This window comes from Patiria miniata, unplaced genomic scaffold (genome assembly GCF_015706575.1).
Source record: "Patiria miniata isolate m_02_andy unplaced genomic scaffold, ASM1570657v1 HiC_scaffold_14, whole genome shotgun sequence".
NCBI lineage: Eukaryota > Metazoa > Echinodermata > Asteroidea > Valvatida > Asterinidae > Patiria > Patiria miniata.
Window position 1 is genome coordinate 860,184 of NW_024037052.1, and position 53,794 is coordinate 913,977.

At 41.3% G+C, this 53,794-nt stretch overlaps 2 protein-coding genes and 2 long non-coding RNA genes across 4 annotated transcripts in view; 2 read left to right on the forward strand and 2 right to left on the reverse strand.

Moving 5' to 3' along the window:
• The window catches only part of LOC119721843, a 7,586-nt gene extending 6,535 nt beyond the window's left edge, over window positions 1–1,051 (reverse strand). Inside the window, exon 1 of the long non-coding RNA XR_005270314.1 lies at window positions 993–1,051. This is a non-coding gene — a long non-coding RNA (uncharacterized LOC119721843). The remainder of the gene's footprint in view (window positions 1–992) is intronic.
• Window positions 1,052–13,759: 12,708 nt separating this feature from the next.
• LOC119721844 (coiled-coil domain-containing protein 77-like) lies at window positions 13,760–28,041 on the forward strand (the record flags this gene model as incomplete). The annotated part of the gene is made up of 4 exons (XM_038191791.1): window positions 13,760–13,912; window positions 16,474–16,637; window positions 22,995–23,116; window positions 27,950–28,041. Coding segments are annotated over exons 1-4 (384 nt in total), but the record flags the coding sequence as incomplete, so codon positions are not given.
• Window positions 28,042–29,024: 983 nt separating this feature from the next.
• LOC119721845 (coiled-coil domain-containing protein 77-like) lies at window positions 29,025–41,775 on the forward strand (the record flags this gene model as incomplete). Its single annotated transcript, XM_038191792.1, has 4 exons — window positions 29,025–29,209; window positions 34,692–34,911; window positions 38,303–38,455; window positions 39,428–41,775. Coding segments are annotated over 4 exons (705 nt in total), but the record flags the coding sequence as incomplete, so codon positions are not given.
• A 1,621-nt stretch (window positions 41,776–43,396) lies between these two features.
• LOC119721846 lies at window positions 43,397–48,382 on the reverse strand. The gene is made up of 2 exons (XR_005270315.1): window positions 48,324–48,382; window positions 43,397–46,385 (listed from the first exon to the last, which is right to left on the reverse strand). It is a non-coding gene; the product is annotated as an uncharacterized LOC119721846 (long non-coding RNA).
• Window positions 48,383–53,794: the final 5,412 nt, after the last annotated feature.

The following is a 53,794-nucleotide window of genomic DNA, read 5'->3' on the forward strand; positions in this document are numbered from 1 at the left end:
AAACAGCCGGCAACCCACCACACACACTTTCACAACGTCGTCCTGGGGCTAAGACCTGCAAAGAGGAATATCTCCATCCCAAGCTGGAGATATGATCCCAATTTCAGACCAAAGACCCAGGCAGGGGAGCTTCCAACCGCCGTGACACAAGTTTCACCTTCCCCCTTACCCCCCCCCCCCTTCCCTCCCCGATAGACGTCACACGGAAAAAAGGTTACAGTTACTTAACAAAAAAACTTCGATGAAAACCGGCGTCTTCTCTCTTCGCGATTCAAAAAGCATCCCTGTGGCAGAAAAAAAAGCAAGTATTACAATTGTAAATTCAATATCCAAATTTTCTGACATCACGTCCTGTCATCAAACCTCCAATACATTTCCATTTTATCAACAAGTACTGTATGTCCAACTTGCCATCTCAAACTCCAAAGATATACCCCAAGGTCTACCCTCCACGTTAAAATCCAGCAAGCCCATTCAAATGCAAGGAAGCGCATCAAAACAGAGACGTTTTGCAAGGAGAAACATTACTCATTTACCTGTGGGAGATGAATGCTGCACTTGACGACCTTACTTCCTGTGCCCCTTCATCTTCAATCTGCACACACAGAAAAGAGAAACTGGGAAGAAACAAAAAGTGTTAGTGAAATGTCAAAAACTCTGCATCTTTGAACATCAACGAAGACGAACGGAACTGAACAAGGGGTGAACACAGTGGGCCCGGACAAATAGGGAGACGAAACAGACAGACATGAACAGAACGCAACAAAACAGCCGCAACCCACCACAACACACTTTCACAACGGTCGTCCTGGGGCTAAGACCTGCAAAGAGGACATATCTCCATCCCAAGCTGGAGATATGATCCCAATTTCAGACCAAAGACCCAGGCAGGGGTAGCTTCCACCCCCGCCGGTGACACAAGTTTCACTCACCCCCCTTACCCCCCCCTTTCCTCCCCGATAGACGTCACACGGAAAAAAGGTTACAGTTACTTAACAAAAACTTCGATGAAAACCGGCGTCTTCTCTCTTCGCAGCATTCAAAAGCTCCCTGTGGCAGAAAAAAAGAGCAAGTATACATTGTAAATTCAATATCCAAATTTTCTGACATCACGTCCTGTCATCAAACCTCCAATACATTTCCATTTTATCAACAAGTACTGTATGTCCAACTTGCCATCTCAAACTCCAAGATATACCCCAAGGTCTACCTCCACGTTAAAATCCAGCAAGCCATTCAAATGCAAGGAAGCGCATCAAAACAGAGACGTTTTGCAAGGAGAAACATTACTCATTTACCTGTGGGAGATGAATGCTGCACTTGGACGACCTTACTTCTGTGCCCTTCATCTTCAATCTGCACACACAGAAAAGAGAAAACTGGGAAGAAACAAAAGTGTTAGTGAAATGTCAAAACTCTGCATCTTTGAACATTCAACGAAGACGAACGGAACTGAAACAAGGGGTGAACACAGTGGGCCCGGACAAATAGGGAGACGAAACAGACAGACATGAACAGAACGCAACAAAACAGCCGGCAACCCACCACACACACTTTCACAACAACGGTCGTCCTGGGGCTAAGACCTGCAAAGAGGACATATCTCCATCCCAAGCTGGAGATATGATCCCAATTTCAGACCAAAGACCCAGGCAGGGGTAGCTTCCACACGCCGGTGACACAAGTTTCACCTCCCCCTTACCCCCCCCCTTCCCTCCCCGATAGACGTCACACGGAAAAAAGGTTACAGTTACTTAACAAAAACTTCGATGAAAACCGGCGTCTTCTCTCTTCGCAGCATTCAAAAGCTCCCTGTGGCAGAAAAAAAGAGCAAGTATACATTGTAAATTCAATATCCAAATTTTCTGACATCACGTCCTGTCATCAAACCTCCAATACATTTCCATTTTATCAACAAGTACTGTATGTCCAACTTGCCATCTCAAACTCCAAAGATATACCCCAAGGTCTACCTCCACGTTAAAATCCAGCAAGCCCATTCAAATGCAAGGAAGCGCATCAAAACAGAGACGTTTTGCAAGGAGAAACATTACTCATTTACCTGTGGGAGATGAATGCTGCACTTGGACGACCTTACTTCTGTGCCCTTCATCTTCAATCTGCACACACAGAAAAGAGAAAACTGGGAAGAAACAAAAAGTGTTAGTGAAATGTCAAAACTCTGCATCTTTGAACATTCAACGAAGACGAACGGAACTGAAACAACAAGGGGTGAACACAGTGGGCCCGGACAAATAGGGAGACGAAACAGACAGACATGAACAGAACGCAACAAACAAGCCGGCAACCCCCCACACACACTTTCACAACGGTCGTCCTGGGGCTAAGACCTGCAAAGAGGAATATCTCCATCCCAAGCTGGAGATATGATCCCAATTTCAGACCAAAGACCCAGGCAGGGGTAGCTTCCACCGCCGGTGACACAAGTTTCACCTCCCCCTTACCCCCCCCCCTTCCCTCCCCGATAGACGTCACACGGAAAAAAGGTTACAGTTACTTAACAAAAACTTCGATGAAAACCGGCGTCTTCTCTCTTCGCAGCATTCAAAAGCTCCCTGTGGCAGAAAAAAAGAGCAAGTATACATTGTAAATTCAATATCCAAATTTTCTGACATCACGTCCTGTCATCAAACCTCCAATACATTTCCATTTTATCAACAAGTACTGTATGTCCAACTTGCCATCTCAAACTCCAAAGATATACCCAAGGTCTACCTCCACGTTAAAATCCAGCAAGCCCATTCAAATGCAAGGAAGCGCATCAAAACAGAGAGACGTTTTGCAAGGAGAAACATTACTCATTTACCTGTGGGAGATGAATGCTGCACTTGGACGACCTTACTTCTGTGCCCTTCATCTTCAATCTGCACACAGAAAAGAGAAAACTGGAAGAAACAAAAAGTGTTAGTGAAATGTCAAAACTCTGCATCTTTGAACATTCAACGAAGACGAACGGAACTGAAACAAGGGGTGAACACAGTGGGCCCGGACAAATAGGGAGACGAAACAGACAGACATGAACAGAACGCAACAAAACAGCCGGCAACCCACCACACACACTTTCACAACGGTCGTCCTGGGGCTAAGACCTGCAAAGAGGACATATCTCCATCCCAAGCTGGAGATATGATCCCAATTTCAGACCAAAGACCCAGGCAGGGGTAGCTTCCACCCGCCGGTGACACAAGTTTCACCTCCCCCTTACCCCCCCCCTTCTTCCCTCCCCGATAGACGTCACACACGGAAAAAAGGTTACAGTTACTTAACAAAAACTTCGATGAAAACGGGCGTCTTCTCTCTTCGCAGCATTCAAAAGCTCCCTGTGGCAGAAAAAAAGAGCAAGTATACATTGTAAATTCAATATCCAAATTTTCTGACATCACGTCCTGTCATCAAACCTCCAATACATTTCCATTTTATCAACAAGTACTGTATGTCCAACTTGCCATCTCAAACTCCAAAGATATACCCCAAGGTCTACCTCCACGTTAAATCCAGCAAGCCCATTCAAATGCAAGGAAGCGCATCAAAACAGAGACGTTTTGCAAGGAGAAACATTACTCATTTACCTGTGGGAGATGAATGCTGCACTTGGACGACCTTACTTCTGTGCCCTTCATCTTCAATCTGCACACACAGAAAAGAGAAAACTGGGAAGAAACAAAAAGTGTTAGTGAAATGTCAAAACTCTGCATCTTTGAACATTCAACGAAGACGAACGGAACTGAAACAAGGGGTGAACACAGTGGGCCCGGACAAATAGGGAGACGAAACAGACAGACATGAACAGAACGCAACAAAACAGCCGGCAACCCACCACACACACTTTCACAACGGTCGTCCTGGGGCTAAGACCTGCAAAGAGGACATATCTCCATCCAAGCTGGAGATATGATCCCAATTCAGACCAAAGACCCAGGCAGGGGTAGCTTCCACGCGGTGACACAAGTTTCACCTCCCCCTTACCCCCCCCCCTCCCTCCCCGATAGACGTCACACGGAAAAAAGGTTACAGTTACTTAACAAAAACTTCGATGAAAACCGGCGTCTTCTCTCTTCGCAGCATTCAAAAGCTCCCTGTGGCAGAAAAAAAGAGCAAGTATACATTGTAAATTCAATATCCAAATTTTCTGACATCACGTCCTGTCATCAAACCTCCAATACATTTCCATTTTATCAAAAGTACTGTATGTCCAACTTGCCATCTCAAACTCCAAAGATATACCCCAAGGTCTACCTCCACGTTAAAATCCAGCAAGCCCATTCAAATGCAAGGAAGCGCATCAAAACAGAGACGTTTTGCAAGGAGAAACATTACTCATTTACCTGTGGGAGATGAATGCTGCACTTGGACGACCTTACTTCTGTGCCCTTCATCTTCAATCTGCACACACAGAAAAGAGAAAACTGGGAAGAAACAAAAAGTGTTAGTGAAATGTCAAAACTCTGCATCTTTGAACATTCAACGAAGACGAACGGAACTGAAACAAGGGGTGAACACAGTGGGCCCGGACAAATAGGGAGACGAAACAGACAGACATGAACAGAACGCAACAAAACAGCCGGCAACCCACCACACACACTTTCACAACGGTCGTCCTGGGCTAAGACCTGCAAAGAGGACATATCTCCATCCCAAGCTGGAGATATGATCCCAATTTCAGACCAAAGACCCAGGCAGGGTAGCTTCCACCGCCGGTGACACAAGTTTCACCTCCCCCTTACCCCCCCCTTCCCTCCCCGATAGACGTCACACGGAAAAAAGGTTACAGTTACTTAACAAAAACTTCGATGAAAACCGCGTCTTCTCTCTTCGCAGCATTCAAAAGCTCCCTGTGGCAGAAAAAAAGAGCAAGTATACATTGTAAATTCAATATCCAAATTTTCTGACATCACGTCCTGTCATCAAACCTCCAATACATTTCCATTTTATCAACAAGTACTGTATGTCCAACTTGCCATCTCAAACTCCAAAGATATACCCCAAGGGGTACCTCCACGTTAAAATCCAGCAAGCCCATTCAAATGCAAGGAAGCGCATCAAAACAGAGACGTTTTGCAAGGAGAAACATTACTCATTTACCTGTGGGAGATGAATGCTGCACTTGGACGACCTTACTTCTGTGCCCTTCATCTTCAATCTGCACACACAGAAAAGAGAAAACTGGGAAGAAACAAAAAGTGTTAGTGAAATGTCAAAACTCTGCATCTTTGAACATTCAACGAAGACGAACGGAACTGGAACAAGGGGTGAACACAGTGGGCCCGGACAAATAGGGAGACGAAACAGACAGACATGAACAGAACGCAACAAAACAGCCGGCAACCCACCACACACACTTTCACAACGGTCGTCTGGGGCTAAGACCTGCAAAGAGGACATATCTCCATCCCAAGCTGGAGATATGATCCCAATTTCAGACCAAAGACCCAGGCAGGGGTAGCTTCCACCGCCGGTGACACAAGTTTCACCTCCCCCTTACCCCCCCCCCTTCCCTCCCCGATAGATGTCACACGGAAAAAAGGTTACAGTTACTTAACAAAAACTTCGATGAAAACCGGCGTCTTCTCTCTTCGCAGCATTCAAAAGCTCCCTGTGGCAGAAAAAAAGAGCAAGTATACATTGTAAATTCAATATCCAAATTTTCTGACATCACGTCCTGTCATCAAACCTCCAATACATTTCCATTTTATCAACAAGTACTGTATGTCCAACTTGCCATCTCAAACTCCAAAGATATACCCCAAGGTCTACCTCCACGTTAAAATCCAGCAAGCCCATTCAAATGCAAGGAAGCGCATCAAAACAGAGACGTTTTGCAAGGAGAAACATTACTCATTTACCTGTGGGAGATGAATGCTGCACTTGGACGACCTTACTTCTGTGCCCTTCATCTTCAATCTGCACACACAGAAAAATGAAAACAGGGAAGAAACAAAAAGTGTTAGTGAAATGTCAAAACTCTGCATCTTTGAACATTCAACGAAGACGAACGGAACTGAAACAAGGGGTGAACACAATTTTCAGGCCAATTTTGCACACTTTTTAGCTGACACAATTCTCCAAATATTTCATGAGGCAGTGGCAAGATCACCAGCCAAGTTTGAAGTCTAAATATTTTTTTAAAATTCCTCAACATTTTGCACCTGCAAGTAAAGCCAATTCACTTTAATTGAAGCCTTAGACTATAGACTGGTACATGTCCAAGGTTTTCCAAAGATTGGCCTTTCAGAAGTCTGGTGGCATGACTATAGATAATTCTTTTGGCACAGTTGATTAATGCAGTTTTAAATGGGTGTCCCAAAGTTGTGAACTAGCATATTGCATGCCTTTCAAACCTAGACCTGTTCGGAACATTTTTGAACAATTGGGTTTGCTAATACTTTTGGTCATGGAGGTAAAAGGCCACCTGTTCTTGAATGTTTGTGCCCAAAACTAGCCCCACAAATAGGCGCACATTGTGCAGACCATTAAGCTTCCATAGACCTCATGCAGTGATAGCCTAATTACGCGCACTTCTCAAAATCATTACAAATACTGATGAGAACCGTCTCCAAGATGTTTGAGACACACATCAAATTAAAGCTTGTTTTATCATCTTTCATTTTCCTTGCAAATTTTTTTTTGGGGTGGGGGGGGGGGGGGGGGTATCCAATGTATCCAATTTCGAGAAAATTCCATCCAAAGATGATCAGCCCTAAAAGCAGGCCTGAAGCCCATCGCCATTTTGAAAATGGACGCCTACGCTCCATTGCAAAACAGTGCCATTTTAGGGCCTAATTTCATCCACATTCCACATTTATACGAGCTCACAGTTCTCTGCGTGGCTTTTATCGTTCTTTTTTACAAATCCTTAAGTTCACGGCCCTAAAAATGCTCTAATACCGGAGAATTTGAGGGCATGCAAATCGTGATTTGGCCGGCGTATGCAATTTTGGGCCTATTTACTGATCTGCACCAATGGTTCAATAAACTTCCTCACAATACGGAAGTCCAGTAATTTTGAGCCACTTTTTTATGGGGATGTCCCAAACATGAAGGCCTAAACAGAATTTCGGTAATACTTATCTTGAAGGACACGCGAATTTTTAAGAGTTCTATTCAAAACTGACTTTTGCAGATGACTGTCCAGCACCAAAGTGACTTTTGCAGGCTGAAGCAGTCTTTTTTCTTCAGATAAATTCATGTTAGTTGTAATTTTGAAAGCACGTTCAAAGAAAATGTGACTTTCCTACCGTTTTTCGCAGTTCGCCATCTTGTTTTTTAAAAATATATTTCCTGTTTGTCATCGTCGTCTTTAACCTCTCATAAATCAAAGCCCTGCCCCCCGTTCTTCAAAATTAAACCTGCTGATATTCAAGAAGGTATCATTGCCAACTGTTCGTTTGTGTCAAGAAATATCAGAATGTCACTTTTGAGTGTCATTTATTCAGTTGTTTTGGCGAGTCTTTTAACCTTATGTAGCAACGGGGTCCTAAAGGTAAGGATTACCAGAATTTCTGCTCACAGCTGCATGGATTCTCCTCCAGTGCAGTTCAAAAGTATTTTTTTTTATATATTAAATTGATGTTACATGTATTTGGTTTACAATGTCCAAATCAGAAAGACAGGATCCAGACGCCACTTCTGAATTGTGTAAAATGTCTATGGAGCTAGAGTCAAGTGCATTTTCAAAGTATTTTTCAACAAAATAAACTGGAAATGTTTTTCAGCCCCAGATTCATGCCTTTTAAACATTTTTGCAATGACATGTATTTTAACTGCGTTTAGGAAATTCTGAGTGATGCTCGTTGAAAAACTTGTTAAATTTAATAATAAACATGTGTAGAGCAAAGATTTCATACTCAGATCCAAGATGGCGTTTCCCGCGTTTGGAGTTCGTGTCCCAAACCAACCCCCCCCCCCCCGAAAAAATATTAACACACACACACACACAACCACCACCAACCCCACCCACACACCAAACACACACACAACAAAACAAACACACACAACACATACACATACAACAACATAATCAAGCACTCACACAGCAAATACTCACTCTACATGAACACTGATTCTGTTACGAAAAAAATACTTAAAACCTCCGTATATATCCTACACAGACAGGGGCTGCATATTTCAACGAAAAAAACAACAGCACCCGATTCTTCCGCGCACGCGTCTACGGGGAGGAAATAGTCGATCGTTGCTTATTCATAGAATCACCTGTGTGTAGTCACCCGTTTACACCACAGGCCTATTTTCTGCTGCCCGAACAAAACGCACTTAATTTGATTCATAAAAGAAAAACCAAGACGCGGCTGGCAGCATTTAATGGAATGTGACTTTACATCTGCGAATTTAGATCTCGATAACTCGGACAAAGTGTAGACTATAATAAGTTATGCATGGGCGAATTACAGAAGGGCATTCTGATGCATAACGAGGGCCATGACGCAGTTGGATCCATGGAAGATTTCTATAATGCTCATTAATTCCTGGTATCGGGAGAAGTAAAATGATCATATTAGGCCAAAAAAAAAAAATCGGTCTCTGGTCAGACCAAAGTTCCTGAATTGACGCGGCCACGCGGATTTTTTTTTTTTTTTTTTTTTCTTCTTCAAGCTCGGATTGTACAGACAAGGTAGGTACTATTTTGCTTTTTTGGTGTCCTCAAGTACATTGGTGTCCTCCATAATTTGCCTTGGTGCTTTCGATCATTTGCCTTGGTGCAATTTCCCATTCCTTGGTGCTCTTTGGTAAAAAAAAATGAGGAGGTGCGGAAATAGAGGGCGCTGTTGGAGCTACCGCGGAACATTTTGGAAAAAAAAGATCGACGCGCATGATTAAAATCGACGCGCGCGCTGACCAGAGACCGACTTATTTTTTTTTTTGGCCTTATCACCGGTTCAACATTCGGTGTTAAGGATACTGAGCAAAGGCGAAACAGAAAATAATTGGAGCAATACTCTACCCTACAGCCGCGCAAAGCTTTGGTCAATTTATTATTACCAGGATCAGGAGAGGGGTTCATCGGGTCCAGTGCGCACCCCCCCCCCCCCCAACACATACACACCCAATGTCTGCTGGGCACCCATACGTGTTTGGATTTTGGGAGCTTTCTTTTATCTTTTACTTTCACCGAATGCCCAAAATGCACAGAATATAATCCAGGTTTTGGGAGGGGCGAGGGACAAACCAATATTTCTAACAACTTTGGCCTGTTTTTTTTTGTTTTTATAGTTCAGGGTTAACATGATAAAATGTGGTTGAGATTATTTCTTCAAAAATAGCAACTGTGTGTTACTGGCGCTTTCGTTTCCTTAATTAGGCCTAAGTAAGAAAAAAAAGGAGAAACAACGGAATAGATAAAATGTCAACAGGAGACAAAACACCGTTACATATACAAAATGACGTTTCTCCCGCCACAGAATAAAATATAGGCCTAACATGTTTCAAATAGGTGAGGCAAAAATATCAACAATGTCACCAACCATAGGCCCCCAGTCAGTATAACACACTTTTTAAAACTTCACAGTTGGCATAGTACGGCGCAAGCGAATTCAGTGAGGCAAGAAATATCTTTTTGTAGCGTCGTTGCATGGGGTTACTAGCCTCAGTCAGCAAACAACCAAATCAACTACAAGCTAGAGCTCATCACGCTGGCGTCGCTAGAGGCGGGACCTTAGGGTGTCACCCCCTCCCCTGCCGCCGCCGCCGCGTGGTGAAATCGTCGTCCCGCTGTCCGCGTGCAAGCGGCAAAGTCGTCGGCAAAATATGCCGCGACTAAGAACGCCACCTATTGTTCAATAGTGTCTAAGATCGCGTACTTCGTTCGTACCCCCGCCCTGCAATCAGGACGCTGGGCCACTCTGATGAGCTTCACAGAATCTTGTGAAGGAAGTGGCCTATGACCTATGTATAAAGCATCTTGCTGCAGCTGTTCAAGACCGCAGTCGTACAATGTACGCAAATGCTACCCGAAAACTTTCTATAGAAATGCACACGTTCCATACTGGATGTGATTTCAATTCTGTTTCATTGCGGCCCATGTGGACACAATTTTGAGCGTCGCATAATCCAATCCGACCGTTCGTAATTCGAAACGGAGCCCGGGAAAGTGCCGGGAACAGTTTTACAGAACTTCCTACATTATTACGCATTTTCAACGAAAAACAAACATCTCTAAGCTGGAAAAAAAAAAAGTAATGAGTCAAATCTTAACGGCTGCGTTTCAAACTTTGCAGAATCCATAGACATATAATATATTATTATATGTCTATGGCAGAATCATGACCGTGATGACGCGCAGATCACAGGTCACGCAAAATCCAACCAATCAGAGTGTGAATTCATCAGAGTATCCTAGCGTCCTGTTTGCAGGGCGGGCCGGGGTACAAGCGAGGTACTTACTTTGAACAGCGCCTCCGATCGTCAGTGGGCCCCCGCCCATTAACCTCTCCCTCTCCATGGGCGTCGCAAAGGGGAGGGAGAAAGGGGGAGGCGCTCGCCCCCCCCCCCCCCAAAACGAAAAAAAGGTGGGAAAAGGGGAGAAAAGAAAGGAAAAAGAGGTGCGAAGCCAGATTGCTATTAATTTGATGGGGGGGGGGGGGTACGGCAATAATGCTCCCCTGCTCACGATCGGCCAAATGGTAAATTGAGATTAAAAAGTTACCGTGAAGACGGATAGTACGGAAGACGGAGAGTGCCACTCAATGGGATAGTACGGAAGACGGAGAGTGCCACTCAATGAGTGTGAATATTTTTTTTGTACAGCAGCCGCCACTTATTACGCCGCCAGATAATAAGTGGCGGCCGCCACATAAGTCATAATGCCGCCACATAAGTCATAATGATTTAATTTTTAGTTATTAATTTTATTCACACTTTTTATGTAGCGGCTGCCACTTATTATCTGGCGGCCGCAACATAAAAAAGTGTGAATATAATTTTTTTCTGTACGTGTGTAAATATTTTTTTTGTACAGCGGCCGCCACTTATTATCTGGCGGCCGCCACAAGTGGCGGCCACTGTACAAAAAATATTCACACTCATTGAGTGGCACTATCCGTGTTCTGTAAAAATCAGACAATCCCGCTGATGAACTTCGGTATCATATCCCTCGGACTTAACTCGGTTCTTCGTGGGAGCTTATTCGAGGCCGGCCGAAAGTTGTCCCAATCCTACGGTGAATCATTAAAGGTTTTGCCCTGCGCCGACGTATAAACAACGTATAAACACTGTTAGCCTATACTCAGTATGTTTCCTACGAGTGAAAGTTATTGGAAAACATCACTTGGGTGGGGCATGGGACTCGAACCCACGACTTCGTACTTTCCAGTACGGAGCTTGTGAAATCGGTTGGCTGGTTCTAATCCGATGAACATGTAGCGGCGGTTATGGTACCGCAAATAACTTGACTATTCATGAGATGGAACTTGCGTCGGGGTGATGTAAATCAATAGGTTTTGCCCTTCCCCGACCGGGGCCGTAAGTCCGGACTCCTCATAGGACCGACGCCTCATATGAGGCATACAATTCCGCCTCATAGGTCCGACGCCTCATAAGTTCGACGTCGGAAAAACGAAGCGTACTGAGTGTCGGAGCTTTGAGGTGTCGTCGGAGCCATGATGAGGCGTCGGACCTATGAGGCGTCGGACTTGGGCCTTTATTTGGTTGGGGGATACCATTTTGTCGGTCTTATGAGGCGTTGGACTTATGAGCGGACCCCCCCCCCCCCCCCCAGCAGTCCCGCAAGCTCGGTGGTTGATTGGTATTAATTTCGTCTGCACTATTGTAAGCGGGAGGACGCGGGTTTGAGTCCCACCCGAGTGATATTTTCCAACTTTCACTCAGGAAGTAACATACTGATTATACAGTGTTAACACGTCCTCGAAGAGCAACGGACCCTATATTGGTCACCCTGACCCAACCCGTTGTGTTTGGGGTGGGGTGGGGCTAAAATTGTGGATTTTATATTACTTTAGACATCTCGTTTTCACTTGCAAAAAGTGCAATTGGTATTGTAAGTTTTTGTTTTTAGATGCAGGAAAAGGTTTATAATCTACGAACAAAGAGTTATTTTTGTTTGAATAGTTTCTTATGTGTTAGGTCTAACTTGCACCAAAATAATGCGCGGACTAACTGTACTAGCGCGAGTTACCGTAACGAAAATTACCGAAATATATCCGTCTAGATATTTGATTGCTCTATTTTCATTTTAATATTTTGATATGGTAGCATACTACTATAGTGACCTACACCCTAACGATGTAAGGGCATGACTATTAGGACATTTCCAAATGCAATTGTATTTAAATTCATGTTTGATATGCCATAAAACGCCATATCGATAATAATCGTATTGCTAAACCAACAGAAATTAAGGTAGTGTAGTCACTTAACTTTTAGGGATCTTCTGTGAGGAAAAAAACACCCTAAATGCTTTGATTTTATAGAATAACAGCACAGAGTTGCAGAAGACACCGTTATTGTGGCATGGCTGCGCCGTTCCGAACTTGATCTCCATAATTATGGAGATCACTGGTTCCGAAAGACCTGAAAGAACAGCCTGCGAAGAGCGCCCCCTTTGTCCTATCGTCGACAGACAGGAAAAAGTGGCCCCCAGACGACTTGTTTTGCAATCCTTACTTCGCATATCGGCACCTCTCGGCACCTGTCTAAACTTTAATAAGATAAGCGCAAAATTTAAACGGAAGTGCGCCCTAAAGTCACCGGTTAAACATGTCTGCTAAGAACATTTTACCACAGAGCAGGTAGGATAACATTTCCTAAGATTAGAATAAGATGTGTAAATACTTCTGAACCACTTTTTAGAAATGTTAAATTCCACACTTTTAGATGTCTAGTTAGGAAAGAATGTTGCAAGTTACAACCTGACGCCACTTCCGCGATTGTGTAGGCCTATGGAGGAGACTGGCCGACTGGAAATTCGGCGATCGTGTAGTGGAGGGCCCCTGTTTTGTTTTGATCAAATTAGAGTCAAAAATGTTTTTCATTGCTAAAAAAATCACCTTTACAATCAAAAGAAGACTTTTGGGAGTAATTGCAGAATACCCCGCCACTCGGAAATACACCCCTAAAATCACTGGCTACGAGGTTGGAATCACTGCAAAAGAAACAATTCAAGTCCATTGCCAGCTACGCGGATACTGAGTGGGGTAATCCTTACTTTTAGGACCCCGTTCCTATATAGGAAGGGAAAGACTCACCAAAACAGTTGACTAAATGACACTCAAAATTGACATTCTGATACTTCTTGGCACATCTGAACAATTGGCAATGACACCTTCTTGACTTCTAAAGACTGCTTTAGCCTGCAAAAGTCACTTTGGTACTGGACAGACATCTGCAAAAGTCAGTTTTGAACAGAACTCGTAAAAAATAGAGGTGTCCTAAAAGTAAGGATTACCCTGAGTGGGGGTCCATTATTTGAGAATGAAGCAACACAAAATGAATGAGAGTTGCTGAACAAAATTCTAAGTCCAAACCAACCACCCTGTTGGCGGCTACGAGGCTACGGAGTGGGAGTCCCCTTGAATATGCTTGAGAACGAAGCAACACAAAAGGAATGGGAGTTGCTGAAAAAATTCTAAGTCCAAACCAACTACCCTGTTGGTGGCTACGCGGTCACAAAGTGGGAGTGCAATGGACTCCGCCCTGGAGCATGACGCATACTCGGCATAGTACATACAAGTAGCGCTGAGAATGTTTATTGAGGTCAATCAGCCGTGACCTCGTAGCCGGCTACGAGGTGGATAGATCGAGTGGCGGGGTATTCTGCAATTGTGCCGACTTTTGGGTAGACAGTCATATTTGAATGAATGTATTTGGTACTTTTTGGTAGGCTACTCACAAATTTACTCAGACTGGGACCGTCATGACCGTGAGTGCATAAAAACGTGCAAAATTACTACTGACGTTTTTTTACTCACCATTAGGCAGGCTAATTAATGCCCACACAACACATACATTAAAATGATATAGTTGCAAGCATGTCACCTGCGAAATTTGAGACCTTAAATCCAATTTTAAGGCAAGTTTTTGGCAGTTCAAAAACCATGCATCAACGTCAATCCCCATGCTCTGGAAATGTGTGTTTGATTCCCAATGTATTCTGGGTAGGTGTATGGAATGTCAGACAAGTCGACCGTTGAGACAACTCGACTCGGGACAAGTCGGCTGTTGAGACAACTCGACTCGGGACAACTCGACCGTTGAGACAGCTAACGTGCACGGCACGTGCACGGTACGGCCACGCGGTTGACCGGAGATGCGCGCACAGGCCCGGCAAATTCGAACGATGTGCAAGGACAATCATGCTGTGCTATATCGGCTCTGCTCTATTATGTGTCATAACTCCCAAACGGCGATCAGCCGCCGTCAAAATCCCCGGTACTATCCCCTAAACTAGGCCCAAAAACATGCGAGGCGACTTGTCTCAACGGTCGACTTGTCTTTCCATTTATCGCACATACGGTCGAGTTGTCTCAACGGTCGAGTTGTCTCAACGGGTGACTTGTCCCGAGTCGAGTTGTCTCAACGGTCGTCTTGTCTGACCCCCGGTGTATGTAGAGCCTTGCAGCTAACTTGTTTTTTATTCGATGGCCAAATGAACATAGCGCCCTCTGTTAAAAAATGAAACATTTTGCATTCACTCAGATCAACAAGAGGGCGCTGTTTTATCTACACGATAATAATGTTATAGCTGAGGAGTCTTTTTGCACAATGCATTGCAGTACACATCAACGTGATGTCTCACGTATGGATTTCGATAGCCCGACTGCGTCTTGCCGTACAGTACTATCGCAAGCTCTGTAGTACGGCCAGACGCCCAATGCTTCCACAGAGGCTGAATTTTTTTGGCCGCTGATGTAGCGATTTTGCTACAGATTTCGATCGAGATTATCTTTTCATCCAGGACACAAATTTCCAAAGTTAAGGTTCTTAGTCGTAGAGCAACTCATACCTTTTCGAAAAAACGTTCTTTTGTCTCAATATTTTCATCCATCTGGCCAAAAGCCGACTTTTCAGTCGGACATTTCTCGGCGCGCTGCTGGCCATACAAACACGAGGTCATGAACTAAATAATGCATATTCATTATCTTGCCCAAGCGCGCTCGCATAATGCATACATTACAGCGCGGCCGCCATTTTGAAATCGCATGGGGGAGCATTTTCGGGACGATGTTTGTGGAAGATGATGACTGAAAAGTCGGCTTTTGGCCAGATGGATGAAAATATTGAGACAAAAGAACGTTTTTTCGAAAAGGTATGAGTTGCTCTACGACTAAGAACCTTAACTTTGGAATTTGTGTCCTGGATGAAAAGATAATCTTGATCGAAATCTGTAGCAAAATCGCTACATCAGCGGCCAAAAAAATTCAGTCTCTGTGGAAGCATTGGGCGTCTGGCCGTACTACAGAGCTTGCGATAGTACTGTACGGCCAGACGCAGTCGGGCTAGGATTTCGATAACTCTCTGCAAAATTAGAATTAAAAGCTGAATTTTTGGTGATGCAATGCTCACAACAGCAACTTTGCGAGGCAGAAGTTTGGGGGATTATTGAAGAAACTGTAGTGAGTAAGAAGCTTGCAAATTTGATTCACACTGGTTTTATTATGCAGCACAAACTTTTGCACGATATGGATACCTTAAGTTTTGGGACTCTCATACACAGTATTGAGAGTCCCAAATTTTGGACTAAAATTTACTGTGCTGTTTGGGCCTTGCGATTCAGCGCGCCATGCATGCTCAGACTCATGGTACATGATCGCACGGTACATTGCGTGGTGATTGCCATCTTTATTTTTGGGAAGCTTGTTGTCGCCGTTCTGTCATCATCATTTTACCCCCAAATTTCCCTTAAAAAATCAAAAGCCTGCCCTCTATCTATGACATTACTTCTGGAATCAGCCTCCGCTTCTTTACATTCTTTACATACTGAGTAACCTACATGTACACAAACTAAATAGGTCAAGTTTGTCCCAACTCTGCCAAAAATGACCCACAAAAATTCCCCGTTTTGCTCTGACACATATCCAAGACGACAGCAATCTATCAATCAGTCAAGACCCCGTACATGTAGTTGCATGGGTAATGTTGTCCCTGGTCTTTATAGTATCTTTTCCCCTTAGATGTTAGAAAATGGGTTTTTTTAAACCAATTTCAAGACCAGGTTTTACAGTGACATCATTTGTTACTTTTTGTAAAAGTGTTATTGGATTAAGGAAGTAAAGGGAAATATAAGATTTCAAATAAACACTTTGAATAATAGTCCAATGTTTTCAATCACAATACTGTTTTTTTTTTCAAATTTCTCTGGTTATTATTATGTCAGTGTGTGTACATGTACAAATTACCACTACTCCAATGGAACAACTCATAAACTTGCAAATCATAGTCACATGTAGCACAACAATACTTGTCCCTTTCTTTGTTGTTTAGCATAAGCTTGAATGGGAGTTACGCCAACGTGAGGAAGAAATCGCTGAGCTCCAGAAGGCCCTGAGTGACATGCAGGTTTATCTCTTCCAGGAGAGAGATCATGTCTTAAGGCTCTTTGCTGAAAATGACCGCCTGAAGATACAAGAACTGGAAGATAGAAAAAGGTGCGTGGGATTGTCTGATGAAGATGTTTTAAGTCTTGACTAAGGCTCTCAGCTAATGTTCTGCACTGCATGGATCATAGTGATTAGCTGATCTGGATTAGTGTGTTGAGCTTGTCACGGGTGTTGGTCACTTTGCTGAATTACCACTTCGCCGAATAACCACTTAGCCAAATGGCATCAGGTCAACTCGGACCCAAACCAAGTCGGACCCATGCCAAGTTGGACCCACGCCAACTCGGACCCACTACCAACTCGGACCCACTACCAACTCGGACCCAAGACCAACTCGGACCCACTACCAACTCGGACCCAAGCACGACCAACTCAGACCCAACAATGACTTAATCATTAGTTTCAGAGATTATATTTATACATGTAGGTCATCTTAATAGTGCTTATATAGTGAAGATATTCGGTAATTATATTGGTCAGAATGGGGCTTTTAGTTTTGTTGTTTGATTATACTACATTGATTTTGCACTCTTATTACTCATTCACATGAAGAAATGGATATGTGCAATGTTTTCCTTTTTCATCTGCTTTTTGTGGGTGTGTGCCAAATAATCAGTGTTGTAGGTCTCGAGACCGGTCTCGAGACCACTTTTTGCTGGTCTTGGTCTCGGTCTCGGAAGCTGTGGTCTCGGTCTTGGTCTCGGTCTTGGTCCCCTTTAGCCCCATAAATGTGGCCTATTTACTGGACTGCCTCCGTAAACATAGGCCACACATCCACATGTACAAAAATCGTGTCGACGGAGCCAAATTTTGATTTTCACATTTAGGCTTAGTTTGTAGGGTTTTTTTGCTTTAGAAGTATACTCACCTTCTTTATAGGCTAATCAGAAAGTGCTGCCTTTTTCAGATGTATATTTTTCGTGAAATTTCCAGATTCATTTTTACACGTTTGTGTATCAAAATTTCAAAATGAAATTTCACAAAAATTAGACATCTGAAAAAGGCAGCACTTTCTGATTAGCCTGTAAAGAGGGTGAGTATGCTTCTAAAGCAAAAAAAACCTACAAACTAAGCCTAAATGTGAAAATCAAGATTTTTGTACATGTGGATGTGTGGCCTATGTTTACGGAGGCAGTCCAGTAAATAGGCCACATTTATGGGGCTAGGTCCCCTTTGGTCTCGATATTTTGGCTCGTCTCGGGTTGAGACCGGCAATATGTAGCTTTTACAGCTTGATCGATTACTTTTTGTTTACTTCGTTCAGTACAATTAATAGTTAAAACATTTGCTAGCCCGTAGATCAAGCTTGTTATATATCGCGGTCGGTTTGGACTTGACAGCACGTTGGAAAGTCTCCAAAGTACATGTAAAGCTGCAGCAGTTCCAGTCACTGAACGATTTGGAACAAGTTCGGCATTTATCTGTTGAGTCGGGCACATAAAGCAAAGTATAAACTTCTAACAATTTATACAATAAGGGTCAACCATTTTTGGGGATTGTGTAGTTTAGCCCACCCCTGTGGGCGTAATCACTTGCATTTTGTATTCTGATAATAAATGAGGTGCTTCAAATTAGTTATATATTTTCGACCCCACACAATGATCTCTTTAATTTGGGACAGTATTTTGAAGAAAAAGTAAATATTTCAACCTGATTTTCCAGCATTGAACTCACACACTCTTACCAGTTACCACTCACTGTTGCCATGAGAGTGTATGATGAGACCCCATTTTCTGGCTGCTCAGTTTGAAGTACCCCATTATTCCTCAAAAATTAAAATCCCGTTCAGAAAAAAATTAAAAATCCATATCTGGCACATACTGGCTACCACCTCACAACTTGTGGGTCTACATGTACAAGTCCACATTCTATGACAGAAATTTAAAAATTGATTCAACATTTTCTAGCTCCCATTTTTTAAAATCAAGTACATGTACACAAGTCTTGTTAGAAGTTAAGTCCTATATTTATTTAAGGAAAAAAAGAGGCACAATGTAAAATTAAAATTGCATCTTTAAATATCCGTTAGAAGTCATAGCTGAAACCAAGGGGTGACTGTGGAGTTTAGGATCCGAGTTCCTATAACAGATGAAACATCTACCTTTAACTTTTACTTTTGTCAAGATTGGGTGCAGCCCATTATATTTCTTAAGTATAACTACTTTTTGCTCAAGTAACGTGTCATGTATCAATTTGTCAACACTGCCACTGGTCAAAATTTTGGTCTGTAATCTTTGTGAATAGAAAGGTTACAAGTTTCAACTATAATAACGTGTCTTGTTTTTTTATTTCGACTATTGTTATTTATTATCAGCGGTCTTGGTCTCGGTCTCGGTCTCGGACCATATTGGTCTCCGCCTTGAAGGGGCTGGTCTCGGTCTCGGTCTCGGACTATGCGGTCTCAACTACAACCCTGCAAATAATATAAACCAAATTAAATCACACTCAATGAAGGATTTCAATATGTCACAAAAATGTTGTTCAGTGAGGAAGTTATTAATTTGAAATACATGTAGACCTTTCATTTCATGTAATTGTTAGTTTGTTTAATTTTTTTTTTTTTTTACGAATCTGTTTAACTTTTTATACTTTTTTGATTAACTTTTTTCCCCCATGGAACATCATAGTCGAACATACAGACAGCTAATGTACCTGTAAGGCCTTGAAGGATAATCTTCCCAGAGCTCCAATACTCCTTTTTGATGATTGACATTTCATAATTGTAGGGTATTTAATAAGTTGATCTTTTTTTTAGTTCACATGCTGGCTTTGAGTTTTGTGGGTTTTTTAACGAATCTGTGTAACTTACTTTTTTGATTAACCTTTTTTGTTCAATATGGAACCTTCGTTTTTCTTGCAGTGTATGCAATGGTGTTTATGTGGGTTTTTTTGTTAAATACATATACAAATGTACATGTAGAAATTAGAATAGACTTTGTTTTATACTTTATTTATTTTATTGAATGACTTATAATGTTTACTTATATTTATTGAATTAATCGTGTCATGTTTGAAAGTGTTTATGTTTCAATGTCATACTTTCCAATTTTATTTTTCTATGAAGATCTGTTTTGAATTTATGTGGTTTGAATTAAAAATGAAATGAATTGCTGTTAAATTGAGCAAGATGGCGTGAACGATGTCAAATATGAAAATGAATAATTGGTTAAACTTTAATTTTAAATTTTACTTTTGGTTAAAGCGCAATATGTTTCAATGGAAACAAATAATAAAAATAAATAATTAATTACACTTTTAAAGCGCATTTCAAAAAAGCATTTCAATGCGCTTTACGACGACAAACTGCTGCAATACAGATATTTTACCTGACAACTACAATGAAAATTTATACTTAAAAGCATCACTGTATTAACAGATGATAAGTGGACAAACTTTATGAAATTGTCAAATAATTGTAAAAGTCCGAGTTGGTCATGCATGGGTCTGAGTTGGTAGTGGGTCCGAGTTGGTTGTGGATCCGAGTTGGTAGTGGGTCCGATTGAGTTGGCGTGGGTCCGAGTTGGTAGTGGGTCCGAGTTGGCCTGGGTCCGAGTTGGCTTGGGTCCGACTTGGTTTGGGTCCGAGTTGGATCGAAACCAGCCAAATTACCACTTAGCCAAATTACTGCTTTGCCCAATTACCACTTCGCCGAAAGTATTTGCTAACACATTATGCTCGCATGCACAAACTCATGGTAATTATAACAGCTGACTGGTACTTAATATTAAGTGGTTTTCATACTTGTTGTGTCTTCTATTACTAGGTTTATGTGACATTGTCCTCTCAATTCACTTTGAAAGTGCAGAAGTGGAATTTATAAAATATATTAATCATTGACTGTCCGTACACGGTGACCATGTTTTTGGTCGCACACAGTTAATTCTGAAACTTTTTTTTTTTCTTTTTAAATCTTCATCCCCTTCAGTACTGTTTCAAGTTGACTATAGAATGAAAAAAGTTGAATCTCATATGGGTTTGGATAGGAAGGGGTAAAACAACCCCAAGTTTTTCATGTAGCTCGTTTTTATGGCTCCATACATACATGTACGTGTCTGTAGGCATTTCTTTATGGTGTAAATCAAGGACACACACATGCAACATCATCAGTGAATTGTAAATGGAAGACGAGTTTGATTAGAAAACGTGTACTAAACCAATGAGAGCAGATGCAAAAATGTTCAGAGTATAAACAAAGGAAAGGGAAGAGAAACATTAGAAAATCCTTGATTTACACCATAACAAACTTGTTAGTACGTGCGTTTGCGTGCAATTCGGCGAAGTGGTCATTCAGCGAAGTGGTAATTCGACGGAGTGGCAAGTAGGCGAAGTGGTTATTCGGTGAAGTAGCAAATCGTTGAAGTGGTTGTCGACAAAGAGGTTGGTTGGCAAAGCGACTGCAAAAACCTTGTCACAATAGCAGTGCTACTGCCTGTCCTGAGGCTGAATTGAATCCATGTACATGTACCTGTAATCTGTATGTTGTGCAGATGGATGGTGACTGTTTATACTTAAAAACATCACTGTATTAACAGATGATAAGTGGACAAACTTTATGAAATTGTCAAATAATTGTAAACGCTGTCAAATGATTGTAAAAGATGAGTCCGAGTTGGTCATGCATGGGTCCGAGTTGGTAGTGGGTCCGAGTTGGTTGTGGATCCGAGTTGGTAGTGGGTCCGATTGAGTTGGCGTGGGTCCGAGTTGGTAGTGGGTCCGAGTTGGCCTGGGTCCGAGTTGGCTTGGGTCCGACTTGGTTTGGGTCCGAGTTGGATCGAAACCAGCCAAATTACCACTTAGCCAAATTACTGCTTTGCCCAATTACCACTTCGCCGAAAGTATTTGCTAACACATTATGCTCGCATGCACAAACTCATGGTAATTATAACAGCTGACTGGTACTTAATATTAAGTGGTTTTCATACTTGTTGTGTCTTCTTTTACTAGGTTTATGTGACATTGTCCTCTCAATTCACTTTGAAAGTGAAGAAGTGGAATTTATAAAATATATTAATCATTGACTGTCCGTACACGGTGACCATGTTTTTGGTCGCACACAGTTAATTCTCAGAAACTTTTTTTTTTTTTCTTTTTAAATCTTCATCCCCTTCAGTACTGTTTCAAGTTGACTATAGAATGAAAAAAGTTGAATCTCATATGGGTTTGGATAGGAAGGGGTAAAACAACCCCAAGTTTTTCATGTAACTCATTTTTATGGCTCCATACATACATGTACGTGTCTGTAGGCATTTCTTTATGGTGTAAATCAAGGACACACACATGCAACGTCATCAATGAATTGTAAATGGAAGACGAGTTCGATTAGAAAACGTGTACTAAACCAATGAGAGCAGATGCAAAAATGTTCAGAGTATAAACAAAGGAAAGGGAAGAGAAACATTAGAAAATCCTTGATTTACACCATAACAAACTTGTTAGTACGTGCGTTTGCGTGCAGCGAAGTGGTAATTCGACGGAGTGGCAAGTAGGCGAAGTGGTTATTCGGTGAAGTAGCAAATCGTTGAAGTGGTTGTCGACAAAGAGGTTGGTTGGCAAAGCGACTGCAAAAACCTTGTCACAATAGCAGTGCTACTGCCTGTCCTGAGGCTGAATTGAATCCATGTACATGTATATATACATTGTACCTGTAATCTGTATGTTGTGCAGATGGATGGTGACTGTTGGGGAGGATTCTTTGATTGGCAATGACGGACTGACAACCTTGCGGGCAGAGTACAGGTCATTGTTTGCAGGGCTGGGTAGAGCTTCAAGTTCTCTCTAGGTGTGCTTCACAAAACAGGTCTCTATTAATGTTGTGCATTTTTCCAATAATTTAGTCTTTGAATATTGGAACTTGAATTTGAACAAAAAAATCATCCAATGACATTGAAATAATTTGGAATGTATCGATATAGATTTTGAGCTAGCTGACAACCTGGCATTTGGCAGATATTGAAGATCCACATTAGGGCTTACATTCCTCATGAAAACTCTCAAACCATCTGCGTAAAGTGTGGCGTTTGACTAAACAAATCAAATCTCTCAACTTAAACTCATAAAATCACATCATGGACGTTTTTTTGTCATTGCTCACATTAAAAAAACAATTCAATTTGATAAAATGCTATTCGGATATTCGGTGGATGATCAAATATTTGGATATTCGGTATATTTTGCACAACCCTTGTCTAGACTAAGCAATTGCAATTTGTTCCACACTAGTGCAAAAGTATGTTTAGAGATGATGCATTCATGAACATGTATGAATGTTGGTGCTGCTTTAATACCCCACATGTACAATCAGTTACACGTATAATGTGATATGGAAGTAAACAAACCCTGTTAGTTTGGATTTACCAAAGGTGTACTAACTTGAACTTTTCCAATGATTTGATTTGTACTTGACAGAATCCAGCATCTGTTATCATTATCAAGCCCATCAGGTCCTGAAGTGACATACTTCCACAAAGAACCATCAACGCGGGCAATTGTCACACAGAAACACCCACAAAAGAGACATCCACATGCAGGTCAGTGTGTAACACCGCACTGGCAACTCTACCAACGGGGCTGCAGACTCATATTTGTCAATGTCCTTGGCCAAAATTTGTTAATCAATTCCCTCGCCCATCCATGGGCAATTCTACAGAATTATAAACCTGAATGCCAACAATTCTTAATGGCCAAAATGCCACAAAAGAAATATACATATCAATTTGAAGCATATTATCTGTATTTTATTGACATGTAGTTTATTTAAAAGGGAAGATACAACATCATTGCAAACATCAAAAAACGAAATGATCAAATTATGACGAAATATATTACTGGACTGTCAGTGAATGACAGTCTAAAGCATCCTGTAAAATCGTGGCTCCTGGTGTGCTGACATTTTCAAGAAACCTTGTATTATTCATACACTGGTCGGCCGAACATCGTTGGAGAAAACTGGCTTTTTTCAAAAACTGCTCCTAACTTTTCATATTTAGTCATTCCGCATTTTCTTTGCAATCAATTACGCATCTGTGTAGGGGTACAAGCCTGCTAGACTGATTCTCTGACCTAACTTCCTCAAAGTGTACAAAGTGCTACGTCTCATCTTACGTCTCATGTCACCAGACCACAAGAACATGGTTGGATTTCTTAGATTTTCTGGCATTTCCGAACCCAAAACGTGAAATAGGTCAGTTTAAAGGGAAGATACAACATTGGCAAATATTACAAAACGATATGAACAAAGTATCACTAAATACCTTAGTGGATTGTTAGGGAATGACAGCCTAAAGCATCCTGTAAAATCGTGGCTCCTGGTGTGCTGACATTTTTTAAAAAAAAATGGTATTTTTCCAACGCTGGTCGGCCGACCAGCAATGGAGAAAACTGTTTTTTTTTTTTAAAACTACTCCTAATTTTTCATAATTAGTTATTCTGTGTTTTCTGTGCAATTGATTACACACCTTTGAAGGGGTACAAGCCTACTAGACTGCCTCTCTGATCTTACAATCCCCCAAAGTCTATAAATTCTCCGTTTCATCTTAAATGGGGTCTGTGAACCAGACTACAAGAACATGAATGGTTTTCTTGGTTTTTCCAACATCTACAAGCCCAAAACGTGAAACAAGTCATTTTAACAATATTTGCTAAAACATACTAATCCTCCAAATCCATTTATTTCTGATTATTGCAGCAAAAGCAAATGTTGTACATGCCCTTTAACAATATTTTTTATAGCACACTAATCCCCCAGATGCACTTATTTTGAACATTGCAGCAAAAGCAAATGTTGTACATTCCCTAACAAGTTCAACAGTTTGGCTGTTACTTGTCAATGGAAAATCAATTGATGACAATACAAAAAATTGATTTGTCTGAGTACGTCCGGTGTTTTGAGCCAATTTCTACTACAGCAACAAAGTTGGATGAATAATTTCTTCTTTGACTCATCAAAGTAACTAGTGACTAACTGATATGTTTTATCAGAATTAAAATCTACCCCGTGATTATAACTACAATTACATACACTGTTGAATTGCCCAAAATGTACGTCTGACACTGCGGAACTGCCCCCATTTAAACATTATTAAGAGTAAACCTAGTCAAGTTCCCTTGTATTGGGTATTTTAAGTGTCAACAGTTCTTCAAGTTGTCCTAAATGTCTCATCCTTTTCCAAACAAGCAAACAACTCAAGGAATGCCATGGATAAGCCAGTTCGGTATTTCAACTGCTTATGTGCACAACGATATGGGTCACCGGTCATTCGGGATAGTAGAACGATCAAAGGCGCATGAATGCGGGTGCGCGACGCTTGTGTGTAAATTACCACCAGAGTGGTCGTGCGCGTAACATCGCCTAACATCGTGTCAGCAATGTTATCCCAAATGACCTCAGGTCATTGAAATACAGAACTGGTTTATTACAATGAATTACAGTCGGGCATTAGAAGACTTTTGACCCAACTTTGAACATTGCATTTTATTCTGGCAAACAATTATATATCTGCACACACTGTCCATCAGATTTCAAAGGTATATGAAGGTGTAACCTGTAATTTCCAAGACGTCTCATGTTTTCTTCTTACTTGCCTGTCTGGTTTTTTTTTTCCAGAGGGTGAAATATTGGGGTTTAAAAGCCAGAGTGCCAAGCAGACCACAGAACAACAGAACACGGAGGAATGCACAACACAGAGTTACTGCTAACACAAAAGGTAGGTAGAGATTACATACCGGTATGGTTGAGGCAAAGGGTGGTTGATAAAACATTGCAAAGCCAACACTCCTCAGATCTCATACCAACCATATCAGGCCCATTTTTAGTATTTGTGGGTCAGATAAACTAGTGGATCATAGTATTAATACAATGTATGTCAAATCAGGTTTTGCCCTTCATTGATGTATAAACACTGAATACTCAGTGTGTTACCTCCTGAGTAAAAGTTGGAAAAAATCACTCTGTTGGGACTCGAACCCACAACCTCCTGCTTTCTAGTGCAGATGTTTTACCACTTGACCACTGAGCTAATGGGATCGGTTGGCTGGCTCGAATCTGATGTATTGGTACATGGCAGCGGGCATCGCATTAACTATTTATAAGGTCTATGGGATTTTAATTTTTTTTAAGCATTAATATGGTTAAGGTTTGTGACTCATGATCAGAGGGTCAGGGGTCCGAATCTAGTTGCCGGTTATATGTGTGTCCTTGGGCAAGCCACTTCACCCCCACTTGCCTCTCTCCACCCAGGAGTATAAATAGGTACCGATATTAGCTGGGAAGTAACCTGCAATGGACTGGCATCCTATCCAGGGGGGATAAAAAAATATCCTCGGTCGTTTCATGCCTTTGAAACCGGAGATGTATTGGCTAATGACAGACTTTACTTACTTTCATAGTATTAATAGTAAATATATATATCTGTTGCAGCTTTTGGTAGGTGTGTTGATAATTCCTTGATCAGCTGATGAAATTACCTGTAGTTACTCCCCTGAGAAGTGAGTTTGGCAAAAAAGCCGCCTCATCATACCATGAACTTTCCAAGATTAGTTACATACGTTATCCCAGTAAAGTTGCTTCAATCACGATAATTGATCAGATCATCTCCAAAATGGTGGTTTCTTTTGTCCGAGTCTGTACCAGCAGGTTGATCCTGTTACCATCCATCAATATTTTCCAATCCTCATTTCAGTCCAACAGCGCCCAGCCCAAAGCTGTCTATCCTGATTCAGACCAGCAGCAGGCAGAGCCAGAGAGTCTGTTGCTACAGATTGAAGCTCTACAATCTCAGATGAAGGAACAAGCTGAGCTATCTAGAGAGCGGACGGAAGCCTTGCTGGAGGATCGTAGGGTCAGGATGGAAGAGATGCAGACTGTGATTGAGAGAGATCGCTCCAAGATTCACTCCCTCAATGAAAAGTAGGAACTCCCTTCATTGATTCCTTATAATCTTAAATGAACTTGACAAAGGTGCCCAGTGGCATAGCTAATGATAGGGGAGGAGGATGAGGGGCATGGACCCCTCTGCTCAAAGACTGCCTCCTACTAGAAACTGAGGTCCCTTTAGGGCCCTCCAGCAACTTGGACCCCAGTTACATCCTTGAAGGTACCAATAAAGATAAATGCACATGTGTGCAGTTTGGACAACGGGCAGGGGTTTCAAATAGATTATATTACCTGGTGTTTGTGTTGTTGCATGAATTGGCAAAACATTTCTAAATATGTGGAGTGCCCTGGCCTCATGGTCTGGAGCATTGAACTCGTTGTCTGTGGGTAATTCTACAGGTTGTGGGTTCGAGTCCAGCCTGGGGTTATGGTGCATGTTCCCTTTGGCAAGACACTTTGTCACTCATTGCTTCGCCCCACCCAGGAGTAAATGGGTACCTGTGAGAACAGAGATCGCAATTGTGATTGATTTTAGCTACCTTGCGTCGAAATGACTACACCGAGCTGTATGGGCTTTATTCAGGAGTCGACTATATTAAATTGAAAGCGAGGTAAAATCTTCATATTTGGAACTTGCAAAGAGAAATTAAAGCAGTGACATAAAATTAATTACAAATTAATACCAGTCTGCTTTAATGAAAATTTAAATTTGTTGTTAAACATACCCTAATGTTTTTAAGCCACATTTAAAATAAAAATTGAAAGTGAGGCTAGAATGCAAAAATAGTCTGGCACCATCCTATTCAATAGTTTATAAAATACTGTCAGGGAACATGACTAAAATGACTTCCTCGTGAATAAAAATCCATATTCCACAGGAAGCTGAGATTGTATTTGCAATGTTTCATTGGCCCAATGATCAGGGGTAATAATAATGTAAAGCACTTTGATCTTAGTTATTTTAGAAACCACAGTCTTTCCACACTAGTATATTGGCAACACATCTTGCCAAAATAACATGGAGGCATATGCAGTGTGTGCTTGCTGAAATTACATGAGTCAATTGACTAATAAAACCAAATTAGGTTTTGTCCATCACCGATGTATAAACACTGTATTCTCAGTGTGTTTCCTCCCGAGTGAAAGTTGGAAAAAAATCACTCCGGTGGGACTCGAACCCACGACCTCCTGCTTTCTATTGCAGATGTCTTACCATCTTATGAATAGTTAATGTAGTACCCGCTGCTATGTACATCAGATTCGAACCAGCCAACTGATCCCGTTAGCTCGGTGGTCAAGTGGTAAGACATCTGCACTAGAAAGCAGGAGGTCATGGGTTCGACCGGAGTGATTTTTTTCAACTTTAGGGAATGACAGCCTAAAGCATCCTGTAAAATCGTGGCTCCTGGTGTGCTGACATTTTTTAAAAAAAATGGTATTTTTCCAACGCTGGTCGGCCGACCAGCAATGTCTGGTTTTTTTTTTCCAGAGGGTGAAATATTGGGTTTAAAAGCCGAAGTGCCAAGCAGACCACAGAACAACAGAACACGGAGGAATGCACAACACAGAGTTACTGCTAACACAAAAGGTAGGTAGAGATTACATACCGGTATGGTTGAGGCAAAGGGTGGTTGATAAAACATTGCAAAGCCAACACTCCTCAGATCTCATACCAACCATATCAGGCCCATTTTTAGTATTTGTTGGTCAGATAAACTAGTGGATCATAGTATTAATACAATGTATGTCAAATCAGGTTTTGCCCTTCATTGATGTATAAACACTGAATACTCAGTGTGTTACCTCCTGAGTAAAAGTTGGAAAAAATCACTCGGTTGGGACTCGAACCCACAACCTCCTGCTTTCTAGTGCAGATGTTTTACCACTTGACCACTGAGCTAATGGGATCGGTTGGCTGGCTCGAATCTGATGTATTGGTACATGGCAGCGGGCATCGCATTAACTATTTATAAGGTCTATGGGATTTTAATTTTTTTTTAAGCATTAATATGGTTAAGGTTTGTGACTCATGATCAGAGGGTCAGGGGTCCGAATCTAGTTGCCGGTTATATGTGTGTCCTTGGGCAAGCCACTTCACCCCCACTTGCCTCTCTCCACCCAGGAGTATAAATAGGTACCGATATTAGCTGGGAAGTAACCTGCAATGGACTGGCATCCTATCCAGGGGGGATAAAAAAATATCCTCGGTCGTTTCATGCCTTTGAAACCGGAGATGTATTGGCTAATGACAGACTTTACTTACTTTCATAGTATTAATAGTAAATATATATATCTGTTGCAGCTTTTGGTAGGTGTGTTGATAATTCCTTGATCAGCTGATGAAATTACCTGTAGTTACTCCCCTGAGAAGTGAGTTTAGTTACATACGTTATCCCAGTAAAGTTGCTTCAATCACGATAATTGATCAGATCATCTCCAAAAGGGTGGTTTCTTTTGTCCGAGTCTGTACCAGCAGGTTGATCCTGTTACCATCCATCAATATTTTCCAATCCTCATTTCAGTCCAACAGCGCCCAGCCCAAAGCTGTCCATCCTGATTCAGACCAGCAGCAGGCAGAGCCAGAGAGTCTGTTGCTACAGATTGAAGCTCTACAATCTCAGATGAAGGAACAAGCTGAGCTATCTAGAGAGCAGACGGAAGCCTTGCTGGAGGATCGTAGGGTCAGGATGGAAGAGATGCAGACTGTGATTGAGAGAGATCGCTCCAAGATTCACTCCCTCAATGAAAAGTAGGAACTCCCTTCATTGATTCCTTATAATCTTAAATGAACTTGACAAAGGTGCCCAGTGGCATAGCTAATGATAGGGGAGGAGGATGAGGGGCATGGACCCCTCTGCTCAAAGACTGCCTCCTACTAGAAACTGAGGTCCCTTTAGGGCCCTCCAGCAACTTGGACCCCAGTTACATCCTTGAAGGTACCAATAAAGATAAATGCACATGTGTGCAGTTTGGACAACGGGCAGGGGTTTCAAATAGATTATATTACCTGGTGTTTGTGTTGTTGCATGAATTGGCAAAACATTTCTAAATATGTGGAGTGCCCTGGCCTCATGGTCTGGAGCATTGAACTCGTTGTCTGCGGGTAATTCTACAGGTTGTGGGTTCGAGTCCAGCCTGGGGTTATGGTGCATGTTCCCTTTGGCAAGACACTTTGTCACTCATTGCTTCGCCCCACCCAGGAGTAAATGGGTACCTGTGAGAACAGAGATCGCAATTGTGATTGATTTTAGCTACCTTGCGTCGAAATGACTACACCGAGCTGTATGGGCTTTATTCAGGAGTCGACTATATTAAATTGAAAGCGAGGTAAAATCTTCATATTTGGAACTTGCAAAGAGAAATTAAAGCAGTGACATAAAATTAATTACAAATTAATACCAGTCTGCTTTAATGAAAATTTAAATTTGTTGTTAAACATACCCTAATGTTTTTAAGCCACATTTAAAATAAAAATTGAAAGTGAGGCTAGAATGCAAAAATAGTCTGGCACCATCCTATTCAATAGTTTATAAAATACTGTCAGGGAACATGACTAAAATGACTTCCTCGTGAATAAAAATCCATATTCCACAGGAAGCTGAGATTGTATTTGCAATGTTTCATTGGCCCAATGATCAGGGGTAATAATAATGTAAAGCACTTTGATCTTAGTTATTTTAGAAACCACAGTCTTTCCACACTGGTATATTGGCAACACATCTTGCCAAAATAACATGGAGGCATATGCAGTGTGTGCTTGCTGAAATTACATGAGTCAATTGACTAATAAAACCAAATTAGGTTTTGTCCATCACCGATGTATAAACACTGTATTCTCAGTGTGTTTCCTCCCGAGTGAAAGTTGGAAAAAAATCACTCCGGTGGGACTCGAACCCACGACCTCCTGCTTTCTATTGCAGATGTCTTACCATCTTATGAATAGTTAATGTAGTACCCGCTGCTATGTACATCAGATTCGAACCAGCCAACTGATCCCGTTAGCTCGGTGGTCAAGTGGTAAGACATCTGCACTAGAAAGCAGGAGGTCATGGGTTCGACCGGAGTGATTTTTTTCAACTTTAGGGAATGACAGCCTAAAGCATCCTGTAAAATCGTGGCTCCTGGTGTGCTGACATTTAAAAAAAAAAAATGGTATTTTTCCAACGCTGGTCGGCCGACCAGCAATGGAGAAAACTGTTTTTTTTTTAAAACTACTCCTAATTTTTCATAATTAGTTATTCTGTGTTTTCTGTGCAATTGATTACACACCTTTGAAGGGGTACAAGCCTACTAGACTGCCTCTCTGATCTTACAATCCCCCAAAGTCTATAAATTCTCCGTTTCATCTTAAATGGGGTCTGTGAACCAGACTACAAGAACATGAATGGTTTTCTTGGTTTTTCCAACATCTACAAGCCCAAAACGTGAAACAAGTCATTTTAACAATATTTGCTAAAACATACTAATCCTCCAAATCCATTTATTTCTGATTATTGCAGCAAAAGCAAATGTTGTACATGCCCTTTAACAATATTTTTTATAGCACACTAATCCCCCAGATGCACTTATTTTGAACATTACAGCAAAAGCAAATGTTGTACATTCCCTAACAAGTTCAACAGTTTGGCTGTTACTTGTAAATGGAAAATCAATTGATGACAATACAAAAAATTGATTTGTCTGAGTACGTCCGGTGTTTTGAGCCAATTTCTACTACAGCAACAAAGTTGGATGAATAATTTCTTCTTTGACTCATCAAAGTAACTAGTGACTAACTGATATGTTTTATCAGAATTAAAATCTACCCCGTGATTATAACTACAATTACATACACTGTTGAATTGCCCAAAATGTACGTCTGACACTGCGGAACTGCCCCCATTTGAACATTATTAAGAGTAAACCTAGTCAAGTTCCCTTGTATTGGGTATTTTAAGTGTCAACAGTTCTTCAAGTTGTCCTAAATGTCTCATCCTTTTCCAAACAAGCAAACAACTCAAGGAATGCCATGGATAAGCCAGTTCGGTATTTCAACTGCTTATGTGCACAACGATATGGGTCACCGGTCATTCGGGATAGTAGAACGATCAAAGGTGCATGAATGCGGGTGCGCGACGCTTGTGTGTAAATTACCACCAGAGTGGTCGTGCGCGTAACATCGCCTAACATCGTGTCAGCAATGTTATCCCAAATGACCTCAGGTCATTGAAATACAGAACTGGTTTATTACAATGAATTACAGTCGGGCATTAGAAGACTTTTGACCCAACTTTGAACATTGCATTTTATTCTGGCAAACAATTATATATCTGCACACACTGTCCATCAGATTTCAAAGGTATATGAAGGTGTAACCTGTAATTTCCAAGACGTCTCATGTTTTCTTCTTACTTGCCTGTCTGGTTTTTTTTTCTCCAGAGGGTGAAATATTGGGTTTAAAAGCCGAAGTGCCAAGCAGACCACAGAACAACAGAACACGGAGGAATGCACAACACAGAGTTACTGCTAACACAAAAGGTAGGTAGAGATTACATACCGGTATGGTTGAGGCAAAGGGTGGTTGATAAAACATTGCAAAGCCAACACTCCTCAGATCTCATACCAACCATATCAGGCCCATTTTTAGTATTTGTTGGTCAGATAAACTAGTGGATCATAGTATTAATACAATGTATGTCAAATCAGGTTTTGCCCTTCATTGATGTATAAACACTGAATACTCAGTGTGTTACCTCCTGAGTAAAAGTTGGAAAAAATCACTCGGTTGGGACTCGAACCCACAACCTCCTGCTTTCTAGTGCAGATGTTTTACCACTTGACCACTGAGCTAATGGGATCGGTTGGCTGGCTCGAATCTGATGTATTGGTACATGGCAGTGGGCATCGCATTAACTATTTATAAGGTCTATGGGATTTTAAGTTTTGTTTAAGCATTAATATGGTTAAGGTTTGTGACTCATGATCAGAGGGTCAGGGGTCCGAATCTAGTTGCCGGTTATATGTGTGTCCTTGGGCAAGCCACTTCACCCCCACTTGCCTCTCTCCACCCAGGAGTATAAATGGGTACCGATATTAGCTGGGAAGTAACCTGCAATGGACTGGCATCCTATCCAGGGGGGATAAAAAAATATCCTCGGTCGTTTCATGCCTTTGAAACCAGAGATGTATTGGCTAATGACAGACTTTACTTACTTTCATAGTATTAATAGTAAATATATATATCTGTTGCAGCTTTTGGTAGGTGTGTTGATAATTCCTTGATCAGCTGATGAAATTACCTGTAGTTACTCCCCTGAGAAGTGAGTTTAGTTACATACGTTATCCCAGTAAAGTTGCTTCAATCACGATAATTGATCAGATCATCTCCAAAATGGTGGTTTCTTTTGTCCGAGTCTGTACCAGCAGGTTGATCCTGTTACCATCCATCAATATTTTCCAATCCTCATTTCAGTCCAACAGCGCCCAGCCCAAAGCTGTCCATCCTGATTCAGACCAGCAGCAGGCAGAGCCAGAGAGTCTGTTGCTACAGATTGAAGCTCTACAATCTCAGATGAAGGAACAAGCTGAGCTATCTAGAGAGCAGACGGAAGCCTTGCTGGAGGATCGTAGGGTCAGGATGGAAGAGATGCAGACTGTGATTGAGAGAGATCGCTCCAAGATTCACTCCCTCAATGAAAAGTAGGAACTCCCTTCATTGATTCCTTATAATCTTAAATGAACTTGACAAAGGTGCCCAGTGGCATAGCTAATGATAGGGGAGGAGGATGAGGGGCATGGACCCCTCTGCTCAAAGACTGCCTCCTACTAGAAACTGAGGTCCCTTTAGGGCCCTCCAGCAACTTGGACCCCAGTTACATCCTTGAAGGTACCAATAAAGATAAATGCACATGTGTGCAGTTTGGACAACGGGCAGGGGTTTCAAATAGATTATATTACCTGGTGTTTGTGTTGTTGCATGAATTGGCAAAACATTTCTAAATATGTGGAGTGCCCTGGCCTCATGGTCTGGAGCATTGAACTCGTTGTCTGTGGGTAATTCTACAGGTTGTGGGTTCGAGTCCAGCCTGGGGTTATGGTGCATGTTCCCTTTGGCAAGACACTTTGTCACTCATTGCTTCGCCCCACCCAGGAGTAAATGGGTACCTGTGAGAACAGAGATCGCAATTGTGATTGATTTTAGCTACCTTGCGTCGAAATGACTACACCGAGCTGTATGGGCTTTATTCAGGAGTCGACTATATTAAATTGAAAGCGAGGTAAAATCTTCATATTTGGAACTTGCAAAGAGAAATTAAAGCAGTGACATAAAATTAATTACAAATTAATACCAGTCTGCTTTAATGAAAATTTAAATTTGTTGTTAAACATACCCTAATGTTTTTAAGCCACATTTAAAATAAAAATTGAAAGTGAGGCTAGAATGCAAAAATAGTCTGGCACCATCCTATTCAATAGTTTATAAAATACTGTCAGGGAACATGACTAAAATGACTTTCTCGTGAATAAAAATCCATATTCCACAGGAAGCTGAGATTGTATTTGCAATGTTTCATTGGCCCAATGATCAGGGGTAATAATAATGTAAAGCACTTTGATCTTAGTTATTTTAGAAACCACAGTCTTTCCACACTAGTATGTTGGCAACACATCTTGCCAAAATAACATGGAGGCATATGCAGTGTGTGCTTGCTGAAATTACATGAGTCAATTGACTAATAAAACCAAATTAGGTTTTGTCCATCACCGATGTATAAACACTGTATTCTCAGTGTGTTTCCTCCCGAGTGAAAGTTGGAAAAAAATCACTCCGGTGGGACTCGAACCCACGACCTCCTGCTTTCTATTGCAGATGTCTTACCATCTTATGAATAGTTAATGTAGTACCCGCTGCTATGTACATCAGATTCGAACCAGCCAACTGATCCCGTTAGCTCGGTGGTCAAGTGGTAAGACATCTGCACTAGAAAGCAGGAGGGTCATGGGTTTGACCGGAGTGATTTTTTTCAACTTTCACTCGGGAGGTAACACAGAGAGTATACAGTGTTTATATGTCGGTGAAGGGCAAAACCTAATTTGATTTACATCACCCCGACGCAAAATGAAATGAAATCTTATGAATGACTAATAAGACACTTACCGTTCTTTAAACAAAAGTAGAATGTGTATCCTTTATTCAGCTACCTTGTTCAACCATCATACATCACTTGTCATGGACATTCTTCTGTTAATAGGTTACATCGTACACAGCAGATGTTGTATGACAGCACTAAGGACTATCTAGAGCTGAAGTATGAAGGACGATCTCAGGAGCGAGTCTGGATGGCAGAGAAGGACCGTCTACTACAGGAGCTGGATCGATGTAAGGAACAACTAGATGTCTCCAAAGATGACGTCTTAGTCATCTCAGATCATGCACTGGAAGAGAGACAAACACAGAACTTGGAAATTGAGGTGGGCATTATAGAGAAGCTTCCTGCACAAAGAAATCATTTCAAGTTAAATACAATACAATAATGATCATTTTCAAGCAAATTCGTTTGAATTGCTTTAAAAAAAGAACTAACTTTTCCATTCAGAAATCATTTTTTTTCTCAAAAGTTAGCAAAACAAAAGAATCTTGTTACAAAGTCACAACTGAATGGCCCCCTCAAAAGCTGCAATCAAACTATTGGGGTAATCGCACATAAGGAGCATTTTGGACTTTGGCAGATCTACTTTATTCAGTGTTGTACAAATGATACTGAATGATTGCAACGTGGTGGTTTTAGTCTGACGATCTCTTCCATGCAAAATCTTGAGGAAGGCGAGGAGAGCATAGAAGACAAATTTCACCGGCAGTTGTTGTACGAAAAAGACGGCAGGCCTAATGCCAAACTTTTTCCAGTTCCACCTACCATGCGTTAGTGGACTTGTTGTCTTGGACTTTTTCCTTGACTTTCTCCGTGTCTCAAGTAAGATGTGAATTTCTTTAATTACGAGTCAGAAACTCCAACCCTAATTCGGGCTTTTTAATCTTATGGAAACACTGAACATTTTTCACATCGTAAAATTTCATTTGGATCTACATGTACATGTAAAAGAAAAAAAGGAGGCGATGTCCAGAAATTGAACACGAAGTTTATTGTACATATAGTACGTATGTGTACTTGCGGCGCAGCCCAGATTTCGGACACAGAATTTTGGCCGGCCTATTTTCAGATTTTTTCCCCATAGGCCAGTTTCATCCCTGTATGGTCTGTGACTTGAAACATAGATGAGTTTGTGAACAGAACGGGACAAAAAAAACACAGAACCGGGCCTGCGGATCTCGATTTCAAATAAAAGTTGCTGAATCATGTTGCTGAATCATGTTTTGAATTGGGCCTGAATTGAGACACATTCTCATTGAGCCGATTGCAGCTACGCGGTGTCATGCACTGATACGATGAATTAAGGCAACTGCGCGCACGTTTGCATCGTGTCAACGCTTGTGCGTGCTTCGCCAAATAAAAAAGCGAACTACTAACAGAAATTTCCAACGATGCGTCTGAAGACCTTCTTTTGTTGATTTCTTCAAAACGACAGCATGTCAGAAAGAATAATTTCAGAGAGAATTTAGTACTGTCAACCAACCAAGTATGTTTTTCAACGATAATTACATCAGTTACTTTTTGGATAGCTGCAAATGATGGACTGTAGCTTAAAATGACTAGAGACTTAACTTACTGTACAGAATGTACACTGCTGGGTGCGTCCATTTTTGTGCACAAACCTATGGAGAGCTCAGAATTTTTTACTGCTTTTGGGCAATTCCACGGTAACGGAAGGACGTTTTCGCTCATTAAACAAAATTTCAAATGTGCCTATCACAGCCACTGTTATTAGTTACAGCAAGCAAATGTCACAATGGTATTGCTATAATGCTACCTTCAATTTCCACACTTTTGGGGGGCATGCATACCTCTCGTTAATGAATTATGAATATTAATGAGGTCGGTAACGGAAGGACGGTAAAACGGACGAGGGTTTTCCAACTTACACGCGTTTTGCATAAACTCTGTGAATTTTATGGGGCAATTATATTTCAAAGGTAGGAAATGGAATCCCTGCGGCTTTATCTATACTATACCACCTTTCATTTGACTTTAAGTGTTTCGGTGATATAATTACAATGTCTTAAGTGGATTATAATTTGGTAGCGGAAGGACGGTAACGGAAGGACAAAAGGTTTACTCAATTATAGCATGAATAAAATGTGAATTTACACTAATTATACAAGTGAAATAAATTGCTGAAATGTGTAACTGAATGTGAAATCAACAATATGCAGACCTGGCATAAATAATTATACCCAAGAAACTATTGAGATAAAGATAGAAGCCTGCTAATTAATGATAACAAATGAAAAATGAAAACAACCAAAAACACATAATTCACGAACACAAGACAACTACAGAAATGGACTTCAAACCCATCACCTTAATCCTTAAAAGTTTTAAATACACAGTATTTGAGCACTTGAGTATATTTGTTACATGTTCACCAACAACTTTTAATAATAACACCAGTAGGTTCAGTGGTTTACCTAAAGGGTGGGGGGGGGGGGGGCAGGGGCGACCAGCTTACATGTACATTAAAAACATCTACAGGTAGAACTGATGGCTTCAGAATCATTGTGCTTTAAAAAATGTTTTAGGTGTTGCTTTTAATTGAACTCTAAATTCAGTGTTTGAAATCAAATTTTAATGATTTAGAGTATTAACAATAATTATCTTATAAACATCCAGCCTGAAGTTGTTAACTTAATTTGTCAAAAATTGCACCTCACATGTCTTACACATGTAAATTGTATGAAAGTGCCCAATAGCACTGGTACTTTCTGCCATCTCATTTTTTACTTAATTTGCTTCTGGAATGGCTTCACAGAAATTGTATCTTTCTCTATTGTCCATGAATGGTGATAGCAGCAACTTAATGATTTGATTTTCTGCAACAACTCCATACATGTATGAGTACCGGTACATTGTCATACATGTACATTGTACATGTACATGTTATACATATGCCTGTGCCATCCTTTGTAATGAACACCTTGCCCTGCTCATACCAGCTTTGTGAAGGTGGGTCACATGAATGTCCTTTCAATGCGCATTATACATGCATGTAGTTGCAGTGATTTTCATTTTTCAAACATGAGCACAAATGTCGTTACATTTGATAAAAATAACATTTGTCCTTCCGTTACCGTCCTTCCGTTACCAATTTGGTAACGGAAGGACGGGATTTAATTAATTGTAATTAAAAAACGATACGTACAGCAGTGTCAGTTATAATGTCATATTGAAGGCCTACCTAAACTTGCTTTGCACAATAACTTTCATTGCATTCATACTGCAAGTTTTGAAAATAAATTAAAAATATGTATTTTTTCGGTAACGGAAGGACATTTTCGAAGGCTGAAATATTAGAAGTCACTGAAGCGAAACAAATTACGCAAAACGTAAAAAAAAAGGTCCAGTCAGTTTTTCATGACCTATACTTACTTATGACAGAAACTGATGGCATGAGTACATATTTGTGTGTGTGTATTGGTAGAATACTGTCATATCACTATTTATCACATTTTTAGGATTAAAACAGGATTATTATGTAATCCTATTTTGTTGGTACCAAAATGTATCAAAAATAGAATTCCGACTTCAAATTCCCTTCAGTGGATTGTTCTGATTGCTATCGAAAAGTGAACAAAATAAACTCTGATATTCAAACAGTACCAACTGCTCATGCAAAGTTTAAGCCATTTCTGATCTATTGCCGAAACCTGTTTCTAGTACCATTCATTCTTGTGGTTATTTATCCACAGGATAAGACGGAAAAGCTTGCTAAGCGTTTACACCTGATGAACCAGCGGTATGAGGCCATGGAGAAGCGACGGAATCTGGAGATAGAAGGTTTCAAGAATGATACCCGAATCTTGAGAAACCAACTCAAGGATGTTGAGAAGCAACTCTACAAGGTGGAGTATTGTCTGTTCATGTCAGTCATGTTGTTAGTTTGCATTTGTCCGTTGCTGTTTTCTACTTTCCTATGTTGGTCAGCTATAGTGCAGTTCATGCAGATCGTGGTGCGGACACTGCGAACAAGTACCCCAAAGGCTGGGTCATGCTTAGCCCCATATGTGGCCATTTTACTGGACTACCTCCATAAATAAAGGCCACACTTCCACCATGTACAAAAACATGTCGAACTTTTATATTTGTTTTATATAACTGACACATAGATCCTTGTCATTTGATATTTGAACTTTTATTTCAATATAAAATTGGTTGAAAATGTATTTTTCTCTTCCAAACCACCCCTTCACGAAAATGTTTGAACCCAACGCTGGCTACGTGCAATGCTAAACGCGCACACCAGCATGCATTTGCATACAACTGCGTCATGGAACAAGAATGATCCTAACTGTTCAATAGTATTTCCCATTCCCCATAGGCGAATGGGACTTTTTGAGCCCCGGCGTGAATGGGAGCAATAACGAATGCCACATGATGTGAGTTCCACCAATCAAATGACAACGATCTGTATGTCGATTATATAAAGTAAAATGGTGCATTCCATGAAACGTGCTCTTGACTAAATCAAGAAGCAGATTCTGTTAGTGAGATGTTATGTCATCTTAGTCCATAATGATGTTGTCACTGAAATCAAGATTGCAAGGACATCATTGCAGGGATGTAGTCGAGTCCATCACTAGTCCCTGCAAGTCCACCACAAGTCCTCCAACACCAATTTAACTCACAAGCTATTCAAATGAGCTTTGACAAAGGCATCCAGTGTATCTTGTGCCTGGACTTGTGATGGACTCACGAATTACTTGTGTCTGGACTTGTGGTGGACTTGTGAATGGAATCAACTACATCCCTAGCCCTGGATCATTGTCAGTGCTTTGTAATGTAAACCCTTCTTGTTTTGTTGCCATGCTGAACAGGTGACAGTGGGTGTTGGGGAAGATGGTGATATGTTCATGCTGCATAATATTCATCAGACAGCTAAGAGATCAAAGAAGATGCAGAGTGAGCTACTTCAACTCAAGGCTCTGATCTATGGCGTGGAAACAGACCTCAGGAATCTCTAGTAATACACACAATCACCCCTCACTGTGTCTCCACATTTGATCAAATGACTTATAACTTTGGGAAGCCTCATTCTCTGTTTGAAGATGCATAGGATCTTGTGATATTTGTGCCTTTTGGGTTTTTTTTTTTGAAGCAAAAACAAAATTGCTCCAAATCTTAAGTTAGATCCATAACAACTTACCTGTTGAAGTTATAGCTGAGTGGATACTGTACATCTTGAGAATACAGGGAAACCTTATCAAACTTTCAATCAAATTGGACATAGGACTTCGTTGCTATTGTCTTTCCCACCAAGGCCTATGCATAAACATTTTATTGTGCCAAGTGAATAGAAAAAGTGAACCTTTTTGCCACCCTGGGTCAAAAATCTGATATTCACAAGAACAGTGCATGTATGTCTGATGTTATTAATAATTGACTTGTCTGACAACTTAAGATTAGAAACAGTTGGAGGAGATCCTATAAATCCACCGATGCTAGCATGCTGATAGTTCAGCTGCTGTATTCGCTGTTCTTGTGAACGATTTCAAACATTTAGAGAAAAAGGCTCCTTTTTGTTCATGTGCTACGTGAGAACTGATGTCACTTTGTCACTTTAGTACGAATGGCCGGTTGTTCTGCGTAGAATAGTAACAGTACTAACATAACAATGCCCACATGTACAGTTACTTTGGTTACTTAAAACTGGAGAGAGTTTGTTGTATTTGTTATCTCACAGGAACCTTGACATGAAAAGGCTCCATTATATTGTGGGGGCAATGTATACTGCCAAAATAGTCAATGTTTTGAAATTGAATCTGTTTAAAATGGAGGCAATAACTACTGAAATTGCATGCCAGTATGTTCAGATGTTATTGAAGTAATGCTTGTGCAGCTCACATATGGGTTTACTGCGCACAGCAAAGACTTCTCAAATGCGATACTTTGGGTACACTATGGTAAGGCCCAAGGAGGACACAAAGTGGACATCGCTTTTCTGCTGTCAGAAGAGCAGATAACAGAAGTATGGCCATTTTCCGACAATACATTTTTCATTTTGTAACTTTGTGATGTGGAAGCTCTTTAAGGGGGAACGCCTAAAAAACCCTGTTAACCTACACTCAAAGAAAAATGAAACGGTGCTTATTTTTCTCAGAAGCACCGTTTCATTTTCCTTTTAACCAAAAGCAGAATACAAATGGTAGTTACCAAAGGTTCGTTTTGCTTTTCTGGTTCTAAGAAATGAGAAAAGCAAAAAACAAAAATATACATTTTGGGTAGCACAAAAGCAGGAAATGGAAACGTCAGAAACGGTTTGATCTGATTTTTGAACAAGAGAAAAGCAGATGTCCACTTTTTCTCCCTCCAGCAAGGGAGGAAAAGCAAAATCTGCATTTCAGGTAGCATAAAAGCACTACAGTGGATTTTATTAAACAGTAAATTCTGCATTTATGGTAGCACAAAGGCGGGAAAGCAGAACAAAATGAACCATTCAAAAAATACTCAATCTGCTATTCTGACAGCAGAAACGCAGATGTCCACGTTTTGTCCTCGATGACTACATGAACAGTCCTGTTCATTTCAGAATGGTAAATAGTGCCCTCTTCTCACCATCTAGTTTGCAAGTTGTCCTTCAATACCCATTTGTTGTTCCAAACATTTGTGTCAAGCTTGTTATTCCAATTAACTATGCACAAAAAGTACATGTATTGGGGTCATGTCCTGCATGTTGTTCTAATGTAGGAGAGATGTACAAAGTAGTGTATGCAATGAAGTCACATGTATTCTACCATACAATCTTATATTGGTGTCCAATATCAATAGGTCTCATTCAAATGACGTCATTTCCTACAGACCAGCCACATGCATCAACATTTTGAGCATCAACTGAATAACGCACATCGGCTGTGTCGTATTTCAAACACATTTCAAGCAAGAAGCGCGTGTGTTTGGAACATTTTTAACACTGCGCAATGCGTGCTTGATTGCGTAAAATAAGCAATCAAGAGATGACCGTCATTGAGTGAGCCCTATTGATATGCTTGGCAGTAAGGATTGAACAGAGAGATTATTTTATGCAACTGTTAATATCTTTTGGAATTTTTGCAGTGAAATACTTTTTAAAATAAGTTGGCTATTTTAAGGACTTTATTTTTATGGTGAAGGATTTTGGAATTAAATGTAGAATATTAAAAGGATCTATGCAAGCTTTCAGAACAAATTTGTGATTGGCATTCAAGCGCTTTATTTTGTGTGTTCCATGAGTGTGAGTGGGTTTAACAATTCATCTTCCAGCACACTTCATGCACAGTTACGTGCACGCTGTCGTCACGTTTCAGCTTTCATCTACCACATACGTACGTGCAGCAAGCGTCTTGCGTTGTGTGGTGCAGTGTGGCCCATTATGGGATAATAACACTGTTGTTGCCATCAGGCATGCAATTTTTCCTTGGATCTGCTGATTTCCTTCTTTCTTTTCTTCTCATGAATGCCATTACAATTTTTGAAAAATACTGTACAAAGGCTTGTGTGGTTTGGAATTTCCTCCTTTTCTTGTAAATTTTGAGTTGCATGCCTGTTTCATGTATCAACCTATCAGTATAAGAATTCAAATTTGGTTGAAGATAAGCACATATGTACAACATACATGTCTGTTAGTTTGTTACACACAGTGCCACCGTGTTGAATGTTTTGACCAATCAAGAAATCACTAATAGAAGCCACAGTTGAGCCAATACCAGGCATGTATGCACGAGGGGGGGGGGGGGGGGTAAAGACACCAGACCAACATATAATTGGGTAAGACTTGCAGTTTGACAAACTCAAGGAAGGGGGGGGGGGCTTGATTACATTAGTCTCTGGATGGCACTATTATGTCATTTTTATTCAGTTGAAGCATCATGGTTGCAGGTAATCTTTTAAAGGCAGTGGTGAAAGTAATAGATGAGCCAAATTACTTCACAAAAATATTCAGCAAAAATGTGGATTTTATTTCTTTGTGTGTGTGTGTGGGGGGGGGGGGGCGGTTTGCATATGCAGACCTTGATGCCCCTACAAGCCTGTCTAGGTACCAACCTCATAAATATTGCCACATTGCCTATCCCTAATCTATACAATTCAATGTCATGAATGTCAACTGATCAATCTCATGAGCTTCAACTTGAAACAATGTACATAGACCTTCCCAAGACTAGACTGGGGCAACTACCATTGAGCTCTTAATTATACAAATATCAGCTGCTTCAAGTTGAGTGGTAAAACTAGCCTCCTGGGTAGTCCGAGGATCAAACGATCATGTTTACAGAGCCTCACTACGAATGTCTGATATATCCGAACATGCAAATTGTATGCGACCCCACGGGCCAGCCAATCAAAGTTGAGTTTAGATATGTTGACACTAGGGCTGGTTGACCTACGACAGTTGACCCATGTAAAGGGACATAACATGAAATAGCTAGATGGGCGTTTCGAGAAAAAAAAGTGTAGTAAAATTGTTGAACAAAATTGTAAGAAATCTATAAGTTTTAACTTCCTTTGACTTTTGGACCAAAAGTTTAGATTTTTTGACCGAAGAGGTATTTATGAATGGAAATAAATATGTGCTTGGCCGGTATTCTACACTTTGTTTAAGACCGGTTGAGTCTGGATGCTGATAACGACCCTTGCCTTTGGCTCCGGTCAGTATCATCATCCAGACTCCAAGCCGGTGTTGAACAGTGTTTAATATCGACCAACAAGCACACACATTTATTCCCTCATTGAAAAGATTACGATTTCAACTCGAGTCTTTTCTAGTTGAGTCTCAATGACAACTTAAATAATGGAGATATTAAACGCACAAGTGCAAGTCTCACATAATGTTATTTCACTCTTAGGGCCACTGGACATAACATACTAGTAGTACATACGTTACAGAATTCATATATTACATGTACATGCACTCTGTGAAAAGCAAGTCACAATGTGCAACATAAATTGTACCAGACAATAATTCAAACAATCACTCGTTCATTTTTAAAAAGCACATTGTTTGTACTCAGAACCTCTATCTTGACCGAAGAAAATAGACTTAAAACAACTAAATTACTGAACATAATCACAGCATCCATGCATGGGAAGTAGGATAATTTGTACAAAATATAACCATACATTGTTACAATAAACCACATCTATTCTCACAAAAACATGTGTACATTCATTAGTTTACAGTTTTCGCAGTTAGCAAAAGAATAACTTGGACTACTTTATTGCAACAATTGCAGTTTCTGTAGGACCATGTCAAATAAATAAAGCTACCAGCATAACTGAAATAAAGAATTCAACAAACGCTCCGCCCCCCCCCCCCCCCATTTTCCCATTTCTTGTCTTAGGTCCTTTAGTATCAATGTTGACTTTTTCCATCTCAAATGTCTGAAAGCTCAGTTATTAATTCATAAATTGCACAATTTTGTAAAAGTAAATGAATATACATAAACAAGTAAAACCATACAATATTTAAACCTTTTTTTTACATTTTGCATAGCAGAAATGATTTCTTTTAAACATAATTTACTGAAACCATTTCCCTATGTGATCACTTTTTTATATAATAAACATCATTTGAAATATATTGTCCAACACAATTAAACTAATAAAGACTTTAAGTATATCGTTTAAACAGGAGGCCTTTTTTTTTTATACAAACCAACATATTTGTCAATATGATTGATGTGTATAGCTAACCTACATTCCACCTGTATTTCTGATTAATGAAATTAATAACAAAAAAGTGATCATTTTATGATCTTTATATTTATCTTAAATGTTTGTGGCAAAGTTGCAAATCACAAGCTAGCAAAGTAAATATCAAACCCTACATCATGTGCCATATACGAAAACCAAACTATAACAGCACAGAAACTAGACACAACTTATCTCGGGATAGCTATACACAATAGGATACAAGCAAAACAATTCTAGCTTTCTCACTCAAAAAGTGCTGGACTTCAGCCCCTTCTTAAAAATATATACGTATATATATCATGGATATTAATGTCCTAAAGAAAAATCTACCTATACTATATTCTGAGTTGTTGAAAAAGTTGGGTTCAATGTGTTAATAACAGTGGTTCAACAGCAAAACTGAATGCGCTTAATACCACATTTTGACTGTTTACCGAGACACAAATGAACAATAGGATGGAAGCTTCCAAGAAGTTACATAAGTTAAATATGAACCAGAGTACGTGGATGTGCAGAAACCATGTCAGATGTTGACAATCATGCCGCATCAATCAAGCATGCAGGGACTTGTCTTGTTTTCCTTAAACTTTGCAAAAGCAAGAGAAGAAAACAACGCCCTTACTTGTTCATTGTTATAGTCATAAAGCAATGTGATTGGTCAGGTCAATGACAAAAATGTTTCAGATGTCACTGGGCATATGGAAGATGTTCATATAAAGCTAGAATAAATGCAGTAAGCAAAGCTTTGTCTTGCATAGATCAATGTGCACCTCCACATTCTCATGAGTCACACTTCATATGCCTTCTAGCAGTGTTGCAGTACTCATACTCATACTCCAGTACATTTCGTACTCATGGAAATGTACTTGACTACACCACTGCCTTTTAAGTACAATGTATGCTAATATTGACTGCAATGAGTGGTACAATCAAACGATACCATTGCAAGGTGATCCATACCATATTGTAAGTATATTCTCAAGGAAGAGTGGAGGGAAAATATAGCACTCCACGGATCACTAAGTGAAACTCTTTTTACTGTACCACACGTTAGAACAGTCAATATTTACTTTGTATAAACACCTCACCTACAGATACACCGGACAGCTGATTATATACTCCTAATGCAAGACAATATTTATTCAATTTGTGTGTACTGAAATTCACTTGTTATTGCACTTCTGCAATCTTCCCCTTGACAAAATGTTCACACTGGTGTTGCGCTATCAAGAAATGGTCTGCAAGAGCACCCACATCAACACAGACCTCCAGTTGCAGTGATGTAGTTCTTTAGTTGCTGTGCTTTTAGCACTTTGGGTCATGGACTAGTCTTTTGGACAATAGGCGGTAGTACAGTAACAACAAGTGAAGCTTAAAGCATTATTCATACTTGCATAGGTTTGTCTGGGAAGCAAAAGCAGCTACCCTGCACACACGGCACACGCATGAGGCACGTAAACCAGTCAGTGCTACCAGGACAGAAGTACCCCATAATTAGCTCTGAAACCCTGAGCTATGCAACAATTGCACATGCAAGTCGGGTTGCTAGTGGTACCACACTGCAACCTTCAAGAATGACAGTATATACGCATTTCATGGGAGGGATGTTCCATGGAATTCCAATGAATTTCTTCCAATGGAACTAACGAATTATGTATGGGTGTAACAGAACAAATACAACATGGTTCATTTCGGGTAAGTAGTGTATTACTTGTCCACGTTAGGAGGTATGGTAGTCCACATCAGCCCACCTTGGCACCAGTGATTTCACACTACCTCCTCTCACTCAGTGTAACTTGCCACTACTATTTCTCTGATCATGTTGCAATTTGTACAATACCATCAGCTGACACAATCTATGGGTGAGATGTTTAAGAGACTGGGCTCATGAAGAGCCAGTGCACATGCCTGAGGCTTAATGGCTTGTTACACCAGCGTGGAATTGACCACATCATGAGTCCGAGGTGTCGATATTGCCTGCGGTGCTGAAGGTCTAAGGTAGGTTGGGTGACTTTGTTGCGTCGTGTGCTGAAGACTGAACTGACGGGGTTGCTGCCGGTGCGGTTCTTTCTGGGGAGGGGCATTAATTGTGGCGTTGATTTCCAGGGTCTGTGTACAGGCAGAAATGCAAAGAAAATTATTGTTAAAAAGATTACTTTTTGTTCCAAAATTTCATATTGCAATTCTCAGGCAATTGGGCATGTTTCCAAGTGCATAAACAAAACCTGGAAATGTACATGTACATGCATTTTAATAGCATTCAGGTAAAATGCAACAACATTTTCCACATGAAATCCTCTGTATTACAAAAATACATGACCAATGCACAAACACAAAAACACGTATTTCAAGAAGCAATTAGGAAGAAACTACATTACTGCCATAGAGCTACACTGAATTACTAGAGTGCTGACTCGATGTACAAAGTGATGGCTGATGGGCGCATCCATGTTTGTGCACAAACCTATGGAAAACTCAAACTTTTGTACGGCTATTTGTATCTGCGTCTGTATTCCATACAGGTGTGCTATCAAAGCCGATACACTCAAACTGAAATGCACAGTAAATTGAGTGTTTCATTTGCTCTGCGAAAATGTGTGCGCATATCTGCTGCAGCTGATTTTTGCCGTGACGTTTTTTAACCGTCATAATGCGCTTAACTTGCTTGCGTACATGTATGTAGCACTTGCACGTTGCATTTAGAGTACACTTTCAAAATGCAATCCATCTAATTTCATTATGTTCTACAAACACGAACGTGAATTCAAAATGGCTGTGAGCAAGATGGTATAAAGTATCTCCATCCCAAGCTGGAGATATGATCCCAATTTCAGACCAAAGACCCAGGCAGGGGTAGCTTCCACCGCCGGTGACACAAGTTGCACCTCCCCCTTACCCCCCCCCCCACCCCTTCCCTCCCCGATAGAAGTCACACGGAAAAAAGGTTACAATTACTTAACAAAAACTTCGATGAAAACCGGCGTCTTCTCTCTTCGCAGCATTCAAAAGCTCCCTGTGGCAGAAAAAAGAGCAAGTATACATTGTAAATTCAATATCCCAATTTTCTGACATCACGTCCTGTCATCAAACCTCCAATACATTTCCATTTTATCAACAAGTACTGTATGTCCAACTTGCCATCTCAAACTCCAAAGATATACCCCAAGGTCTACCTCCACGTTAAAATCCAGCAAGCCCATTCAAATGCAAGGAAGCGCATCAAAACAGAGACGTTTTGCAAGGAGAAACATTACTCATTTACCTGTGGGAGATGAATGCTGCACTTGGACGACCTTACTTCTGTGCCCTTCATCTTCAATCTGCACACACAGAAAAGAGAAAACTGGGAAGAAACAAAAAGTGTTAGTGAAATGTCAAAACTCTGCATCTTTGAACATTCAACGAAGACGAACGGAACTGAAACAAGGGGTGAACACAGTGGGCCCGGACAAATAGGGAGACGAAACAGACAGACATGAACAGAACGCAACAAAACAGCTGGCAACAAGGGCGGATCCAGAACACAATTTTTGGGGGGGCCAAAAAAAAATTTGGTCCCCCCCAAAAAAGTGAGTCTCAAAAATTACGGCGTGGGGTTCGGGGCCCGTTAGGGCCCCGAAAAAATTTTTGGATTATAGATGCTCTGTGGTGCGATCTGAGGAAATTTCTGACCACTTTAACCAATTTTTTTTTAGGAAAAGATGGTGGTGTACTCATGTGCCTGCCTTTTATTGCATGGGCTGTCACATTAAAAAAAAAAAAAAAATTGGTTTTGTTTTGGGGGGGGCCATGGGCCCCCCTTTGGGCCCTCCCTGGAATCCGCCCACAGCCGGCAACCCACCACACACACTTTCACAACGGTCGTCCTGGGGCTAAGACCTGCAAAGAGGACATATCTCATCCCAAGCTGGAGATATGATCCCAATTTCAGACCAAAGACCCAGGCAGGGTAGCTTCCACCGCCGGTGACACAAGTTACCTCCCCTACCCCCCCCCCCACCCTTCCCTCCCGATAGACGTCACACGGAAAAAAGGTGTTACAGTTACTTAACAAAAACTTCGATGAAAACCGGCGTCTTCTCTCTTCGCAGCATTCAAAAGCTCCCTGTGGCAGAGAAAAAAAGAGCAAGTATACATTGTAAATTCAATATCCAAATTTTCTGACATCACGTCCTGTCAACAAACCTCCAATACATTTCCATTTTATCAACAAGTACTGTATGTCCACTTGCCATCTCAAACTCCAAAGATATACCCCAAGGTCTACCTCCACGTTAAAATCCAGCAAGCCACATTCAAATGCAAGGAAGCGCATCAAAAACAGAGACGTTTTGCAAGGAGAAACATTACTCATTTACCTGTGGGAGATGAATGCTGCACTTGGACGACCTTACTTCTGTGCCCTTCATCTTCAATCTGCACACACAGAAAAGAGAAAACTGGGAAGAAACAAAAAGTGTTAGTGAAATGTCAAAACTCTGCATCTTTGAACATTCAACGAAGACGAACGGAACTGAAACAAGGGGTGAACACAGTGGGCCCGGACAAATAGGGAGACGAAACAGACAGACATGAACAGAACGCAACAAAACAGCCGGCAACCCACCACACACACTTTCACAACGGTCGTCCTGGGGCTAAGACCTGCAAAGAGGACATATCTCCATCCCAAGCTGGAGATATGATCCCAATTTCAGACCAAAGACCCAGGCAGGGTAGCTTCCACCGCCGGTGACACAAGTTTCACCTCCCCCTTACCCCCCCCCCTTCCCTCCCCGATAGACGTCACACGAAAAAAAGGTTACAGTTACTTAACAAAAACTTCGATGAAAACCGGCGTCTTCTCTCTTCGCAGCATTCAAAAGCTCCCTGTGGCAGAAAAAAAGAGCAAGTATACATTGTAAATTCAATATCCCAATTTCTGACATCACGTCCTGTCATCAAACCTCCAATACATTTCCATTTTATCAACAAGTACTGTATGTCCAACTTGCCATCTCAAACTCCAAAGATATACCCAAGGTCTACCTCCACGTTAAAATCCAGCAAGCCCATTCAAATGCAAGGAAGCGCATCAAAACAGAGACGTTTTGCAAGGAGAAACATTACTCATTACCTGTGGGAGATGAATGCTGCACTTGGACGACCTTACTTCTGTGCCCTTCATCTTCAATCTGCACACACAGAAAAGAAGAGAAAACTGGGAAGAACAAAAAGTGTTAGTGAAATGTCAAAACTCTGCATCTTTGAACATTCAACGAAGACGAACGGAACTGAAAACAAGGGGTGAACACAGTGGGCCCGGACAAATAGGGAGACGAAACAGACAGACATGAACAGAACGCAACAAAACAGCCGGCAACCCACCACACACACTTTCACAACGGTCGTCCTGGGGCTAAGACCTGCAAAGAGGACATATCTCCATCCCAAGCTGGAGATATGATCCCAATTTCAGACCAAAGACCCAGGCAGGGTAGCTTCCACCGCCGGTGACACAAGTTTCACCTCCCCCTTACCCCCCCTCCCTCCCCGATAGACGTCACACGGAAAAAAAGGTTACAGTTACTAACAAAAACTTCGATGAAAACCGGCGTCTTCTCTCTTCGCAGCATTCAAAAGCTCCCTGTGGCAGAAAAAAAGAGCAAGTATACATTGTAAATTCAATATCCAAATTTCTGACATCACGTCCTGTCATCAAACCTCCAATACATTTCCATTTTATCAACAAGTACTGTATGTCCAACTTGCCATCTCAAACTCCAAAGATATACCCCAAGGTCTACCTCCACGTTAAAATCCAGCAAGCCCATTCAAATGCAAGGAAGCGCATCAAAACAGAGACGTTTTGCAAGGAGAAACATTACTCATTTACCTGTGGGAGATGAATGCTGCACTTGGACGACCTTACTTCTGTGCCCTTCATCTTCAATCTGCACACACAGAAAGAGAAAACTGGGAAGAAACAAAAAGTGTTAGTGAAATGTCAAAACTCTGCATCTTTGAACATTCAACGAAGACGAACGGAACTGAAACAAGGGGTGAACACAGTGGGCCGGACAAATAGGGAGACGAAACAGACAGACATGAACAGAACGCAACAAAACAGCCGGCAACCCACCACACACACTTTCACAACGGTCGTCCTGGGGCTAAGACCTGCAAAGAGGACATATCTCCATCCCAAGCTGGAGATATGATCCCAATTTCAGACCAAAGACCCAGGCAGGGGTAGCTTCCACCGCCGGTGACACAAGTTTCACCTCCCCCTTACCCCCCCCTTCCCTCCCCGATAGACGTCACACGGAAAAAAGGTTACAGTTACTTAACAAAAACTTCGATGAAAACCGGCGTCTTCTCTCTTCGCAGCATTCAAAAGCTCCCTGTGGCAGAAAAAAAGAGCAAGTATACATTGTAAATTCAATATCCAAATTTTCTGACATCACGTCCTGTCATCAAACCTCCAATACATTTCCATTTTATCAACAAGTACTGTATGTCCAACTTGCCATCTCAAACTCCAAAGATATACCCCAAGGTCTACCTCCACGTTAAAATCCAGCAAGCCCATTCAAATGCAAGGAAGCGCATCAAAACAGAGACGTTTTGCAAGGAGAAACATTACTCATTTACCTGTGGGAGATGAATGCTGCACTTGGACGACCTTACTTCTGTGCCCTTCATCTTCAATCTGCACACACAGAAAAGAGAAAACTGGGAAGAAACAAAAAGTGTTAGTGAAATGTCAAAACTCTGCATCTTTGAACATTCAACGAAGACGAACGGAACTGAAACAAGGGGTGAACACAGTGGGCCCGGACAAATAGGGAGACGAAACAGACAGACATGAACAGAACGCAACAAAACAGCCGGCAACCCACCCACACACTTTCACAACGGTCGTCCTGGGGCTAAGACCTGCAAAGAGGACATATCTCCATCCCAAGCTGGAGATATGATCCCAATTTCAGACCAAAGACCCAGGCAGGGGTAGCTTCCACCGCGGTGACACAAGTTTCACCTCCCCCTTACCCCCCCCCTTCCCTCCCCGATAGACGTCACACGGAAAAAAGGTTACAGTTACTTAACAAAACTTCGATGAAAACCGGCGTCTTCTCTCTTCGCAGCATTCAAAAGCTCCCTGTGGCAGAAAAAAAGAGCAAGTATACATTGTAAATTCAATATCCCAATTTTCTGACATCACGTCCTGTCATCAAACCTCCAATACATTTCCATTTTATCAACAAGTACTGTATGTCCAACTTGCCATCTCAAACTCCAAAGATATACCCAAGGTCTACCTCCACGTTAAAATCCAGCAAGCCCATTCAAATGCAAGGAAGCGCATCAAAACAGAGACGTTTTGCAAGGAGAAACATTACTCATTTACCTGTGGGAGATGAATGCTGCACTGGGACGACCTTACTTCTGTGCCCTTCATCTTCAATCTGCACACACAGAAAAGAGAAAACTGGGAAGAAACAAAAAGTGTTAGTGAAATGTCAAAACTCTGCATCTTTGAACATTCAACGAAGACGAACGGAACTGAAACAAGGGGTGAACACAGTGGGCCCGGACAAATAGGGAGACGAAACAGACAGACATGAACAGAACGCAACAAAACAGCCGGCAAACCACCACACACACTTTCACAAACGGTCGTCCTGGGGCTAAGACCTGCAAAGAGGGACATATCTCCATCCCAAGCTGGAGATATGATCCCAATTTCAGACCAAAGACCCAGGCAGGGGTAGCTTTCCACCGCCGGTGACACAAGTTTCACCTCCCCTTACCCCCCCCCCCTTCCCTCCCCGATAGACGTCACACGGAAAAAGGTTACAGTTACTTAACAAAAACTTCGATGAAAACCGGCGTCTTCTCTCTTCGCAGCATTCAAAAGCTCCCTGTGGCAGAAAAAAAAGCAAGTATACATTGTAAATTCAATATCCCAAATTTCTGACATCACGTCCTGTCATCAAACCTCAATACATTTCCATTTTATCAAAAAGTACTGTATGTCCAACTTGCCATCTCAAACTCCAAAGATATACCCCAAGGTCTACCTCCACGTTAAAATCCAGCAAGCCCATTCAAATGCAAGGAAGCGCATCAAAACAGAGACGTTTTGCAAGGAGAAACATTACTCATTTACCTGGGGGAGATGAATGCTGCACTTGGACGACCTTACTTCTGTGCCCTTCATCTTCAATCTGCACACACAGAAAAGAGAAAACTGGGAAGAAACAAAAAGTGTTAGTGAAATGTCAAAACTCTGCATCTTTGAACATTCAACGAAGACGACGGAACTGAAACAAGGGGTGAACACAGTGGGCCCGGACAAATAGGGAGACGAAACAGACAGACATGAACAGAACGCAACAAAACAGCCGGCAACCCACCACACACACTTTCACAACGGTCGTCCTGGGGCTAAGACCTGCAAAGAGGACATATCCCATCCCAAGCTGGAGATATGATCCCAATTTCAGACCAAAAACCAGGCAGGGTAGCTTCCACCGCCGGTGACACAAGTTTCACTCCCCCTTACCCCCCCCCCCTTCCCTCCCCGATAGACGTCACACGGAAAAAAGGTTACAGTTACTTAACAAAAACTTCGATGAAAACCGGCGTCTTCTCTCTTCGCAGCATTCAAAAGCTCCCTGTGGCAGAAAAAAGAGCAAGTATACATTGTAAATTCAATATCCCAATTTTCTGACATCACGTCCTGTCATCAAACCTCCAATACATTTCCATTTATCAAAAGTACTGTATGTCCAACTTGCCATCTCAAACTCCAAAGATATACCCCAAGGTCTACCTCCACGTTAAAATCCAGCAAGCCCATTCAAATGCAAGGAAGCGCATCAAAACAGAGACGTTTTGCAAGGAGAAACATTACTCATTTACCTGTGGGAGATGAATGCTGCACTTGGACGACCTTACTTCTGTGCCCTTCATCTTCAATCTGCACACACAGAAAAGAGAAAACTGGGAAGAAACAAAAAGTGTTAGTGAAATGTCAAAAACTCTGCATCTTTGAACATTCAACGAAGACGAACGGAACTGAAACAAGGGGTGAACACAGTGGGCCCGGACAAATAGGGAGACGAAACAGACAGACATGAACAGAACGCAACAAAACAGCCGGCAACCCACCACACACACTTTCACAACGGCGTCCTGGGGCTAAGACCTGCAAAGAGGACATATCTCCATCCCAAGCTGGAGATATGATCCCAATTTCAGACCAAAGACCCAGGCAGGGGTAGCTTCCACCGCCGGTGACACAAGTTTCACCCCCCCTTACCCCCCCCCTTTCCCTCCCCGATAGACGTCACACGGAAAAAGGTTACAGTTACTTACAAAAACTTCGATGAAAACCGGCGTCTTCTCTCTTCGCAGCATTCAAAAGCTCCCTGTGGCAGAAAAAAAAGAGCAAGTATACATTGTAAATTCAATATCCAATTTTCTGACATCCCGTCCTGTCATCAAACCTGCAATACATTTCCATTTTATCA